Source organism: Micrasema longulum, unplaced genomic scaffold, assembly GCF_059751315.1.
Source record: "Micrasema longulum isolate JH-2025_06_02 unplaced genomic scaffold, ASM5975131v1 h1tg000046l, whole genome shotgun sequence".
NCBI lineage: Eukaryota > Metazoa > Arthropoda > Insecta > Trichoptera > Brachycentridae > Micrasema > Micrasema longulum.
This window is the reverse complement of record NW_028277253.1, coordinates 580817-652905: the sequence shown is the minus strand read 5'-3', so window position 1 is coordinate 652905 and position 72089 is coordinate 580817. Positions and strand designations below refer to the sequence as shown.

Here is a 72089-nt window from a genome sequence, read left to right as displayed (position 1 = left end):
GCAGTCAGCCATAGAAAAGTGAAACTGAGATAATGGTCATTTTGTGAAAAGAGTGAATTATAAAATCTACACAATAGTTTGAATGTTTTTCACGTTTTTGTTGATAAACAATTACCACATTAGTTTTTTTTTATATTACCAACCAGAATCTAATTCTGTATTTGACCAGTTTAAAAGATTTTTAAAGTATTAAAAGATTTTTTCTAGTTTTGTGGGTGTTTTCTGCAAATTGAGAAATGCCGTTTTTGTGATCGACACCTTTTTCCGGAGGTGATTAATACAGTTTTTTTTATATGAAAGCGGTCTGGCTGTTTTCAGCAGAACAAAGAATCGACCTTACTGCATCTGATAACATCAACATCTCATTTTTCCGAAATTGTGGACTGGCTGCTTTCTGCATAACTACGTTCAATTGTCTCCCCATCTGATGGTCTTCTGGGAGGCTTGCTGCCAAACGGTGTCACACCTGCCACTACATCCACCACTTTAATCTGCTCTCTCCACGTGTTATTTCCAGAAACGTCTTCTTGATCTTCATCATCGCACAAAATCTTCGACGTCGCAGACACTAAACTAAAGTCGACGTTTCGCTGTCCCGTTTTCCGCACCCCAAAGCTGATTTGGTTTTTTATAAGAGTGAAATTTTCTGTGATTTTCCGTTTTTCAAAATTATTTTTCATATTTGTATACCATACGTCTAAGGACGACAAATAAAACTGGGCGCTTTTTTGGGTTTTTGGATAGTCCTAGCTTCCGTGAGAAAAAATTTATTAAAATGTTAACGACAAAAAAGATAAATCATTACCATTTTCGCACCCATTGGTGCATAGGGCACTGAACGAGTAAACCAAATGCAGCATATTTCGATCATCTGTTACGTGAAGATACAATGGTAAATATCTATAGTGCGTTAACAATCACTGCTCTATGCCATAACCTAGGGAGAAAATACGGGAATACGTTTGTGCGTAGAAAATAAGACTTCCTTTCCTCTTAAGTTATGGAATAGACGAAAAATGTATGATTTAAAAATCGTATTTTGATTATAAATAATCAACATATTTCATGAAAAAACTGGGTAACTCAAAAAAAGAAAGTACAGATACATGTACATTTTTATTTACTATATTTTATTTCCTTTTTGTAGTAAATTGTATTTGTTCATCAACTAATGATTTCAACTATTTTCTCAACTGTACAATAATTTATAAATTAATGTACATTATTACAATAAACGTAACATATATTTTTTTAAATCAAAAAGTTTTCTTTGCAATCTTATCGATCAATTTAAACCCTTTAACTGTGTTCATATAAAATCGATACCTTAAATAATACGCCACCGGCTGATCGTCGGTCGCTCGTGCGGACAAAAACCATGCCATGATTATCAATCACGAAGTTAGCTACAGTTCACGGCAATACAACGGGCCGTAGGTACTCAGGTCAACGATTACAAGCGCAAACCGAAACTGTCCATTACATGTGTGTTGTTGAACCAAAATGCAAAGTAAAAATTTGGAATGCTTTTGTTATATGCAATAGTTCGAATGGGTGTCTCTTTATAGATAAAAATATTGTGTAAATCACCACGATCGTCATAATTATTTATCCGCACCAAATGGTGCATTGGTAGACCAATCGCAGCGTATCTTGATCATTTTTGTTGCATGAAGATAAGATGATCAGTCTTACGTTTCAGGTACCGGTCTAGGGAATATGAAATATCCTAGTGTGAAAACACATTTTTTTGTATAATCATTGGATAATCATTGTTTAATAAGTCCACTCATATTCACTACACATTGTCACGTACATGCAATACTCACACACCCATATACATATAACACACATCCTTACATAATATATATACACTCACCCTCACTAACATGTACAATAATAACACTGATACACTAACACAAGTACACAAGCATTTAGCATAAACATTAATATGTTATATTAAAAGTAATTCTCATAATGTAATTGAGAGACATTTTATATAGATATTTATACTGACATATTTAAACCACTGTAAAAAAATTATAAAAAATAAAATAAAATGACCAAATCCATCAAATACTTGAAGATGGACGTGTCAAAAGTCGGAATAATCGGGGCGCGTTCATGACAAAATGTATGAATGAAGCATACCTGACAATCAACACTATTTGGAAAAGTAACCCGAAATTGGTGATAAGATGACTAATATATGTGCCTACGTATATCACATGTAAGTTTAATTTTTATGTTCCGTTAATCAGTATTTAGAACTACGCTTTTGATGGGAGAAATGTTTTAGGGGCTTTTTTTTGTTATTTTGGAATTGTGTGGTATATTGAACCCAAGTTATCGCAAACAAGTTTCAGTTAAGGGTGAAAGGATAGTGGGAATATCCTTCTGTCAGTCAACCCGTCTTACGCCCAAATCCATGTAGCGCCAATATCAGACAGAAAGGAATTTACATATCAACAAGAGAAAAGAAATATAAATATGAATCCCAACGGAATAACCTAAAACGGGCGGTATTAACCCACCCTTTGGGGGAGTGTAATATGACATGCAATGTTATTGTCGATCGCGCGTTATCGGCACCAATAGAATATCGCCTGATAAATCGAATGCGAATATTTCAAATTGTCATATTTAGTTCCAACGTATACAGTGAAATCGCACGCCCAGAAGTACGCTGTCGTAAGTCTAAATTTTGCTGTTTTGAATTATGAACGCAGCTTAATTACATTTTTTTCTCTTTCCCAGGATTCTACTGTCAAATAGCTAAATTTTGTTAAAAGGTTCTAGAATTTCAAAAGTTCATGCGATCGGTAGCTGCAAGACGTGCTGTATTCTAGCTCCTATCTGTTTTGATTAAAATCGATAATAATGTATGCGTACATATTTTTCAACAATATTGTGAGTTTGTCAAAATTTTTGTAAATAAAGACTGGATTGAACCCCCTAGGGATCTGTTGATATTAACACATTACAAAATAGAATAAGAACTATTTTAATAAGCCTATCCATCTACAGGGCTTATGACCTGTCATTGACTGGTTTAAGTGGCCACTTTACATACTGTGTAACATTCACCATTCTGCCCATATTTGAATGAATTTACCAATCTGCCTATATCCCTGAAATTCTTTCGTCAATAAAATATTTAAATATAAATTTCGAATATATCAACTTCCTGAAAATAAAAAAATACCAGGTGTTTTAATGGCTTTCTGAAAATAACGATAGATATATTTTTTTTTCTCCTAAATTTTAAATAAAAAATGATACGAAATCGGAGTATGAAGTTTGTGCCAAACAAATATAAAATATTACAATATTTGAGTTTGTCCAAATGTTTGTAGACAAAATACTGGATTTCACCCCCTCGGGAGTCATTAAGATTAAAAAATTACAACAGGGAATGAAAATACCTTAAAGAAGGGAATATGGAAGTCTAGGCATTTACAGGGCTTATGACCTGCAAATAAAATCAGTCAAGTGAAATCCAGTCTTTTATCTACAAACCTTTGGACAAACTCAAATATTGTAATAAAACCAACTGGTCCAAGAAGAAGTTAAAAACAATTGGAAAATTGTTTTCAGGCGTTGCCTAGAATGTGAAATAATTCAGTCAAATAAATATCTTCACAACGATAAAGGTTTCAGCTCTTTAACTTCACAAAAATCAACAAATTGAAGAAATTAAATCAAACATAGGCAAAATGGTGAATGTTACACAGCGTGTAAAGTGGCCACTTAAACCAGCCATTGACAGGTCATAAGCCCTGTAAATGCCTAGACTTCCATATTTCCTTCTTTAAGGTATTCTCATTCCCTGTTGTAATTTTTTACATATGAAATATGTTTTAAAAATATTGTTTCTCTTATTTACAAAGCACAAAATATGTACTAAATAGTTTCGTTCAATACGCGTCTCTGTTAGTTTCATGGCGAGTGAATCTCAACTGAACTTTCTAGCAACCAGCATCATCATGTGATGGTCTGTTTATGAGAAAATGCATTGAGCGGTGTCTACCCATAGTGTGACATTGATTTAAACTGAACTTTGGTGTTTACTTTGGATTGTATATACACTGAAATGGTTTGTAACAGAACTGTCACAAACAAAAAAACCATCACGCTGTTTGCTTGATAGGCAGAGAGGATAGAACGCCATATCACTCTGTTTTTGCATACAGACCTCACTTCCTCTACATTCATACATCTTCTCATGCACGCACGCCAATTATTCCTCCTCTTGACATGACCATCTTCAAGTATTTGATGGACTTGATCGTGCTATATCTTTCTCTGTTTTCCTCGTTTTCTGCATCCATAAACATTCAGCATCGTAGATCTTTTTAGTCGATCTTTTGCCATATGCTATAAATGGTTAATATCTAAAGCGTTACTTTTGTGGCCAAGCAAATGATTAAATAATTGTATATAATCATGTATCAACTTTTCTACGTCTTCCGCTTTCGAGACGTACCGGTTTCTACAAAATCAAACATTAAAATAAATAATTAACCACTGCACGTGGTGTTGGCTACTAATGGCACGTGTCCTGCCAGCACGCTGGTTTTATATGTCTGTGCAATTATTACTATGGTGAAGAGCGCATGGACGATTGTGATTCTAATTCCTCGTTTTAAATTAATTATTTATTTATTATACTGCGCAAGTACCTTTTAGAATATAAAATCTGTACCCCAGAGGCAGACGGATGCAAATCCAGAATTTGACGAAATGACATTTCGATTTTCGTATCCAGTTTATGATCATGTCCATTGATTTAAAAAAATTTAAGTCCTTTAATGGAATAACCAATGTATTGAGATACTGAAAATACAAATTATTGCTATAAATGATTAGAAACCATATTTTTAATTGAATCGGCATTCACTTCGTAACACTTCATTAAAAATTATTATGAAAATAAAACTTTATTAGTTTTATATCACCCGTCGATGGGAGGAATGTTCTCCCGAAACTATAGTTGTGTTTTGTAGTAACGCTGATAACAAAGTTTTATTTTCATAATAATTTAATTGATAAAAAACCACTTAGGGAAAGTAGATTCTTAGGCTCTTGTTGAACATTTGACGTTTGGATTTGCATTCGCCTGCCTCTGAGGTACAGAAATATAACAATAAAATCAGTTCAGTTGTACAAAAATGAAAATCAATATGAAAAACATGGATATATATTACATTTCTTATATATTATGTGTCATTATATTTACAGTGGATTTTTTTAATTGGCTTTAGCATTGTTAAGATTTTTCTACTTATTTTGTTTATGTTATAGCTGTAAAAATCTCAAATAAAATAAATATAAATATATAACATAAAAAATAAAATAACAAGAAAAATATATATTAACACATTACAACAGTGATGGAAAACTTTTTGGGAGTGGAATATAGAATTGATGATTAATCGAAGGAATATAAATGTTCAAATATAGGCAGAATGGTGAATGTTCCACAGTGTGTAAAGTGGCCATTTAAACCAGCCAATGACAGGCCAAGCCCAGTAAATGCCTAGACTTTTATATTACCTTCTCTAAAATGTTCTTCATACCTGTTGTAATATGTTAGGTTTTTTGTTCGCAAAACTCTAAACAAAAACTTGCGTCCTTTCTTTTCTTGAATCGGTATTTCGATTACCGGCTTGTTTTTCCCCGAAGTCATAATATAATTGCTCCCATGAACTATGGGAGCATTATCAAAGAAATAGTTGTTACAAAGTGTTCGGTCATGTGTGTAATGGTATGCACACGCGTGTTCCCCCGATTTTTATTACATGTATCTTGTTTTGCAAGGGATTCCACGCACACACGAGCACTGCACTTGTACACACCCCACGCACACGGGCGTAGCGGGCTTTTCACTACGCGGAGCCATTTTACGACGTACCCTCTTAACTCCGCAAAGCCGAGAAGAAAACATATTAATATTTGACGCCTTGAACCATAACAGAAGAAAATATATTATACGGGTGATGTAAAACATAGGGGCGTTAAAAATATCCTCTGGCGTTAAAATAACACAGTTTAATATTCATGTTTATTGTATCGATGGTGAAATTTCACGCTTGCGAATTGAATGATCTGAAATCCTTTTTTTCTCTATAAAAATAAAGTATGGAATTACGGCCTGCGTGAGCCTCACTTTCAATGAAAAGTTATGGCCTCTGTCTCCATGCTAGATTAATTAATTTATTTATTTATTAACGGACTTAATCCATTAAAAAAATGGCAAATATAAATCTTTATAATACACCGCAAGACAAATAAATTTACGAGTTCTCAAAAAAAACTAAAATTGACATATAATGAATTATTCTTGATATTTAATTAGTTTTTTTTTATATTGTTTGACATATGTGATGACTACTCGTTATTTCAAGGTTAAAATAAAAAATCTTACTCATGAATTGTACTTAGAAATTGCCATTATATATCAGGTATCAGATTACCCGAACCTTAGAGACCCATAACGGTTCATTTATGGTCGAGTGTTTGTGATGGAATAATAAAAGACATGTTATTTTTAATTCATATTTAAGAAGTAGGTTCTTATCGCTTTATTTTAAATTAAAGTATTTTACATTTAAACATATTTATAACATTTAAAAATATTTAGTACTTAGTGAATTCACCTTTATTTTTTATAACATGTAAAATTCTATTATTTAGAGAAGCGTAAAGCGAATCTAAAATTTCTGATGTTATTTCTTCTTCCCAAACTTGAATTAAGTTTTTTTTTAATTCCTCAATGTTTTTTGATTTTTTTTTCCCGACTTTTTTTTTCATAATCGCCCATAAATTTTCTATCGGGTTCAAATCAGGGCTATTCCCGGGCCACGTCAACGATTTTAAGCCAATTTTCTCCTTGAATTCATTGATCTATAAAAAAACAATAAATTATTTATCATGTGGTCACAAAATGCATTTAAAAATATATATATTTGTACTCACAGTGCGGGCTCTATGGCACGGCGCAGAATCGTCCTGAAAAATTGGGTCCGCGGTATACTGCGTAATGTCCTCGATTGTTGGAATAATATGTTTTTTTAACACTTTTTTGTACTGAATGGCATTCATCGTACCCTGTACAAAATTTAGAGGTCCTAAACCGTATGCTGTCATGCACCCCCAAATCATCACGTAGGGTGAATGTTTAACGGTTCGAGTGACGCACGACGGATGATATCTTTCCCCACGTTTTCGTCGAACTATCTTTCTGCCGTCTGGACCAAAAAGGTTGAATTTTGATTCATCAGAGAAAACAACATTTTGCCAATCCTCCAAGGTCCAATTCTGGTGCTCTTTCGCCCAATCCAGTCTAGCCTTCTTCATTTTGTCCGTGAGTAATGGTTTCTTTGCGGGACTCCGTGCTTGGAAACCAAGCTCCAACAGCCGCCTGGACACTGTTTTTACTGAAAATGTTGTTGTGCTGGTAGACTGCACCTCTGCGTGTATTTCAGGTGCCGTTAAAAATCGATCGCGCATAACAATTTTTTTTATTAAGCGATCATCTCGGGCAGATGTCACGCGCCCCCGTCCGCTTCCTTTTTTCCGTTCTATGGATCCAGTTTCTTGGATTTTTTTAAATAAAAATCTCACTGCACCTTCTGAATACCCAACTCGACGAGATATTTCACAATTAGATATGTTTTCTTGCGACAATGTGATTATTTTGGATTTTATCGCAATCGACATTTGCTTTGCACTTTCCATGATTGTTGTGTTATGTTCACTCAAACGCGGGTAAAACAAGACTGTTGAGACATTTTAAAATGTAAATATTGTAGAAAGGTGACACATAGTGTCCTTAATTTATTAAACAAAAGAAAGAGGTATCGATAAAGGATTTCTTAGAAAAAGGGTTCAGTAAAGTCAAGGGGCGCGGTAGCAGGTAAACTCGTAATTTTTTTTGTCTTGCGGTGTACATTCAGGCACAGTAGAATAAAATACAAATAAAGAAAATGAAATATAACTACTACCTCAAGACAAGATCTAGTCTATCTTAGTGATTGTTTAAATCTAGAAAAACTTACACCACAAAGTCCAAATCTTGTCTCGAGTTTACAATGCGACACAATCGGGAAATTAATGCATGCAAGCCATGGCTTGTTTTGTGCTGATCAAGGAACAGCACATTATTATTTCGCAACCGACGGATCGGAACATTGAATGCCACTTGTTCCTGTAACGATGATACATCAATAAATAAAGCCATTTAGTAAATTCAGCATAAATATAGAGTCAAAGATGTATGAAAACATAAAAATAATTAAACAAATATACACCTTACCCTACCTGACCCTTACGACTGAACTGTACGACAAATCACTCCCGGGCCCCGATTGCAATGGGAAGTTAAAAGAGTTATCTTCGGCTGTCTATAAAGAAAAACCGATATTTGTGTAAGAAAATGAGTATATTTGTATGAACATTTAATGTACCTTCGTCGGTAACCTATAGTTGGACATGTTTAGAAGAGAAAATTGTATGCATGTTCTGCTTGATATACACAAAACGTAAGTTTTCTTTATGGATAAAATTGAAGATAAACGTTAGCTTCCCATTGTAATCGGGGCCCAGTTTGACATAAAAAAAACTTTACGAAAATCGCACACAAAATTGTACAGGAAAATATACGGGACGATGACATAACTTTAACCAAAAATGCAGAAATACATAAATATAATATTAGAAGATAAAAAAATTAAAGACAAACGTACAAAACAATCAACAATGGACAACGACTTACCTTACCACTTGAAAAATCATACTGGAGACAAATTTAAAATCAACCGGAAAAAGCACATGATGACTTCACTTACCGGACGAGACATAACATGACGAGACCTTAAAATATTTTTTATTAACGGATTTAAAAAAACAATAACTCATCATCATCACCCCCTTTCCGCACCTAATGGTGTATAGGGCACTGCATTGGTACACCAATCGCGGCGTATCTCCATATTTTTTTCGTTACATAAAGGTAAGATGATCAGTCTTACGCTTTAGGTACCAGTCTTGTTGGGACGATTGCAGAATGTTTGTATATCGCCAATTCGACCACATAAACGAGTATCGCACGCAACTGATTTTGCCGACTTTTTTACAAATAAAGTCGAAAAAATCAGACTGGCGTGTAGTTCAGCGAAAAAACCTGTAATTTTAGATAATGCCCTTCAAAAATTCAGTAAATTTGAACCAACGTCTATAAATGAGGTTAAAAAAATTGTTGCAGCATTACCCAACAAACAATGTATATTAGATCCGATGCCAACATGGCTTTTGAAAAAATGCATTAACGTATTAGCTCCATTTTTAACAGATTTATTTAATACATCCATGGAGCGCAGCATTGTTCCGAGAGCCATAAAAAAAGCAAATGTAACTCCACTTTTAAAAAATTCCCAACTAGATGTGGAAGATCTTTCCAGTTTTCGCCCTATTTCAAATCTTCCCATCGTATCAAAAATACTAGAAAAAATAGTTTCTCACAGGCTCGTTAACTATATCGAGCGGAATTCTTTATTTTCGGTAAGGCAATCGGCATACCGACGTTTTCATTCCACGGAGACGGGAGTGATAAGAGTACTGTCTGACATTATAACGTCGGTGGACTCTGGTAATCTGGTGTTGATGGCTCTTCTGGACATGAGTGCTGCATTTGATACTGTAGACCATAATATTTTGCTTGAACGTCTGGAGAAAACTTATGGTATCCGTGATCAGGCACATATGTGGTTCAGTTCATATCTTAATAAAAGAGAATATGCAGTCGTGTTCCAGGGTAAAAGCTCAACCAACTTTCGGGTGTCTACAGGAGTGCCTCAAGGGTCAGTACTCGGACCACTTCTCTATCTCCTTTACACTAAAGATATAGAGAACATTATCAAAGAATGTGGATTGTGGTCGCACTGCTATGCAGATGATACGCAGATTTATTTTTATTGCAAACCAGGCGAGAGAAGTGTGCTTGTCAATTTAATTGATGGATGCATCAAGAAAATAGGAAACTGGATGGCTGAAAACAGACTAACATTAAACCCATCAAAAACTGAACAACTGTGGGTGGCTTCAGCCAGACGACAGAATTTGATCCAGGATACGGCTCTACCCAATGTAGGGAGTGCCGTTCTACCCACCGTTAAACTACTGGGAGTTTTACTCAATTCTGACCCATCTCTTGACGCTCAAATTAGTAGAACGATAAGTTCATGCTTCTACCAGCTGATACAAATTAAATGCATACGCAAAAATTTGCCGGTTGATGCCGCCCGTCAATTAATAAATGCGTTTGTAGTGTCTAGAGTCGATTATTGTAATGGTATCTATGCAGGTCTACCAATGAACAAAATGACTCGCCTACAATCTGTATTGAATGCCGCAGCGAGACTTATTTTCGGAATCTCTAAGTTCAGTCATATCACTCCACTACTTCGGGAACTACACTGGCTACGTTTTCCACAGAGGGTCGAATACAAACTCTGTTGGCTTATGTATAAGTCACTGCACAACTCGGCTCCGGAATATCTAAGGGAACTATGCATTCCAGATGAACTAGCTGACAGGCGTCTCACGCTTAGATCAGCTACGTCTACGGCGAGAGGAAAAGTTATTATACCTCTACGCAAACAGCGCACTAAATTTGGTGAGCGCGCATTTGCGGTCGCAGGCCCTATGGCATGGAATGCTCTCCCAGCAGAGGTGCGAGGCTGTGAAAGTGAAGTGATGTTTCGGAAAAAACTTAAAACCCACTTGTTCTCTAAATCATTTGAATAAATCCGTAGCACGTGACAACAAAATAAATTATTTTAATCAAATTACAAATTTAAAGCTTCAATTAAATTAACTTAACAGTAGAATCACCATGTAAAGCGCCCTTGAGGTATTTTATTACGAAAATGGCGCTATATAAGTTATCCACAATAAATAAATAAACTACACTCGTTCAGTATCAGGCATAGAAGAAACGATCACATTCTATCATTTCTTCACAATATTTTAAATAATCCCACGTCGCGTCGCCTGTTTATCTAAGAGAGTTCTTCCAACCTCTATCACAACACGGACTATCTCTTCATTCAAGTAACAAGAAAACCCTTTGAATACCCTTTCATCTCTCTAATTTCCTTGCCTCCTCGTTCACAGTAGTAGCGGCTCGATTGTGGAATAATGTACCCACTAATGTTAGAGACGCACCCCTTCTTTATTAACATTTAAGTCAATATTGAAATATCACTATCTAAATATTTAAGTTGTTCCTTTATCCTTTTTCTTTCCTTCCCGTCCCCTTTCCTCTCTTCATAGTAAAGTATTATTTTTTTTATTTTTTTAGTTAATCTTTGTTTTTAATTTTGTATAAAATCGTAAGATTCAATATGTCCATGTACTTGTAATTTTCTCAAACTGAACGGTTTGTAATGAATAAATACTTAGATAATGAAGATAAATAATAATATTAATGGATGTTACAAAACAGTGATTGAAGTATAATTTACCCTTCAGATTTGGGTGGAAAATAGTCCTGCTTATAACAGATGTAGGTACACAAATGTCGACTTGTAAGTGATGTTCTCAACTTCGTCCTTATCAGAAGTACCTACAGAGTGGCGTTCTACAATCCTTCACATTAGGTGCACCTAGCTATAGTGGATGTAATACGGACCGTAACAGCTGGTAGCTAACTCAAGGGCGATTTGTGAAAGGGTGTTTTCCTTAACATTACTACCCCTAAACTTGCGTGATGCGTAACTCTGATAATGACTTTCAATTTTAGGTTAAACGAGCCATTTTTCTCATTTTTCCTTTGATTACATAAACCTGTCACCATCAGCATTAAATCAAATTAAACATCAACTTAAAATACTTAGCAATACAATAAATACATTTTCCAATTAATTTAAAGTGTAAGGTTATCTAATTTTCCTTCCCACTCACAACCACTTTATTTTGTCGTTTTTTTTTTTCTTTTCATTTGTTTTCTAGGATATTAATTTTACTACTCATTATATTATGTTTAATATTGTTTAAGATCGTTGATTTATATGGTTAAATTTAAGTAAATTCATTTAATTGGGTGGCAGACCTCAATATGTATTTTTTTCGCTTTATTAATCCAACCTTATCATCTCTGTGTGTTCCCAATAAAATAAGGTATTTTAATCATTTATTTACTTAAATTCATTTATCATTTAATCCTCAAAAAACAAGTTAATATTTACGCAACAACGAGAAAACACAGTAATAAACATACATATTTATATTTGATAAATGATCAAGATACGCTGCACCTGAAGCTTAAGTCTGATCATCTTATGTTCAATCGGTTAAACAATGCTGCAGTTGCAAATCTCGAATTTAATTTAATAAATACGTTTTTCTGATTTTCAGAAGTAAAAACAAAATGTAGGCATTTTCGTTCAGTCGTTGATAACCGTGTTAGAAAATGGGACAAAAGTTGTGCTAGAGCGGGCTCCGAACCTCGAATCTTTTGAACCGGAGTCCGCGACACTGCTACGGGACCGGAACTGGAAAAAATGGGAGTTTGAATTAATTATGCAGATGAGGTCAAACTTACAAGGTATATCGTTTGAAGATATATATGCTCCAGGAGCCAGTCAAGGGACTATAAAATTTTGGGGTTAAAAAACACATATTTTAATAAAAAAATACAGTTTGCCATGTCAAGAATCGAACCCGTGACCTTGTGAATGGTGGGCAAACGGTAAACGCACTAACTATTAGAGCATGAGGATGACTTATTGGGTATTTTAAATGTTGGGAACATTATTGACTGTATCTTGAGTACATGCGAATCCTCGCACACATAAACAAAGGCCATTAAATATTTGACCACTGACATTTGATTACTGTATAAATATAAATAAATAAAAATAATCAAATCCCCAGGAATCGAACCTGGAGCCTCAAGTTTAGCAGGTGAACGCCTACGCCATCAACTACGCCACGGGGCGCACTTACCTATACTCGGTTTTCCTCACCAGGATTTTCACCTGAGAATAGCCATCTAGTCAAAAATACTTGTCCATGGTTCTAGTTTTTTCACACTCGGAATTGTATTATTCATCCGTCCTGACACAGACAATACTGTATTTCTCAGCTGCCTATTTAAGCATTTTATTTTCATGTAGTTTCTGTCGAGAATATTGCACTGTAATCAAATTATTTTACTTTTAGATTGAATCGAATTGAAACGGAGAGCTGTTTTTCCGGATACCGGATTTTCGGCGAGCCCCAAAACCGGATAGCTGGATACCTAGCTGCAAATATATTTTTAATAATAAAATCAAATTTAATAAACATTTTTTTTTCCGAGATCAATTCGTTTTCAGTGTATACGGAACAAACTTTTTAATGCAAAAAGTCAAAAGTGATCATCCTGTAGCTAGTGTCTCGGACTCCCATTCTACCCTAACTTGATTCCCATTGTCTTATAGTGAGTTATTTACAACTTGTTTAAAATGGCCCTTAAAATTAAATATTTGGGTAAATTATAATAACGCAAATATTTCTTTTTAACAAAAAAAAAACAAATACTAAGGGTCATTTTTTTTTCCAAACACCGTCAATCAATTGAGTGGCGTTAATAGCATGAAATTTCCGCAGTTTAATATATTCATTAGGTTTCCGCTAGATATTAATCTACTATCCGGTATTCGGCCTATCCGGCCTATATCCGTCCGGATAGTTACCGGTTATCCGTTTCATCTTTAAAAATGATCGTGCAGCGCTGTTATATTAAATCACTAATTCGCAATAAACACAACGATTTCATTTTCAATAAGTACTGATTAATAACTCACTAGGCAGCACAAAATGTTACAGGTCAGAAGATCCTGGCGCTTGCGTAGGTACAATGAGGCCCGACCCTGGATGAACCGGAATATAAGGGCTGAGTGAAGAAGGCCCATTAATATCTTTATATTATCAATATGGAACAAACTTTTGCTTCCGGATTCCACGGTTTTATAATACACATCCCTGCTTTACAGTACAGACTTTTTCTTAGTTGGGGAAGAGCACTAGTTTTGCAGCCTTAATGCATACGTTACCATATCACGAATCGCGACAGTCACGTTAGGACTTAGGGCCCATTTACAAGAATTGCACCCAGCACAGATAACGCCCGTATCGCGACGCATAATCCTTGCATCCAAACGAAAAATCCACAAGAAACAAACAAATAACAAACCACATGTAAAAAAGAAAAAATCTGCCGTATGGGGTTGTTTCTCCCTCCTTAAAATCCCCAACATTTTTACTTAAGTGCAGATAATGCTTGAGGTTTTCTTGTACTGGTAATCTGCCTGTATGCGGGATATGTGTTCACTTATCATTGACAAATAGTGGTGGGGTCATCCGCAACTTTGAGTTCGTTTTCTAAAAAGAAAGAGGTTTTCTTCACAAATTTTATCTGCACTTTAAACTGGATTGAATATATTTCTACTGCGGAATCTGCTACTTCAAATGCATGAAGATTTGTATGGGTAGGTATTTATAACTATTTATGTACATACTTGTATGAATTTGTTAACCTGTTTATACATATTTTTCTAGTAGTACAAATCACGCCAGAAAAATATATACATACATATACATAATAATATATAAAGTGGGTTTATTTGTAGTAAACTGACATGAAGTAAGTTTATCCAAACAAATTATAACAGCGATGGAAAACATTTTAGAGAAGGGAATATGGAAGTAAAGGCATTTACATGGCTGTTGACCTGTCGTTGGCTGGTATAAGTGGCAACTTTACACACTGTGTAACATTCACCATTTTGCCTATGTATAAGCATCCATATTTCTTTAATTCTTCCATCTGTTGACTTAAGTGAAGTTTAAGAATTAATAATTCATAAGTTAATGAGTAAAAGTTAAAATCAACAGATGGAAGAATTTAAGAAATACAGATGTTTAACCAAAGGAAAAATGGTGAATGTTACACAGTGTGTAAAGTTGCTACTTATACCAGCCAACGATAGGTCATAAGCTCTGTAAATGCCTAGACTTCCATATTCCTTTCTCTAAAATGTTCTCCATGTCTGTTGTAATTTTTTCACTTTATTGACTCCCTAGGAGTGAAATCCAGTATTTTGTCTACAAACATTTAGTTCCGAATGTCTGTTAGGACTGTTAGGACATAATGTGCCATTTCATACAGAAATTGCAGCAACAAATTTTGCCATTAATTTAAATATTCCAAGATGGCCCAGTCTAGGGGACCAGACCAGTTGTATTGACATTTTTTAAATTAGCTGAATCGAGTTTATACGTGTTATTGAAGAAATAGTTTAGGATTCTGACGGCTGTTAAAATATTTATGTTAATTTTTAACAAGTGAAAAATAAATGTATAAATAAAGACACGTTAAATATACATATGTCAGACTAGATTTTTGATTTTTGTAGTTTTTAATTTTTTTTATTAAAAATGTTTTTACACTTAATTTTTTAAAGGGTTTAATTTAGTTTATTTTATTTTTTTAATTGTTCGAGATAGTTTGTATTATACCTAGGGTATTCAATATACATTGCAACAATAAGAACGAATCAATAATTTATCATTTTTGTTATTTCTAATTTACTGCGTTATCTATTTTTTTGTATACTCGTAAGTATGTTAAGTATAATAAATCGCATAGTTAAAATATAGTACAATGTATAAAACAACTGTGTAAAATAAATAAATATATTGTTCTTTTATTATTTAATATTTTTTCTTTAAAACACTATTATATTTAATGTATTTATTTTTATGTTTGTAAAAGGAATTTGTGTCGTGCACACTAATAAAAAATAAAAAAAAGAGTTAGAGTTAAGTCATAAGTTTCAGACTTCAATAGTTTCTATAAAACGTTGCCGTATGAAAATACTCTCAATAAATATTTTAGCATTTAAAGGTATGCAAAAAATAACAAAACATAATGTGTCGTGGCAAATTCAGAACATAAATCTGCCCTTATATAGAATATGCATGTATGTAGATACATAATATAGATATTGCTAAATACATACATCAGGATTGAACAGACGGGTCCAACACGTTTACCCGCAATAAATTAAAGTATTAGGAGTAGGTAGGAATCGGCAGATAGGTAATTAGAGATGTCCTAGCAGCTGAATGACCCTCCGAAACACCCGATAAACGGGGCTAATTATCTACTGAATAAGTCCAACAGGGATCAGGGTATCCACCCTCCACCCCAACTATATCGCATCCTTCGCATAGTCGGAAACACTAGCATTTTCGATTTTATTAAAATTCCTATCCAAGGTTTACAAATACAATCTAAAACTTCTTGTGGAAGTTCATTATAATTTACTTAAGAAATAAGACATGCGATACTGTTTGTTTGATAGCTCCTTTTAAACATTTATTTTAAACTTTACTCGTCAGACGTTTTAATCAATAACCAAGCCCTTGGCTGATAAAAACAGAACTACAAGAATGCGTTTATTTATTTATTTGATTAAATAATTAAGTTACATTTATTTCAGCTTTTTTAAGATGTCCCTTTCCAAAAAAAGACAAGTTCTTATGCTTGGAGAAAGACTTACACAGAGTTATTAATACGAATATAATCAGAACTGATATTTTTCATAAACGCTTTTATTATCAAGTTGTTGTTTTGCAGAGTTCCATTTAATTTAATTTTTAATTTATGTATACGAGTATATATCTTTTATTTTCTAAATTTATGTACTTTTTATGTTTAAAAATACATAATATTCCTGGAATTGTTAAGCATAACAGCTTTCGTTATGTTTAATAAAACTACGTATTTGGTTTGTGTAAAATAACTCAAATATTTTACGTACATGAATGATCGATGCCCTGATATCATATCAGGGCATCGAATTCAAAATGAATTTTATCAATATAAATATTAAGTGCTAACATTGGTGGTGTCCGTTTTTTATTCATTTTTTTTTAAATAAGCCTCAAAAGTAAAAAAAAAAAAGTGGTAAAGGTTTTTACGTCATTCGTGAACGTAAAAGCAACTCAATATCTTGAAGAGCAGAAAAAATTCTTTCGAGTGACGTTTAATCTTTTCCATTTTTAAAACTATTGGTGATCATTTTTTAAATTAGAAAAAAAGACACAACGTATGTTAATACCTTATACATAACATATGTTTAAAATCATTGGAATAATAATAAAAAAAACTCAGGCACCTATTTACTCAGTAACTCTTTGTAAAAAGGGTCCTTTAGTAATAAATAAATAAATGGGTCCTTTAGACACAATAATTCAATTCAATTACTATTCTATGTTGGCATTGTGGTGTAATGGTCTCTGCGTTTGCCTACCATGCAAGATCTCGGGTTCGAGTCCCGACATGGTTGATATGAAATATTGATTTAAAAGGGTGTTTAATCTTGACGTATGTAATAACTGCGAAAACATGAAATCTAAAAGGTGCATAAAATACTTGGGAGTAATCATTGACTGTCAACTTAAATGGACTAATCATCTTGAAGTAATTATGAATAAATTAACATATTTAACCTATGTTCAAACGGTTTTAGTATTTACGCTTAGCTAAATACTATTAAAATGGTTTATTATGCACTTGTACAGTCGGCTCTTCTCTAAGGAATAAACTGATGAGGGGAGCTTTTAACAACAATATTAAACCATTAGAAACTGCTCAAAAAAAAATCCTAAAAATGATGCTTTACGAAAATCGCACTTTCCCTTCTTTCCGATTGTTCCAAGAAGCTAAACTTTTGGAAATAAGACAAATATATTGTTTTTAGTATTGTTTATAAATCAAAAATTTATTTACTAGTAATTCAAATAGATCAAGTCTAAGGAATCGTGTGCTAGAAATATTACATTGTAAAACGAGGCTAGCACAGAAACTTGCTTTTTTTAAAGGCCCTATTTTTTTTAATTCCTTTTTTACTGATAATATTTCATTGATCCCAGACTTTCAAAATTTTTCTTCTTAAAAAACACTCACTATCCTGGATTCAAACTAAAGATATTAACAATATTTTGAGTTTGTCCAAATTTTTGTAGACAAGGACTGGATTCAACTCCTTGGGGAGCTGTTTATATTAATCTTTTTAATATTAACTCTTTTTTTCTATAATATATTTTGTTTCCCTTTAATAATAAGGAATATTTTTATGTTTTTTTTTATATTTATTATTTCTTTTTTTGATATCTATACCTTCTAATCTTTTACATAATATTTTCTTTTCTCTTTCTTATATTGCATAAAAATATTATACCTGTCAATTTATTATAGGAGTAAAAATGTATAGACATTTCTTGGATACCCACAAACAAGTCATGCCTTTGTGAATTTTTTGTTTGCTATTTTTACTGTTAATATGTATTTCATTAATATTTATTTCATTACTAAGCAACTATCCTTTATTTTTTTAATACTCTGTTTTACCCCTTACGTATATTACAAAAAAACCAACACGAGCATTGACGTAGAGATTACACACGCGTTGACTTATGACTGCGATAACTTAAGATAGTTGTTTGTGATTGAGCTACTGGTGTAGACGTCATTATTATATCAAAAGATTGGTACTTAGATCCAAATAAAAATATGTCTATAGTTTTATTCCACTTGGTGAAGATCATCAGTCTGACGATGTCGGTCACGACGAAATCCGGTCACTGGTAAAAAAATATAAGTAAAAGTGGAACGAACATACATACTTGAATTATTAGTACTATTGTATTTAAATTTAATTAGTAGCACTGTCACGTTATTATTATTATTATGCTGTCTTTTTTCTTTATATGCATTTTTATGGGTAAACTCCTCAATAGAAACCCTTCGTATCTTAATTCTTATCTTTCTATATCCTTAACATCCCTCCCAGCGGCTTGGGAGGTAATTGTCATTTTAAAACTCGTTATTTTTTTATTTGTTTATTAGTACTTTTACAAAAAGTGGGAAAAATATTAGGAAAAACTTTAATTGTTTTTATAAATTACTATTATTATCTTTTGTTGCTTTTCCAAATGCCGTATTTTTCGGACCGTCAGACGCACTTTTTTGCTCTGAAAATTCAACCAAAAATTGGGGTGCGTCGTATGGTCCGTTGCGTCATATCGTCCAGAATAAATATTTTTTCTAAAAATTGATTGATAAATTTTGGGGTATGTCTTGTGTGCCCGATACGTCTTATCGTCCGAAAGAATGTAAATTAAATAAAACATATTTTTTAAACAAACAAACCATCACGCCGTTTCCCCGAAAGGGTAGGCAGAGAGAAAAGAACTCCACATCACTCTATCTTTGCATGCAGATCTCGCTTCCTTTACATCGACATCACCTTTACACACACACACACATACATGCTTTTCTAAGAATTATATCTAACTGAACTGGATTTTTATAATTGTATTTATGTGGAAAACTGATTTGGCTTTATTTTATGTTTTTTTTATGATGTTGTGTATATTTTTTTGTATTGCTGTTGTTTTTCTTAATAAACTAAATTAAAATTAAATTAAAATTAAAAAAATAAATTAAAATTAAAATCTTCTCATGCACGCGCGCCGATTATTCCGACTTTTAACATGTCCATCTTTGAGTATTTGTTGGATTTGCTCATGCCATATCTTTCTCGGTATTCTCCTATTTCTGCATCCATCAAAATTAGCTTCGTAAATATTTTTAGCCGTTCTTTCGCTGTCCATTCGCCCCACATGTCCGAACCAGCGCAGAGCTGTTTTCTTGATTGGGTCGACAATGACTATTTCAGCCTTACATAATGTACGGATCTCAACATTCGGGCGTCTATCGTACATAGTTTTACCACACATTTATCTGGGAGGTCGCATTTCGCCAGCATTCAGCCTACCTTCGTCCCTGTTTCTCCAAATCCATACGTTACTCACAAACATCAGGGTCGGGACCAGTTTGACATGTTTTGTTTAATTATTGTTATTATAAAAATGCAGTTCCACCAAGAAATGTCCGCAGAAAAACTCGATGAATTTATTTTAATATGTCTTTAGTTTTAGACTAACCGATATAAAATTATTACACTTAATTAACTTAGAATTATGGTTATTTAAAAACTTTCCTTCGTAACTTTATTCAAATACACGGTACGCCTACATACTCAAGACATATATCAGAGATATGTAGCTATTTGAACATCTTTATATCTAAGTTTCTCTTATGGCAAAGCAATTTAGCTTGGTATATAATGAACACATAGCCGGGTTATGTATTCCAGCATTTCTGAGACTTTCTTTGTTCGGTGGAAGGCGGGTGGGCGGGGTTTGCACAGGGCGTGGTCTCGGAACAGCACGCCTATTTCCCAATTGATTATTCACCCGCCCAGGTGCCTCGGATCTAGAATAAATATATAAAAATATCCGTACAAATACTCTATCACAGTACAAGATTGATGCAGACAAATGCGTCACAGTTGAATCCAAAAGGTTTAGCCAAACTCTGGCAGGAATATTGAATTTGGAAAGGTTATTGACTATAGAGTTTTCTTACAAGATATTTTGCCTATATACGCATAAAAGGCACCACAGTCACAATAGTACATATCGATACCCCAGTTCTATAAGGAAATAACTCAAAATCTTGAGTTCATGATGCTAGATGGTAAAGAAACACGCCATTTCCACATTTGAATAAAAAAAAAGTCAAAATTGACTAGGAAACATTATCATAATTGTAAAAAAAGTAATACAAAAGTTGTAAGGGAACAAACAAATAAAAGAAAATAAATTAAATGCAGTTTACTCAACATGAGGAATTTTGAGTTTTTTCTCTAAATAACTAGGGTATCGATATCATAATGTACAAATGTATACTGATTGCAGTCTACTATTGGAAAAAAACAACCAAGATAAACCATCTGGTCCTAGAAAAAGCATAAAAATAGAGTATTTTTAGTCAGATGAATCGCACCTTAATCAATAAAGGTTTCACCTCTCAAACTTCACAAAAACATGCAACTGTAAAACTTCAGTAAACAATTAACATGCGGTACCTATTAAATATGTTCATGTGTTTTCAAAACTTGTTATAAAAAATATATAAAAATTGTGTTCTTATGATTTAACCAAATATTGAATTTTTAGGGTTATTTTCTTTTTTCTTTTAGTCGTAAATAACTAAAATGGATAACAAGTTGTGATGGGGCGGGATTCGAACCTCGGGCCTCCTGATCCAGAGTCTGCGACACTTCCCACGAAACCACTACCCGTCAAAGGGTCAATGAACATCATACCGTTTTTTATTGGTAGCCTTGAAAGCCCTCTCGACTTTTACATATTTATTTTTATTTGTTTATTTTTCCGTACACATTTTATTTACATAGAAATATAATTACAAAAATACACTTTAGAAAAATACATCTTAAAATTAAGCTATAACATGAATTGGAAAAAATACCCACAAATACTACAGCGTCTGAGCGTGGGCCATTCCTTTTTTATTTATTAAAAAGGTTATAGCTCATATATATGGTATGACATGTCTATAAAAAGAAAAGAAAAGAAAAATAAAAGAAAAACAAAATTAACAAATGCTGAAATTACGAAAGTATTATTTATTTGCAGTATGCATTTTTTTTTTTTTTAATAATGTGTCTATCTACTCCTTCCATGCTAATCCAAGACCTCAAACCTACTTTAAACTGTACCAGTGATTTAATGTTTTGTAGTTCCTTGGTTAGGAGATTGAAGGATCTTGGACCAACATGTAAGGAGTGCCTCTGTGCGAACTTAGTTCTGCATCCTGGAACTGACAGTACACTATCAGATCTATTACTAATAAGATAATAATTATTACTAAACAATTCCATATTCAAGTAAACATATTTCAGGCACTGAAATAAATATAATTTTCTAAAACTAAGGAGTCCACTCTCTACGTATAATTTATTACTAGGAAATAGTCTATGTTTTTTGTAAATTATTTTAATTATACTTACCAAGATTCATTTTGTTCTGTGTTTAATCATATGAATTAGCGACGTCGTTCAAAGTACATAGTTTTTTTTATTGAAATATTTTTCGTACATTTTCAAGAAAAAACTCATTCCTCTATCGTTCTTGCTCTAACTATAATGCTTTTTTTCATCTATTGATATATTTAACATGCCCCTTAATTTATTTTTAAATAAATTAAGACTCCTTATTTCTGGCTGCGATACGATCCCACTTGCTATTTAACGATGCTCACACTTACACACACCTGAACACTTACTCCCACACAAATACACGCAAACACACCTCTATACCTACTTTCATACAAATACACATAAACACACCCTTTTGTTGTATCACAATTTAATATGTGTGATTTTTATTTAGAATCTTCGTTAGTCTGTATTATTGTATAACCGTATCTTTTTTATGTTATTATATCATAGTCGTGTGTTTGTATCTCTTAAATAAATAACTAAAAAATAACTCAATGCTCTAATTTTTACCGCTAAGAAAAAAAATAATTGTATCCAATTTCCCGTAGGGCTGAAGTTCAATTTTTAAAACAATACATAATAATATCTCAATTTGTTGCAACAGAAAGGAAAAACATTTTGAGGAGGGAATTTAGAAGTCCAGGCAGGGCTTATTATGACCTGTCATTGGCTGGTTTAAGTGGCCGCTTTATACACTGTGTAACATTCATCATTCTGCCTATGTTTAAACACTTGACTTTTGTGAAGTAAAAGAGCTGATACCTTTTTCATGTGGGTGAGATTAATTCAGCTGAACCAATTCACCTACTAGCCAATGCCTGAAAACAATTTTCCAACAAATTTAGATCTAAATAACTCCAGATAAATCCAGCCTGTCTGCAAACATTTGGACCTACTCGAAACATTGTTGATATAACAATATATTTATTAGATGGAATTATGATATACCTTCTTCGACTGCGCACTTTTCGTATTACCAAAAAGCGTTAGATTTCGAAAACAGCTATGTTAACTCCATAGGTACTTCATAATTTGATCGTCAAAGACGTGGGGGATATTTAGTACTTGCGCTGAAATGTTATTAATTTTATTTGATTAATATGAAAAGGGGATGATGTTCATCGACTCGAAATTACTTTGTATCGGCAACCATTGAAATAACATCCAACCCCGTTATTGTGTTATTAAATCAGGTCATAAATGCCGAACCGAACTTATATTTTTTGGGTTCCATTATTTTTGGAGAATTACGCACTTAATATTAAATTACTAAGATAAAAAGTAAACCATTCGTATAAAATTAACGATTTTACTTTAAATGTTTCTTCGAAAGCCCGTGACCTTGGTGTTGTGCTTAATAGTAAACTTACATAAAACCAGCATTTTGAAAATACTATAGAAAATGCGTACAAAATGTTAGAGTTTGTCAGACCAACCAAATCTTTTATAAGAACTGACGAATTGAGAAAACTTTTTTCTTCGTATGTACGTAGTGTCCTAGAGTTTAGCTCTCCGATTTGAAATCCTCAATATAATATTTATAAAAATCGCATTGAACATATTCAAAACTGTTTTCTAAGACAATTGTATTTTTTAAATAATGTAAAGTTTTCAAGTAGGACTGAGTCCGCTAATTTTCACAAAATTCAAAATCTCGCAACTCGGCGCATCATGTTGGATACGAGCTTTCTCTATAAAACTGTTAATAACCTAATTGATAGCCCAGCAATTGTTTTGTTGGAAGCATTTCATATCGAGTCTCTCTCCGTAGAACTCATCATTCTGTACTCTTCGACATTCCATGCTCACAGACTAATTATATGAAGAATAGCACTCTTTGAAGAATACAGACTACCTTTATTTGCAGTTTTAGTGACATCAACATATTACACTGTAAATACTATAGTTTTATCAGATCTGTTGAAGACATTTTAAATTTATCTCCTGCTTAACTTTTAAATTTTAATTTTGTATACATCTACTACCTGTATCAAATGAATTATTATTGGTTGTGATTTTTTAACTAATAAATATAAATGTTCATGGAAGCAGAGAGAGAGAGGAAGAAGGTAGACTTAAAACTATACCATGTCTTCTCCCTTTGATGTACTATTTATTTCATTTTTTTAATATTTCTTTTTTTCAGTATTTATTTTTTCCCCTCTCATTTTGTATTTATAGTAAATTAATTTTTAATCTGAAATTGGTCTTACTTTTTGAACTTGTTTTCTTGTACCCTTATTTTGTTTAAAAGACTATGATTTCCATTATAAACAAATAAATATTAAAAAAATAAGAACAATAAACAACACAGATCGATCGTAGGATGGTTTATGTCATACAAACGACCTACTTTTACTATTCAAATTTTTGTGGACATTTAATGTAAGGGAATATAGAAGTTTATGCATTTATATGGCTTACGGCCTGTCACTGGCTGGTTTAAATGGCTTTTTTATACACTGCGCAACATACACCATTCTGACTATGTTTAAACATTTTTATTCCTTTCTGTGTACACAGCGAGTAAAGCGAGCCAATGACAAGTCATAAGTCATGTAAATGCCTAGACTTCTATATTCCCTTCCATAAAATGATCTTCATTTCTGTTGTAAAATAATGTAATAATATTAATAACTTCCAAGGTGGTTGAATCCAGTTCTCGGCTACAAAAAAAATTTGGATAGTCGTAAAATATTGTTGATAAAACTAACTGGTCTAAGAAGAAGTAAAACACTTCTCCAAAATCAAGAGATGGAAGAATTGAAGAAATATGAACGCTCAAACATGAGCAAAATGGTGAATGTTACACAATGTGTAGACTGATGACAGGTCATGAGCCCGGTAAATGCTAGACATCCATATTAACTTGTTCAAAATGTTATTCCTCTTGGACCAGCTCGTCTAAGAAGAGGTATAAAAATTGAAAAATATTTGTAGGTGTAATAATTTGGTCAGAATGTCACCGGTATCAATAAAGGTTTCAGCTCTTTAACTTCAGAAAGATCAACATATGGAAACATTAAGGGAATATAGTTGTTCAAACATAGGCAGAATGGTGAATGTTACATGGTGAGTAAATTCGTCACTTAAACCATTCCATAACAAGTCATAAGCCCTATAAATGCCTAATTTTTTTCCCGTGTGTAAAACGGTTTTTTCTCTAAAAATTTATTATATCATAATTTTAGCAATAAGTCGTTTTTGTGGCATAAATCACCCTTGTTTGGGCGAATTAAGAGGATAGGGGTGTCCGAGAATTTTGATGAATATGTATTTATTTTATTTATTTCATCGTGTTATTTTTAATATTATTTTTTAAATAATACTACTCCACAGTGTTAAGAACGTATCAAAACTATAAAAAAATATTTTTCGGATTAATTATTGAATTATAAATCAAATTTGTCTTTACTTTCTCCCGTGCAAACAGCAAGCATTACAATTCATCGCCCTACAGTTTAATAATTTTTGACATGTTGGGCATTCTGCAGGTGTGCTTTTCGCTATTTGGTCGCTTTTCCCAGCCATAACCACAAAAACTCGGATTTCGTACTTTATATATTACATGCTTTCCCCCTCCCAACTCCTCGCTGTACCAATACTTCAACGCGTCAGAGCGAGAGCTGCGTGATGTCATGTGGCATCTTTTTGCGACAGTATTTTATGAAAAAAAAGAAAAATGTTATAAAACAATTTTACAAACACTACCATGACAATAATTATAATTACTTCATATCTGAGAACTTTCGTTCAGGCTCGGAAAGGTTATGTGCATACGCCTAGTTTTCCATATTAGTTTACTTAAAAAATCTAAATTTATGTTAAGGTTATTATTTTTAGATTAAACTTTTATTTATATGGTTGTAGAACTTACTATGGGCCCTTTTAATTTTAATACATTTTTTTTTCGTAGATTAATTTTTTAAAGTTTTTTTTTTAAATCTTACTTTAGTTGTATTTACAAGCACCCATAATTTTTATTTGTTAAAGCATTAAAACCATAATCTCTGTAGATACATGTTTATTCTTTGATTTCACTTATTTTTCTACTTTTTAATGATTTCAAACTATTTTATCTTGTTTTTGGTTGAAATTTGATTTTTGTCTGTTTTCATATTTGAATTTTTATTACCATTAATATTTTAGCACCCGATGACAAAATATTATTTCATAGTTTAGGGGAAAATTATTGTTTGATATTTTATATTTTATAATGTAATAAAACAAATTTATTTTTTTACATAAAATCTCTGAATCCATGCGGTTATAATAATTTTGCTGCTTAAGGTAAATAAAAAGTATTGTTAAATAAAATATTAGAAGTATATTTTTTGTTTGATTTGTAACAATTTTTATTTAAAATCATGAAGTTTATTTTATATTTACGAATAATGAAACATCAAGTACAATAATCACTGAATACCAGCGTGTTGTGAATTATAGCGAAAACAAACAACAAATTGATCTACGCTGCGCTAGAAAGCATTGTGGTAAAGCGGTTAACACATTCGCTTTGCATTGTTTAAGTTAAAGGTTCAATTTCCGTTTGCTATATACATAGTCTGTCATATAGAGTGTGGACGTGGCGATTTTGCGGTCACATCTACTCAAACCAATGAAAGGGTTTTCAATTTCCATCTAATATTTATTTTTCTAAATAAGTGTATCAGTAATAATAACAAAAATAACAATATATAGAATTAATTATAATAATAAAAATACTTTATAGTTTTATTCCACTTTTATTTATAATTTTTTTTTAAATTTTTTACCAGTGACCGGGTTTCGTCGTGACCGACATCGTCAGTCATTTTGTCTGATAAAATAAAACTATAACACGTATTTTTATTATTATAATTAAAATGCAGCGTAATCTCAGAATTATCGATCTATGATCGATAATTCTGAGATTACGATGAGCATTGGTTTTTTTGTTCCTGATAATTACCTAAGACAGCGTCAGTATAGATTGTTTCATATTCCGATATATAGGACAAACCTGCCTATGGTTATTCCTGTTAGAAGGGCTATTGCTATGCTGAACAACATCGCTCTGGATATTGATATGTTTCATGTATCCGAAGGGGTTTTCCGGAGCAGGATTCTCCTACTACTTTGATATGAGTCTCTTTCATGTATTTTTTGTCTTTTTTATAATATGTACTACTACTACTACTACTACAATCACGCCATTTCCCCAGAGGGGTAGGCAGATAGAATGGACCGCCACACACGTCTATCCTAGCATACATTCCCAGCTTCTTCCACATTCATACATCTTGTCATACATGCCCTTCGGTTCTGTCTGCTTTTGACATGACCAGACTTAAGATTTTTGTTTATCTGATCATGCCACGTATTCCTTGGTTGTCCTCGTCTCACGTTACCGATCATTTTTGCTATATATACTTGTTTCACCATTTTTTCGTCGTCCATTCGTTCAACGTGACCAAACCATCTCAGAGACCCTTTCTTAATCTTATCAATTATACTTGACTCAGATTTACACTCTCGCCTGATTTCATCATTCGTAAACCTGTCATAGATTGATTTCCCACACATTCGTCTAAGAGATGGCATTTCAACCGCGTTCACTCGGCTTTCATCCTTCCTCTGCCAGTTCCATGTTTCACTTCCATACATAAGTGTTGGGACTAAAACTCCGATGTGCACTGCCAGTTTAGCTTCGATTGACATATTTTTATTAGCAATTATATAAACTATAAATTTCACATTTCAGACGACTGCCAGAATCCACACGGCAAAATAACAGAGGGTGGATTGAACTTTAACTTGTCATGTCTTTAAAAAATATGTTTACTTATTTTATGAAAGGCAAACGCACTAATCAGTACGTAGGCCTACCATGCTTGAGGTCCTGAATTGGATTCCTGGGAAGGTCGATATGAAAAAATTTAAATGGTGGTTTTTACTTGCAATAATTTGAAATTCCTGTACTGGCACCTAAAGCTAAAGACTGATCACCTTGACTTCATATAACGGGTTTTTTTTTAAACTAAATTTCAAATAATGCAGGTTTTATTTTTAAAAATATTTATATTTAAGAATAGTCCAATATTTGAGTTTGTAGACAAAAGACTGGATTTCATCCCCTCTGGAGTCATTAAGATTAACAAATTACAACGGGGACGGAGAATACCTTAGAAAAGGGAATATGGAAGTCTAGTTATTTACAGGGCTTATGACCTATTATTGGCTGGTATAAGTGGCAACTTTACACACTGTGTAACATTCACCATTTTGCCTATTTTTGAAGATCCATATTTCTTCATTTCTTCCATTTGTTGATTTTAGTGAAGTTAAGGGTCTGAAACCTTTATTTTTGTGTGTAAAATGGGCACTTAAACCAGCTAATGACAGGTGATAAGCCCTGTAAATGCCTAGACTTCCATATTCCCTTTTCTAAGGTATTCTTCATCCCTGTTGTAATTTGTCATTTGTACCATTTCTGCATCAAGCGGTGACTGCATTGGTGCATTGAATGTAGCGCAGTTAGACCACCTATTACATAATGGCAGTGAATTACTGTTACGGGGACAGTGAAATATTGCAGTGAACTTTTAGAACATTTCATGCTGACCCCGCCAGGAATCGAACCTAAGACCTCAAGGATGGTTTGCAAACGCCCCGACCACAAGGCGGACGTATATATCTCCACTCAATTTCCTTTTTTAGGATTTTTACCTGAGAGTAGGTAGCCATCAAGTCGAAAACGCTCGTCCAGGGTTCTGGTACTGTGTATTTATTTTTATATTTTCGAATAATAACAAATTACTAGGAATCATAATTTTACAGAAATTGTTATTGAGAATAATGTTCCGGCGCCCTCCAACATACCCGTCAGTACAGCTGTATCAATACATGAAGGTGCTGGATATGAGACAACTGTACCTAAAAAAAACACTTACACACTTCTGGTCAAACAATAAGGAGAGATCTCAGCAAAATGTCCGTACGAGGTTTTCCCTGAGCATGAATTATGTAATACCCAAAACCTGTACGACTTTTGCTTAGACACATCTCTCATTTAACGCACCGAGAGTGTTCAATATTTTGGAAGAACGTATTAAGCTCTTGAGAGCTCCTTGAGGACAAAAAATATTTTTTTTAAGAAAGGAGATAAGGATTGGATTTTCCTTAGCGGGAGGGATTTGAGTAGGAAACTCGTTGATGATTTTCCAAATGCTTGAGTTTACTTTTTACCATATTGATGTGCCATATAAATGTTATTATTTTATTTATTATATTTGTGATAATATACTCAATACTCATGAGTCTGTGTCAACTAATTGTTCGTCCCATCTCAACACAGGACTCTTAGTCTCACGGAGTTGGGGCTTATTGTCTAAAATAATTTTTAATAAACTTATGTATGTAAATAAATAAATTAATCACTTACATATACGTATATAAAACAAAAGATAACTGAGTCAGTAATCCTTTATATCTTTTCTCAGTTTGCAAGCATAGAATTAAGAATAGTCCAGAAACCGCATACGCGCATCAAACAGAAGGTGACTAAACTACTCTTAAAGGAGTAGTTTTACGTTTTGACCCATAAGTTTCTTCGTAGACGTCGATCAGTACACAACTTCCGATTTACAATCAACTATGCCATGTTGTGTCGTTTTAAAGTGTAGAAAGATTTTTTTGAAATGGAGCATAACATGAAATAAAACACGAATTATGATAAAGAATTTTTAAAAACTTGAAAATTCCATTCACAGAACTGTAAATGTAAAGTTAAAGTGAACGGTGAATGTAAAGTTGGCACATAAATCAGTCAATGACAGGTCATAAGCCCAGTAAATCCATATTCCGTTCCCAAATATATTTTTCTGTGTTGCATAGATAAAATGTTTAAGCTATATTATCGAGATATGCGGAATTCGGTGAACCAATGCAGTGCCCTATGCACCATCGTGTGTGATGATATTTTTGTATTTTTTTTTTTGCTTTTGAAAAGCATAAATCGGTATTAATATTTGATTGGGTTCAGGGGAGTCGAGTGCGCGTTGGGCGGGTGGCTCCCGCGCCGCGCCGGGGTTTGATCAGTCAGCCGTGCAATATGAACGGGCACCAGACGTTAGTCCGATATTAGCGGTCTAATGCGATTACAAAGCAATAAGTACCTACCGACGCCGACGCACCAGGATATTGGATTCGCGATAGGCCGCTACGGCTACACCGCCAATTTCGCGTCACTGATTTTTCGGCGAAAATCAACAGTCTTATTAATAAATATTAGCCGACTTTTACTTTTAAGAGTCCCTTTATATTTTTGTTGTAAAATCCAAACATTATGTACAGTTCTTGTATTTTAAAGGAATACCAAAAAACCATCACACGCACTTTACATTTTTAATCTTTAAGTATTTGATGAACTTGATCGTGCCACGTCTTTCTCGGTCTTCCTCGTTTTCTGCATCCATCAACATTCGCATCGTAGATCCTTTTAGCCGTTCTTTCACTGTCCATTCAGTCAAGTCCTTTCTTGATTCTGTCGATAATGCATGCCTCAGCCTTACACAGTTCGCGGATCTCAACATTTGCGCACCCATCATTCACCGTTTTACCACACATTCGCTTGAGGGATCGCATTCGGACAGCATTTAATCTACTTTCATCATTATTTTTCCAATTCCATACTTCGATCTTATACATTAGGGTCGGCACTAGAACTCTAGTTTTGCCTCCTGCGACAAACATATGTTTGCCAAGGTAGATTTTCGTGCACCGTTCACTCTGTTTCCGCCACTCACCCTCCTTTCCATCCCCAGTAAACATACTTCCCAGGTACACAAATTCTTCTACCTGATTCAGAATATCTACTCTCACTTTGAGTTATATTTTCATCTCTTTAAAAATCCATCACTTTCGATTTATTAACTTTCATTATCTTGTATTTAGGTAATTTTAATGCGCATTTTTACGGCACAAGAGGAATAAGTGATAATGCGGTAGGAAAACATGCTCAACATTAGCCGCAAGCGTTAGTCACCAGGAGTAGAGTTAGCATAATGCTTGTAACCACAATCCGCGCTCACAACAATAATGGGTGAAGTCCTAATAAAAACTTGACAAATGGGATTTCATATCGCGGTCCGCATTCCTCGAGAGAGGGGCCGGAGCTTTGTTGCCCACAGCCCCTACACAATCTCAATCATTGTATTGTTGTCCCTGCCGAGCAAAAATATTATTATCCTGAGCCCGGGACAGATTAAACTCACAATACTTTAATTAAAACTGACGTTTTTTCATTTATTACTTTGAGATATTTTCTTGACATTATGAGGTACAGCGATGGCAATAAAAAAATTCACCGAAGATTTATTTATTCATTTATGTATACTTTTAAAATTACACTAGTTTAAATATTATTGAACTTATTAAGGCTTTTTAGGCTATGCCCATGTCAAGCCACAATAAATAACAATAAAAATACTTAGTAAAATTAATTAGATTAAATTATAATGACATGTGATGCCATAGAATAACATAGGTACATTTTAAAGTAGGTTTGAGGTCTTGGATCAGCATGGAAGAAATAGATATACACATTACACATTCTTTAAAAAATTATTTTCACATTCTTTTAAAAATTAAAAATAAATGCATTCTGCAAATGAATCACGTATTCGTTATATCAGCATGTGTTTTTCTTTTCTTTTTTTTCATGTTCAAGTCTTACCATATATATGTGCTATAACCTTTTTAATAAATAAAAAAGGAATGGCCCACGCTCAGACGCTGTAGTATTTGTGGGCATTTTTTCCAATTCATGTTATAGCTTAATTTTAAGATGTATTTTTCTAAAATGTATTTTTGTAATTATATCTCTTTGTAAATAATATGTGTATGGAAAAATTTTAATTAAACAAATAATTTAATTTTTTTAAAATCTATAAAAAAAGGCAAAAGTAATAAATAATAAAATTCCAAAGAATACAATGCAAAAAAGATAATTAGAAACAATATTTTAAATATAAATTATACAAATTAAGAATCACACATAATAAAATATACAAAATAATGGCATCATTAAAATCAACAAAATAATAGTAAAATGTAGTAGTATTAAAAAAACAAAATAAGAGTATCATTGAAATCAACAGAAAAAGAATATATATACAAAAACATAATTGAAATGATAATTGAGATATGTTTTCTAGAAACTCACTCAATAATATAATAAGAAATAGGAGCATTAAATCATATGCCAAATAATAGTACGTACTAAATTAATTAATACAAAATGAAAAAAAATTAAAAAATCAAGATATATGAAAAGAAAAGTACTTACGATTACAAACAACGCAGTAATTTATAATGTCTTCTATCGTATAATATAAATACGATTAAGTACGAGAAATTAAAGATTTACTCCATTTTGAGATTAAAAAAAAAAAAAAAAAAATTAAATGACTTTTTGGCAAAAATTTAGTAGGATTTTTTTTAAAACTTACCTTAAGGAATGTTCCTATGAAGTTTCGCGGTCTGGCCCTGAAACACCGTGTATACATATTTATACGGTAGCGCATATTAATTTCTTCCTACGTACCCAAACCATTCAATTGGAAAAAATCAGTGAACATATTGTTGGTGTATTATAATATTTTAATTATAAAACAAAACATTGATTGCAATGTAGTAAACACATTGCAAGAATCAATAAAATGAACAATGAATAAAGCACTTAAAGTAACATTTCATTTTAATAAATATACTAGAACCATAAATTTATATAGAATAACAAAAATGCTCAATCTAAAGGAATTAATCTACACAAAAAAAGGAAATTTAAGATGAAAAAGAATAAAATAAAGATAAATATTGAATTTAATTTTAACTACAACACACATAAAATACACACAAGAGCATCAAATAATTTAACTTGGAAACAACCTAAGACTTACAGAAAAAGAAACAGTTTTGTGTATACAGCAATAAATTTTTACACTTCACTTTTTAAAGACCTAAAAAATATACAAAACATATACGTTCTTAAAAAACATCTAAATAAATCAGTTCTTACAGCCCAGGTGACAAGTGATATGTGATGTTATTTTATCGACTTTTTATTTAAACTATTGTGTTATTATATATAATATCTCCTCATATCAGCAGTTTTGCTGATTGGGAATATTTCTTACAAATAAAATATGTAATGTAATGTGATATGTAAAGTTTAAAAACCTTGTATTTTGTCATAAATAAATAAATCTAAAGCTAGATAAAATTGAAAATAAATTTCAACTTCCCTTCAGAATACATACCCATGTACATTAATCTTGCTTGTCTTAGCCTTGTTTTTTAATTTGGCATAAATTACATTATTTAGGCCGATTTTGTATTATGTAAACGTCTATGACTGGTTTTTGTCATATTTAATTCCGTGTCTGTAAGTTCATTCAACATAATTTTTTTAATTTGTTTGAGGGTGTCTAATTGATAAAATTCAGACGCATTTAATTGTTTATTATTTTTATATACATCTGCTGTTGGAGTTAAATAAAATCTATACCGAATAAAATTTAGTCATTCTGATATAAAAGTCAAGACGTTTCTAGCTCCTCTGGGACTTTTTAGAATTAATATTCATGCAAAATAAATATTCCTTTTTAAATCTATCGAATACACATCGGATATTTTGATTAAAAAATATTAGGATATTTTCGAACCCTGAATTTTACCTAAAATAATTTGTCTGCTAATAAAAAGAGAATAATGCGGTATTTCTCCAAACGAAGAGTACTTTCATTTTTATTTTATTCAAATAAACGGCTTTTTACATATAAGGTCATTTTTTTATTTATTTATACATACAAGTAAGTAGAGTTAAGTCATAAGTGATGTTAAAATATAAATTGAAACTAACATTTAAACCAACAATTATTTACAAATATTTTTAAAGCTTGAAAAGATAAATAATGTAAATATGAATTACACGATATTAAGAATGATATATGTCCAGTACAAAAGAATTTCGCAATTAATTAATAGGTGGTCGCTTTCTTCGCTCGGGTGATTCAAATCGGAATGCGGTAACTGTGACGCCCGCGCGCGGGGAGCAGCGGCACCGCTTTTTCCGAATGGGATGACGCCCGGCGCGGCGTAATGAATTCCCGCGGCATGTTAGGCAGCCCGCAATGGTCGCTGACAATCTATCGTCTACCAGGACCCCATCACGATGAGACGATAGGATTTTCGCCGGTATTTGTCGATCTGGAAAATTCGGATTGTGTCAACAATATTTTTAATTTGAATGAATTTTTTGTCAAGGCAAATCACGCCGGGGTACCAATTTAGGATTAAGGCTTGTAGATGCTTAAGAGCTACTGTCCAGTTAGTTGGAGGTGTCAAAAGAAAACGAGGTTATGCGAGGATGTGTTTTTATTACATTTTGAATAAACAGAGTAACTGCGTAAACGTTTTACTTGAGTAACTGAACTGAATGAACTAAAAGTTCAACTGATTATATAATCACTGTCCAGTGTTCACTTTACTTCCTAGTAGGGACTTGAGGTCGTATATTGTTTCGCTGGCTGTCGGAAATTCGATATCTGTGCGTGTCAGCAATTCGGATGTTTTGATACACGAAATGTATGATTCAATTTCTGCACTGTCCTTAAGACGATAGTAGGTCAGATGAGAGTTGGAATTGATTTTCAGGTGAGTCCCATGCAAAAACTGGATTTCACGTCTTGCGAAGTTTTTAAAATTAACATACTACCACAAAAATAATTTAAGGGTAGAAAATAAGTAGGACCTGTCATTGGTTGGTAAACAATTTACGTACATAGTTGCCTCATATGTTTGTAAAATTATTTCGCAAAAAGAAACGGATGGAAGAATTGAAGAAATATGAATGTTCAGACAATGGTGAAATGATGAATGTTACATTGTGTGTAAAATGGTCACATAAACCAGCGACAGACCATAAGCGATGTAAACGCCTAGACATCTAGCTGCTTAATACCTTGACATTGATAAATAAACTTATTTTCGAAACACACTAGGAATTTATTTACATAGAACGTTTTTTCACATGGTAAACTCAATCAAAAATTTTAATAATGTTTTGTATGAAGTTTTTTCGGTTAATGGTAGGTGTAGGTACTCCTTCGACCTATGTTTTCAAACGTTTAACTTGTGATGTTCATAAAAAAAAATAGAAAATAGTTTATCATGCTCTTGTACAGTCTTCTTTTTCTTGTGCAATAATTGGATAAAGAGGAGCTGATAATAATCATAAATACTTATATATGTATTTATTAAATTAAGGAATATATTAAACATAGAAAATTTAAAATCAATTTACTTGCATTTGCCCAATCCATATTACAGTACGGAATAATCGGATGGGGTGGTGCTTTTAAAACAATTTTTTTACCAGTTGAAAAAATACAAAAACTAATTATAAAATTTATTTTGAAAAAACCGTCCACTTTTTCCACTGTTCAATTATTTAAAAAAATTATGGTTTTAGATATAAAATTGCTATATAAAAATAATTGTTTGCTTCAAATACATAAAGATAAAATAAATAGTAGTATTTCTAGGTCTCAAAACGTAAGTACGCTGCCTAGAACAGGTGGTAATATCTTAATTCCTAAATTAAAAACAACTAGGAATATTTTTCTTTAATGAAATGAACAAAGATAATAAAAAGTACTGTCAGGAATACAATATATTTAAGAAAGAAGTAAAAAATTACATCTATAATTCTTCTTTATGTAACACTGATTGAAAACGTCGTTAATATCTTTTTTGTAATTTATTTATGTTATTCTAAAAATATTACTGATTAAAATAAAATAATCTATTGTAAGACGTCACTTCCCATTATGTACACAAGATTTTTTTATTTCTTTTACGTAATAGGAAACGGTAATGTAAATATATGTATTAGATTAATGTTAAAAATTTTATTTAGTTGCAATATTGTATTTTAATTTGTTATTAATAAAGAAAGTAATTATATAAATTGTACCTCATAAAAATTCAACTTTTTCCTTTCAACCAATTTTTTCAGGATGCAAAATGTATTTGCCAGCAATGTTTCAAATATGTTTTTATGCGCCACCATTCATTTCCTAAAAAAATTAAGGGATATAGTCAAAGATTGAATAATTTAAATTTATTGCAAGAGAAAGGGAAAACATTTTCGAGAAGGGAAACATTGTTGGAATGAATAGTTTACTCGAAATCCCTTATCGTAAATCCAGACTCGGGCAATGATACTCATTTTTCATAGCCCCAAAAATGTTTAATGCATTTCATAAGGACAATATGATAGAGATGAATTATTTGAATTTGTTTCGATTCAAAATTTTGTATGAAAATATGAAAATGAAATAGCTTTTTTTTTAATGAATAGTAGGTACATACTTTTATCATTAATTTTCTCATTTTTATTAAAAAGGCATTTATTTTTTATATCTATCATATTCTTCCAGTAGCATTAAATTTAAAATAAAATGTTTACCCTGCCTTTTTGGAAAATATTTCATAGTCCCCTGAACTGGCTACTGAAGCGTAAGATTAATCATCTTACCGTCATGTAACAAAAATGATCAAAATACGCTAAGATTGGTGTACCTATGCACCGTTAGGTGCGGAAAAGGGAATGATTATGATGATGATGATGAGAAATCGGGTTGTGGTCCCGTGGCTAGTGTTGCGGACTCACGGGCTAGAGGCCCGAGGTTCAAACCCCACTCTAGTCCAACTTGATTTCCATTTTCTAATAGTGAGTTATTTACAATTCGTTAAAAATGGCCACCAAAATTGAAATATTTGTGTCAATTATAAGAACGCTAATATTTATTTAAAAAGAAAAAAAAAAGAAATCTAGTTTGATATATCGACAAATGTCGGTATATTTCTTACCGTTTCTTGGTAATCGAAGTCCAGCTGTTAGTACCGCGGTGGTCCGGCGCTAATCGGGAATTTTATTACAAACATTACGAAAAGGGCATCAAGAACGACGTTATTAGGATTTAATCTCCTGTACCTCGTGGTGTAGCGGTAAGCACGTCTGTTTGACTTCCATGTTTGTGGTTCTAGTTTCGATTCTCTTTAAGATTGATGAATATATTTATTAATCAGTCTATCCTAGTTTTGGTGGATAAGACATGAATTCAACCCCCTCTGTGTTGTATGTGATAAAGAATTTTTTATAGAAGGGAAAACAGATTCTGACCTGTCATTGGCTAGTTTAAATGGGCACTTTGCACACTGTCTAACATTCATTATTCACCGTCCATGTTTGAACATATATATTCCTTCAATTCTTCCATATGTTGATTTTTGTGAAGTTAAAGAGCTGAATTAAAGGTCATAAGCCATTCTAGGATCAGTTGGTTTAATTTGCAATATTTCGAGTTTGTCAAAATCTTTGTAGAGAAATGACCTGATTTCCCCACCTAGGGAGTCATTAACAATATCACATTACAACAGAAATGGAGGAAAATTTAGAGAATGAAATATGGAAGTTTAGGCAATTTCAGGGGTTATGGCTGGTTTAAGTAGCCACTTTACAAACTGTGTAACGTTCTTACTGAAATACTTGTAAACATGTGATACAAATAAACATTTTATTATTTATTTATTTTATTTATTTTTATTTATTTATTTAGTATTTCACAGTTTTAAAATGTACGGAGTTTATTTGTTTCAGGTCCCGACTAGCTAGGAAATTCCTGTGTTTAGGAAGGACCTTATTTTTTTCATGTGTTTTATTTTTATTTTTAATTACATTAAATGATGCTTAATAAATTCGAAGAATAATAATTACATTAGAAAAAATCAATATAAATAAAAATTAGAAAACATGCAAGTAATAATAATAAAAATTGAATCATAAAAATAAATTAGAAAATATGCCATTAATAGTAAATAAATGAGACACAATTATTATAAATTATAAAACATACCGATAATAATAAAAATTGAACCACAAATACACATTATAAAATATAAAATTAGTAATTGAGAAATTAAAAAAATATAAAAATTGGAAAACATACCGATAATAATAAAAATTGAAGCTTTAATACAAATTTGAAAACATATCGTTAGTAATTAAAAATTGAAGAACAAAAATAAATTACAGAATATACCATTTATAATTTAAAAAAAAAAAAAAGATACGGTTAAAATACTAGTATTAAAAATATTAAAAAAACATATGTAAATGAATAAACATAGAAAGTAAAATGAAATATACATAAAAACAATAAGAGATTTTTTAAAATTAAAAGCAACACAATTTTTAGTCATGAAAATAATTACAGGATATAAAAAGGTCTATCCCTAATCCACTTGCTCTTTTAAATAGTCCATATTTTTTTTGTGTGTAAAGTCTTAATTTTAAAAACTAAAATTGCTCTTAGGTACCACGATAGACGAATCATCTTCATCATTCCATGTCCGCTCCGTAGCTGGAGCATACGGTGTCCACAAAGAACCTCCAGTCATCTCTGTCGGCTGCCGGCTACCGGCTGCCAGCTCCAGTGCCTCCTCCCAAGTCAGGTTCTCGTCCCGTAGATCTGACACGAACTGCCGTCGAACAGTTTGCAACGATGCCTTGTAAAGTAGGCAAGCGTGGTTAGGGCCTCGGGAAGCAACCGCAGTATATGGCCAAGCCAACCGTATCGCTTCCGCTTGGTGACAGTTGTCACCGTAGTTTGCTGCGCCATTCTCTTATTTCTTCATTCCTTACAAAGTCGAACCGCCGCTCACCCAAGAGTCTTCTGAGACATCTATTCTAAAAACTTAATTCGATAGACAACAATGGAATCCATGTTTTTTTTCTACAAAACCATATAGATATGGGGAAATTAGCAGTGAAAATATTTTTCTGGCACTTATGGAAATAGATAATAATACAAAGTTAGTATATTTAGTATTTCGTAAGTGTTGGTAACAGTATGTAAATTAATGAGTAAAATTGTTAAATGTTCATAAGCACATGATTGTATTTTGAATCTATTTTTAAGTACCTTGGTAAACTTTGGTTATAAAATTATTAACCATTAATATTACTCGATTTAATACATAAACTAATGTATTTTTATTTTGTAATTATTATATAGACACATTAAGTCTTTGACACAACAAAAACGAGGTTTTTAAAAACATATTTTTGGTTGATTTATGATTAATTTAGGAGTTAATTATTTATATTTACAAAAGTCCCAATCCATGGGATCGAAGACCTGTGTTGAGTTGGGACGAATAACAAACTAAACAATATAGCACAGCAAATATCAAACAAGGCATTATATAGTTTGATAACGTGGATAATCCACACACGATCTACATAATAAATTTCTTACCTAAAAACTTATGGGAAACAAATAAAAAATATGTTAGGAGTATTGTAATGTATCTAAGGTACGCGACACAAATTATCACTTATATTTTCTATCCAACGAAAATTGCAAAACGAGGAACAACAAATAATGTGTTCATTTTTTTCTAAAGAAATGGTTTTTTAAAAACAATCATCATCATTACCTTTCCGCTCCTTATGATGCACAGGACACTGCGTTGGGACACCAGTTGCAAAGTATCTCGATCATTTCTGTTACATGAATGTAAGATGATCAGTCTATAAAATATTCTAGTGTAAAAACACCATTCTTAAATAAATATTTCGCGTCAGCCATGTCAGGAATCGAAACCGAGACCTCTTGCATATTGGGCAAACGCGCTGATCACTACACCACGAGACCGAACGTTTTTTGAAAAAATAATCTAGTAAATCTAGTTTTCATTCCTGTGTGATGCATTTGAACAAATATTGTTTTTATTATAAATGGTATTTCGTTGGGGGAAATCTATCGGGCGGGCCTTAATTAAACACATATATATTAACGCTATAACTTAAATATTCGAAATAATTATTTCTTTGTTACTTTTGTAAAATATAATATTATTTCCAAAATTTATTATCAAATTTTATTTACGGATCGCTTTGAATCAATATTTCTACTCCTAACGCCTTAAAACAGTAGGTTGTGTTTCAAAATCCGATTTTACCAAGTTATTTTGAACAAATTCAAATTTAAAACAATTTAACGCCAAACACAAAATTCGTTTAAATTTACCATTTATTCAAATTCATATCAGATAGAAAAGTCAAATACAAAATGTGTAGTAAAATAATCTAATTTGAATAAAGTAGAATATTCGTATAGCACAAATAAAATCGAAATAATTTAAATCAAGGCTGTGGTAATACGGATAATCTGCTAAACCATAAAAACCAAAGTGGCGAAGAAAGCTTTTTAGTGGCGGGCGGCCGGGAGGCGTTCCGCGCCTGGCGCCGCCCAGCGCCGCGGCGCATCTCCGGGCGTCGCGGCGCTGCAGTACAGCGCCGTACGCCGTCGAGTCACTTTGTCGCCACGCTGTCCAACAACACGACTTCCCCACAAAGTTCTCCGTACCGAAGTTTCACGAAAAGTTTGCTCCGACAGGAATTTGCCAAATTTATTCGTAAGTTTTTAACAAAAACATTCAATTTACATAATATATTATAAATTTTAATGCTTTAAAAAAAATACAAAAAAATTACAGTAAATGTGTAAAAATATTTTTACATATTTTAAACACGCATAGTTGTATTTTTTTATTGATCTAAATCTTTTTATTTTAGTTATTTTCATACGGAGCCTTAAAATTAATTTAATATAAAATAGGTACCGATGCGTATCAAAACCTTTTGAATGTTTTTTTATAATCTTTCAGGTTATTAAAATGTTGGACAAGAAGGGAATGTAAAATCATTAAAAATGTTAATACGGAGTATGTAAATTGTGATTGGGATATCTACATAAAAGGTGATTAAATTTCCGCTTAAATTTTTTAAGTTAAAGGCGACTTTAAAAATTGTGATAATCAATTTTATGCGTAACATGTTTTACTGTGCTTCGGATTGTTTCTACAATTTGCGTAGTTATATTATAGAAACCAAAATTTAAAAAGCGGCATAATAAATTAATTTTGTAATTTGTAATATGTTTGGAGGAAGACGGTAAAAACAGGGCCTATAAAAAAATGTTCTGTTTACGATTTTTTCCCTTGGGTTAATTATTAAAAAAATATGTATTTTTAGGAAAAATCATTAATTTTTATTTTTACCCTACCACGGGATGTCAATAATTATTTTTAATATAATATAATATGTAATAAATCAAACTCCTTCAGTTACATATTTATAATCATTAAAATTTGTTTTGTATTTAAGAATTCCCTTGATATGTTTTGAATTAGCAAGAATAACTTTGACTTATTTAACTATAATTTATGTATTTTTGTGTTTTTCATTAAAATCAATCAGTGAATAAATCGTTTGTAAAGACTTAGAGAGAAGATAATATCCCTATTTTTTACTACCTCACGCAATACATATTTTTTAGTTTGTAATTCTTATTTGACAATCTAATCATCCAATCAAGTGCTAGTATAAAAATATGTATAAATATTATTTATAAATAAAGTATTTTAATACACATATTTAAACTTCAATTGATATTTCGTTTTAAAAATACCATTGGGTATAAAATTAATATTACATAATTTAATTTATCTACCATTACTGTCATATTTGTTTCTATTATTTCATCAAAACATTAATAAACTTTACGAAAATTTATATTTTTATTTTATTTTATTAATCAGTGGCTCTACCAATCACGGATTTTCTAGCAAGTCAGGGCAAATTCACAAGCATAGGTCGTTCCTGGTTGTGTAATTTAAGCTATGTTTTTGTACTCAATTAATGTTTGTAGGTATAATGTTACTAATGTTAATAATAAAATAAATATATTAACGGACCGTTAAAACTTTATCGACTGTTTCTTAAACGATCAATTAAAGAAAACCTTTTTTTTCGTTACGAGCTTACTTCTGCTTTTCATTTCATTAAAAAAATGCACGCTATCCGCAAACAAGTTTTACTTTTTCAGTGTTGATGAATAGAAAAAACGTAAATACAAAGCATAATTAATGGCAAATAAAAAAATATCGGTGTTAATGCCAAAGTAAAATTATCTTACAATAAATTGTGATTCATTGTAAGAAATCCGCCCCTATTTATCGGAGAATTATCCTTAACAGATTGTTCGTGAGCTTGTAATCTCACTTGAACGGCAAATAGTACTCGTTTCATCCCTTCTACCTCTTTTAGATTTTAACTAGGTGTTTCGAATCCAACCTATTTAAATAAAAATCTAACCATTTTTTATAAAGCGAAATATATTGTAACTGAAAGTTATAACCCATTAATTTTACGTTTAAAACATACAAACGATTGATTTATATAGTAAAAATTTTTATTAGGTCCGACTTTTTTAGTTTTAAATTGTATATGGGGTTTCGTATTTTTTTAAATGTATTTATATATCTTTTTACAGTCGCGTGCCCAGAGTTTTTAATCGGAGTTATGGTTGTGACTAAACAAATTTCTTATATCAATGCAGTTTAAAAAGGATAAAAAAATACCTACTAATTTTCGTATTTATAATTTTTAAAGATATTTGTTTTTATCTCAGAGTAACAATTCACTAGATAATCCCTTAAGTTCCATTGCACAGAACAAAAGCGTTCCAAATTGTTGGTTTAATTTTTAGTTTAACAACAAACGTGTAACGGACGTTTTCGGTTTGCGCTTGCGAATCTCGACCTAAGTACCTGCAGTCCGTTGCATTGCTGTTAACTTTAGCTAACTTCGTGGTTGATAATCGTGGAATGGTGTTTCTCCGTCTGGAAGACTATTAGCCAGTGGCGTGTTATTACTCTAAAGTATTTGTATTGTCAGGTATAGGCACATAATTATATCTATGGTCTTTTTTCAGAGGAGAATTTGTTTCCATTTATGATTTACGATTATTCTTAATAATTGTTCATGTTTTAACAAATATTATTTCATCATATAATTTTATTTATTTGCGTTCTTATAGTTTACAAAAATATTTTATTTTTGGAGAATATAAAAACTAATTATAAATAACTCAAAGGTAAAAAACGATAATCAAGTTGTGTCTTGATTCGTAAATCCGATCACTTCCATGAGATCGGAAACCGGTTGTATTTTTAAAAATAAATTGTTAAATTTGTACCGACTTTATAACGCAGATACTAGATATGGATATATCATAGAGTGACTACTCACCGCAATTACAGTGATCGGCAGCCTATTAGCCTTACTTGACGACCCTAGTATCAAATTAGGACAATAGCAATTTTTTCAAAATAGGTGTTTTGATTGGTTATGATAGAAAAGACGGTTTTCTTGACAAAAAACTAAAGATACATATCACAAATGGGCATTTTGAGTAGAAATGTAGATATTAAATATGTAGCTAATATAAAAAACAATCATTTGTTCACCATCATTACATAAAAAGCAAACATTCCATACAATATGGGCACTCAAGTGTCATGGAGATGGTTATTTTGTCTTTTTTTGACGGTTCAAAATCAACCGCCGAAGTGGGAGCGTCTTTGTCATTGCTAAAATTTAGGAGAGCGTTACTATGTAGTGAAATTATAAAATAAAAATGTATTTCTATATCATCATCATTCCTTTTCTGTACCTAATGGTGCATAGGGCACTGCATTAGTAACCAATCGCGTACACTGCGATTGGAGTGTCGATGCAGTGCCCTATGTATCTCTAGGTGCGGATAAGGAAACGGTGATGATGATAATAATGATTAAACTCACATTACGTAAATTATTTTTTTATTTTTAATTACGATAAAATTAGAAGCACTTACTGTGTGATTTCCCATGTTTTATAATGAGGTTCAGTGGTTATATTTTTGTTAATTGACTATCAAACTAAGAAGATTTTTTAAATATTTTTTGTACCGTATTATCATCGATACGATTTTTCGAAGTTTCGTATTTTTTCCCAGCGTGACGTCACTAGTTCTCGTCGGCGGGTTGGCTTCCTGAAAACCGGAAATTAATCACAACCGTCCATCATTGGTTGATTTAGAAACAAATTGTGACGTGGTTATTTAAAGTAGTTAACTTTTATTAATTTTTTCATACAGTTTAGAGAATCTTCGTCGCACAATTGAATGCTTTATTTTTCACCGCGCGTAGCTAAAAATATTTTACTCGTATATCCATTTTCCCGTAGCACTAAATTTCCTCGTTAAATTCATTTAAAAAAATGATATTTTGTCCGGATTATTTGTATAATATTCAATTTCCCCCACACTTTAACAACTGTAAGCCGCGCACATTTTTTTATAAATGTTGGCCCTTTTTATGTAAATATAATAAAACAAAGTAGCGAACATCTATCAGTGCAGTGAGTGGGAACAAGTGAAATCTTTTCATCCCTATTTTTATTTGTTTCCTCCCCTCCCCCTTTCGCTTACCGCCGATCCCCGCCACACCTGCGGCTCCAATCAGCACCTAACCGACACATTACGTAGCTCCACAAATACAGCGTCACTACAAAATATCAGAAATCTATTATATTTTACTAAAACAACTGATAAAATTATGAGTCGCAATCGTCCCGTATTCCGCACCCAGTGATGCACGGGGCACTGCATTCATAAACGAAATACAGCGTACCTTGATCATCTCTTACCTACATGAAGGTAAAGTGATCGGTCTTACGCTACAGGTGCCAGTCCAGGAATTGAATATTGCAGTTCAAAAAGAGCCTCGATAGGCGGGCTTTACTCGGTTTTCTTTGTCGGTATTTTTACCTGAAAGCAGCCATCGAGTCGAAATCACTCGTCTAGGGTTTTACTTCCATTTCACAAACAAATTTGTATTCCTCATCTACCTGGACACAACATGTATTTAATAAAAGGTTTACTTGCAATGTAGCGTAACTTGTTTATTCAATAAAAAAATCAGATTATTTTTAACTTTTTGATATTGATAAAGTTAAGAGAGGGGTGCGATGATGATTTTGACATGACTGTAACAGTAGAGCAAATGGACAACGAAAACCGATAAAGAGATTTAATATGCGAATGTTGGCGGATGTACAAAATTAAAAGGACCTAGAATTTCAAAAATACTTTTAACTATTGGCGTGCGTGCGTAAGAAGATGGGTTCTTAGCATGTAAGTTCGTTCGTATTTTATAAATCTAGCCCACAATAATGCCATCAAAACCGTATTTACTCTTGTTTCGGCTACATACAAACGAACAATTTGTGACTTTTGTGCTACTCATTTTGTTTATTCCCTTAGATTATTTAAATCAACTTTTTCAAAAGAAAAATATAAATAATAAAAAAAGAAAAAAAAACATTACTCGAATGGTTCGATTTTGGGGTTATATTTTCAACTAGTTTTTCAATCAATGTTAAATTGAGTGAACTCTGATCGTGAGCCCGCAACGCCTGCCACGGGACTACAGTCTTATTCAATTTATTCTTCAGAAACTTATGAAAATTTATATATTTTCAGGTACAAAATCCAATCCAAAACGGATTTTTTGGAAAACTTGTGGCTATATGATGTCACTTATTATTATGTGACTTTTCTTCCTACAAATCTATTTCCGTATTTTCTCCCTGAATTCTGGCTCTAGAGCAGAGATTTGTTAGTTTGTTGGTAAATATCTCTAGAATATATTTATGAACGCAAGGTTTTTGATGTACGCAGATGATAAAAAAATATACTTCAAAGTTAAGAATCCCCTTGACTGTCTTTGACAGAATACTATTTGAAAAATCGTATTAACGTCAATGTATCAAAGTGTTTGCTCATTTCTTTTTCGCGAGGTCGACATCCCATCCCATATCATTATATATTAGAAAACCAACCTGTTCAGAGAGTTGATACCGTACGCGATCTGGGTGTTATTCTTGATGGCAAATTTAAATTTGAGAATCACTTCGATGACATACTGACCCGTGCACATAGAAACCTTGGTTTTGTACTTCGTACATGTCAGGTATTTAAAGATATCGCGTGTATTAAAATGGTCTATTTTGCTCGTGTTCGCAGTTTGCTCGAGTATGCCTCTTCTGTTTGGTCTCCACAATATGTCACACATAAAGAAAAGTTCGAGAAAATTCAATGGACATTTCTTAGACATCTTAACTGGAGATGCAGGTATACCGATCTCAATTATATGTTCCTGCAAAAAACACCACTTGCTTACTTTAAAAGATCGCCGTCTACTGTTGGACATGGGGGTGCTTTATGACATACTTAGTGGACGCCTTGGTAGTCCGGCTCTTTTGTCGGAGTTATCATTAAATGTCCCCGGCTACCGCACCCGTCACACGTCGAGCTCTCTATTTCATGTGCCAGCAGTTCGTACGAACTATGCCCAGAATTCTCCACTTATACGGTTTGCTAGTGAATATAATTGGAACTTTCCCCTTATTGATCCATTTGATTGTAAAAAAATAACATTTCAAATGCGCGTCTTAAAACATACTTTTTTGTCCTATACTTAGTTTCAATAATAAAGTCTTATTTTATTTTATTTTATTATATTTTATCTCTAATTCTTAATATTTTAAATATATTAATATTTTAGACACTTTACACTTGTGCAATATTTACACACATGTCCATCCTCATTCCAATATAACACCCACCCTCTCACTCACTTACACTCACACAAACACACTAGTATGTATTGTACGTTTATTTAATGTATTTCTGTGGATATCTGTCATTAGTTTTATTATCTGTATATTTTATTTGTTGTATTTTTGTTACGTGTATTGATTTATTACCTGTTGAAATCCCCAATAAATAAAAAAATAAAAACACTATACATATTTACCATTAGCGTTATCATTCTGTTTTTTTTTGTTTATAATGGGAACTAGGACCACCCGGAAACCCTTAAAAGTGTCTAGTTTTATCTGCTATCTTTGGACAAATAACATAATATCTATTTTTGAAAAACGCAGAAGGAGTCGACACAGAAAATTTATTTCTCATTCTCATTCTGAAATAAAAAAACAAATTTGTTCAGTTTTGGGGTGCGGAAAATTAGTTAGGCAAATTATTTTTCGCACGGTCTCGCCATCGCATATCCTCTCAAGTCTACTAATATAATACGACTTGATATACAATGTCTTAAAATAATGAAATATTTTGCTATAACAGCCATGAATTATATTTTCATGTTCATAAATTATCAAAAAAATATATATATTATCAAACAGTTTTATTTATTTTATCCTCGTGTTAAATTTTTGTTTTCATATACTTGTTTACAAAATATCTCATATTTTTCTAAATGTAACACAACGTTACATCTCCGTTCACAGGGTGATTTTTAACAATATTTTAAGCGTTAAAACGCTTCGCTAAAGAAACAGTATTTTTTACCAATGTCTTTATGTTTATTTCATTTGTTTATCCGAATATCTCTGGGTGATTAATACGAAGTACACATGTTCCGGTATAAACATTTATTTCTATAATGTTTGATAGACGGCAACTGGTGAAGACTTTTGTATGGGAAGTGTGTTTATTTTGTTTGCATCATTGCATATGGTCGTATGAGATTGTATTTAAGTTGCCCGTGGCTATTAACACCTACTGCAAAACTTGCCATGTGAATATTTAGAAAGGTATAATAATTTATTTTATGGGCCATTCGCTCAAGTAAAAGACGAGGATTTCACTGCCTAGGGATTAATTAAGGTTAAAATTTATTGCAATAAAGGGAAAAAAAATTCAGAAGAGAATATGGAAGTCTACGTAATTATAAGGCTCATGACCTATCATTGGCTGGTTTAAGTAAACGTCATTTTATTTTGTAAACTTTTTACCCCCTTCCGCAAATAATCCAAAATTTTTAAAGAGGCCATTTTACACACTGCGCAGGTGAAATAATTTAGCCAGCTGAATCTCACCCACGTCAATAATAGTTTCAGCTATTTTACTTTAAAATAGGCAACAGGTGGAAGAGTTGAGGAAAAGTGTTTATTTCAACATAAGCATATGCCTAAAATCTATATTCTCTCGAAAAAAATGTTTTTATTTTCTGTTACAAATTATTTTTACATTTCGTGGCTACAGGCGTTGAGCCTGTCTCAAAGACAATGTTGTTGTTTTGTTCTTTCTTATTTTAATTAAATTTTGATGTACTTTTTTTTTGATACTCTTGTCTACTTGTTATAATTTATTTTTAGGAATGATTTTAATAAAACACGCATTTCAAGTAAAAGAAATTCACATAATTTGTGAATAAAATATCATACTTTTACATTATACTGTATTCTTCAATTGATTACGTTATGTAGTCTTTTGAGGTTACCAAAACATTCGGGACCTATAAAAACCGTCGTTGCCAATTAAACAACTCTATTGAAGAAATTTTCTTAGCGTTATGCGGATTAAACGGTTGTGCAATATTTTAAAAAACAAACTTGACAATTCAAGTAGTATTATGGCTTTACTTTTGATGAAAAAATATTATATCTTAAACGAATTACGCAAAATTACGTGTTTTTAAAATTTGTGAATAAAAGCAGAAATAAAAAAATAGATCAAGGAAAATTAAAGAGGGCTGTCATCAAACAGGTAGAACCCCACACTACCGCAATAAGCTGGTTGTTTTTAATCAGAGTTAATCACAATTATTTTGGATAAAACTGAAATATTTGTGTAAATCTCTCCTCTACTATCCATTTCTAAATAGCTATTTATATTGAGAGTACTTACTTACTGTCTTTATGGACAATGGAAGTAGATTGTACACATTAACCGAGTAGTAGGCCTCTTTGACCGAAGGTTGTGTTAATTTTTAATTGTTTTTGCAGCATCGGGATGGAGTATCTAGTAACTCTTGTATTTGTGAAATGAGTTATGGAAGGTAGATAATAATGTTTGTGTGTATGTTTAGGTATAACGATTGACAATGATCTAAATGATTTCTACAAGTATGGAAGAAGAAGTAGAAGTGATTTTAAGTTTCCTAAGGTGAGACTGACTGAAACTCAAAACAACCTTTATTATAAAGGTTTGAATCTTTGAGTAGCCAGAATGTCCCAGGGAAGCTGAAAGTGTCTCCACTTTTCGAGCATTTTTTTTGTATATAATGGAAAGCATTAAATAATTTGTATATTGTGTAGATAAATTTAAGTTAAGTATATTTTTGTTAGTCATAGTTTTATTCTTGTATGTAAATTTAAATTAATTTAAAAACTTAACAAATAAATAAAATTGTGACCGATCAGCAAGTCGGTTTTATTTTCAAATGTGACGTTGCAGAAAAAAAAATTACTTTTATATACATTCATACTGTTTTAATTTTATTCTATAAAATTAAAATTAAATGAAGGAAAAAAATTACTAATTATTAATAATTATCTCCTTTTGGAAGATTTCGAGTAAAAAAAGGCTTAAGTTCGCTAATTTTTATGCAGTAAAATATAACTGAACGCTTTATTATTCATATTTATTTATTTTACTGGGTAAACAAACAGTACGTACAAAGTTTATTGATCATTTCTTTGTATATTAATTTAGGAAACCTAGCACACACCAAAAAAATGTTTACACCGAAGACAATTATTATAATTATGTTAAATAAAACAAATATAAAAGATGAGAAATGAAAAAAAAGTGTTTAATAATAAAATTAATTGAATATGTGCTTCTTTCAATATTTCTATGACTTTTTACTTAAATTTACGTGGATTGTCAAAAAATATCAATTTTATTGCTATTTTAGTTATATTGCTCGCATATTCTAGGTATTGTAGATTGTTTAAAATAGTTCATTGACGCGTTGTCGGCTTAAAACTAAAGATCTTGTCTTGTCGGTCTAAATAGCACACGGAATAGAAGGCTTTCAAGTAGATTTGGAGAATCATTTTTATTGTTTATTAGTTTGTACAAAAATAACTCATCTAAAATTGTTCATTGACTTTGAAGAGAGTTTATTTTATAGTTAACCACTATAGGAACAACCAAACGATTGAACAATGAAGCACAATTTGCTTCCGGGATACAAAAAATAATGTTTGTTCAATAAATTCTAAGAACAGGTACGATATCGTTTTGCATACATACATAAAGTTTTAAATACTTATCATCATCATCATTCCCCTATCCGCACATCGGTACACCAAATGCAGCGAATTTTGATAACCTGTTACATGAAGGTAATGTGATCAGTCTTACGCTTTAGGTGTCAATCCAGGAACAATTCAATTTCGAAGTTTATTTTATTTTTAAAATTGTTATTATTAATAGATTTACGTACAAAGTCCAGTTTAAGCATTATAACGAAAACAATCATGTACATATACAGTAACATAAAGCTTGAAATGCAACAATAAATTTAAAGATCGAAGACCAATAAATATATTGAACAAACATTATGGAAGTCAGCGCTGCTATTCCAAATGCTCTCGCGGCCGTAGAAAACACTTTTATCTCTCGTATTTTGTACGTAAACACACGAAATAAAAGCTTTTTCTACGACCGCGAGAGCGTTTGGAAAAGCAGCCCAGGTCGATTATAGATATAAGGAATTTACTGAGATTTCTAATATTTTTTTAGTTTATTAGTGAAGTTATTCAATTTACAATCAAAATAATTCAGATCCTGATTTTCGTTAACAATTCTGATCATTCTGGGTGGAGGTGCCTGGAAACCAAAATAAGTCTTATGATGACCGAGGAATTTCATTATTTCTGAGTCTACGTGAAGGAACTTTAAGTGGTATTTTTTGGAAAATATTTTAAACGACCTTTAAAATCTCTCTTCTGTTCCCTAGTTCGCCCGCACCTAGAGTATTCCTTTGTATCTGGTCTCCATATTATAATGTTCACATCAAGAATATTAAATCAGTTCAACATCGATTTTTAAGAAAGATAGGCTGGAGGTTGGGCTTATCCAGAGACCTATATACGTGTAATGAGTTAGAAACTACTGTGAATATACCTTCTCTTCAAGACCGTCGAAATAAATCCGACCTTATAGTCCTATTTAAAATTCTCAACTCACTCTTTGATGCGCCTGAACTTCTGAGCTTAATAAGATTTAATATCCCAACTAGAAACCTCAGACAAAACTAACTCTTTCATACCGACAACCATAGAACTAACTATGGTTTTCATTCCTCTATGCCCAGAATTCTTAGGTCTGCCAACAAACATACCAGTCTTGATTTATTTGATAACAAGTTGTCTTCTTTCAAACGATCACTGAATCAAATTCAATTATAAACACCTCTCTCCCGCTTCCACTCCCACAAAGTCTACTATAAACCATTGAGTCTCTCTAATTTTGTTATAATAATTTTCTATGTATAAATGCGTCCATAAAAATGCCCATTGGGCGTATATGTAAATAAATAAATAAAATCAATGCTTCAAGTCCACTCTGCCAGAAAACGATCCTTAGACCTCAAGAATGGTAGGCGAATGCGCCAACCACTTCGCAACGAGGCGGACTTATTTCTTATTCAAGAATTTTACCTGAGAGCAGGCATCGAGTCGAAAGCACTCTTTCAGGGTTCTGAATATTTTTCACACACATAACTGTATTTTTCATCAGCCAATTTTAACTTATCTTTTACAAACTACAACAAATATTTTTAATTAGTTTTTTTGTTAATCGTAGCGACCTGAGATGGATATGGACTTCTAAAAAATTGCAACCAACACACACACAACCTTTCATCTGCGCGTTTATGCGCGAACTGATGTAAAACTCATTGCGCTCCGTCGAATTCTGAAATAAGGAACTGCGAAAGTCTGTTTGTTCTTATGATGCGGTCGCCTAGTACTAAATTCATGTCGGAGGATGCGCTAATTTATTTATTCAGTAACTCTGTGGAAACAGTTCTAACAAACCCATCCATGTTTATTTTTAATACACTGTCTTATAATAAACTAAGCACTTAAATCGGTTGACACTATGTTGAAATTATTGTAAAATCTATTTTTTGTTTATTTCAAAGCATTTAAGTCGAATTAAAGTATTAGTAGTAGGCACATTTTTAACCTATGTATGTATCTAGTACCAATTTACTGCTTCCGTAATCGAAAATCTTACCGCACGTCTACGCCTATCTAATTTATCGATTTCTATTCAATAATATAAGTTTTGACGCCAAGAAAAGTTTTACAAAAATTAAACAGCGTATTCAGTAGAAAGTTTAATTAATAAAACATTCTACAGTAAAACAACAAGAAAATCATAAGTACTGTTTCACACAGATAGGCAAATGAATTAAAAACTGTATATATATACATATATTATGAAATGCATGAATAAATAAATATAATTACCATTCACCATCTTTGAAAAAGTTCAAAAGGTTTGTTCTATGGGAACAATACCCTACACTAAATATATCAGATACGTGGGAATAACTATTGCCGAGTTCATGAAGTCTATTTAATACGGCATTACAAGTATACACTGTCCGTGAATTGTTGCTACAAGACGGTGGCACCTGTCTAGTCATTCTTCCAGGCACCGTGAAGTTGATGAGAGATAATAGTTCAGGGCAATCGCATATTGAATTTACAATTTTGAATAAATTAAAAAGGTCTTTAATTTTTCTTCTATCGTTAAGTTTTTACAAATTTAATGTTTTTAGTAAAAAATCGTAATTTAAAAATTCATGGCTGATTCTAAGTTTAAAATTTATATACCGTAAGAATTTTTTTTGGACACTTTCAAGAGAATTTTGGTGACAGTTGTAGTAAGGAGTCCATATTGTAGAGTTATACTCTAACTGGCTTCTCACTAATGAAGTATATATCAACTTCAAAGTGCCAATGTTTTGAATCCCTTTGTCACACTTTGTAACATAAAGCCCAACATTTTTAGAGATTTACTAGTAATATTATTTATGTTTGACGGCGGCGCGGCGTTCAAGTAAGTATAAGTGTAAGTTTACTATGTTGTCCAGGCATCAAGTTGGTAAATCATGAAGGTAGAACTTTTTTTGGCATATTAGAGTATCTTTTAAAATTTATTATGTATGCTCAACTAAAAATAAGATTTTTTTGAGTTATGATTTTATCGGATGGGCGATATATGCACACATATTATTCATTTATCATGCCTAAGCCAATGTTTATAATGTGTTTTAATAGCATTCATTTATAAAAGCAAGTAAGATAAACAAATAAATAATGAAATAAATTGCATTTTTTCCTTCTTATATGGCAATTGGTGTTCTATTATTTTTATTTTTTCATTTTACTTTATTTTTCCATGCTACTATATTTACACACTTGCGCCAAACCTTTCTCTAGATCTATTGCTGTTTCTGTTACATGTTCAAATATTTATTAATTTAATAGTTATACTGAAATATGTGAAATACCGTGAAACGTATTCCTATGAAAACCTTATAATGCGATTGCGTAGATCATATTTTTTTTATGTGCGACAGCTTTATATTTTCTAACTTCATTCAAAAAATAATCCATGTTTCCGCCAACAGAATAGGTCTCCGAGACAATGGAAGGATTTTTGCAGCACGTCGCTCCCCAATTCTTGCATCCAGCTCTCCAGTCCTTCGGATGTGGAGCCTTTCGTCCCATATCTGGCGCCTTTCACCCTCTGTATCCAGCCAAAGCGTTTTCGAGACATTTCACTGATCAATATGCCATCTCTCAAGCGGTAAGATAATATTTATTTAAAACATGTAGGTATTTAGGCAAAAAAACTTGATCATGTGGAACGATAGAATGATAGAAGAAGAGATAGTTTAAGACAACAAAATAAACGGCGCACTGAGCACAAGATTTTCTAATAAAAATATATTGGTATAAAGACTGACAGTGCACAACGGGGTTTTAGTCTCAACTCCCAACACGCATGAATGGAAGTGAAACATGGAACTGGCAGAGGAAGGATGAAAACAGATCGAATTGCGGTCGCTTAGACGAATGTGAGAAATCAATGTATGACAGGGTAACGAATGATGAAATCAGGCGAAAGTACAAATCTGAGATTGGTGTAATTGATAAGATTAAGAAACGGTAACTAAGATGGTTTGTAACTAAGATATTAACTAAGACAGTGAAAGTACTGGTTGTTTAACTAAAGCTGGCGCGTTCGCAAAACTCACACAAATGGATTTATAATCTACAGGATGTTGATTTAAAAAAGGTAATATTAAATTGGAACCAAATGTGCCTGTTTTGTTTATTAATAAGTAAGTGTACACATTTTCTCCAATATATTTTTTTACTGTGCATTTTAACTATACTGTATTAATTATTATTATAATGATTACAAAATATTAATAAATAAAAAGACATAAGACCTATACATGATTTGATTAAATGAAAACTTATATTTATAAACCAGTTTTTTTAATCGATAGCTTAATACACATAACTCTAATACATTTTACTATATTTTTACTATTAAGAATCGCAGCGAAATTCAGACGCACGCAGAAGCATCTTGTGAATATTTTATTACCATATCATTACCAACTAATAAAGCAATAGTTGTCTATGTCAAGCTCATAAGCGCGTCTGAGCGCGAGAGAGACGGAGATTATTTTAATAACGCGTATGCCGTGCGATGTCATACCATGAGCTTATTCACAGGTACTACACAATGCGTTTGTGTAAGTATTACGAACGCGCCAGCTTTAAAAAATCCACGAGTAAGTTGAAGTAAAATGAATTGGGTCATTCGGCCAAACCAATTCAGCTTCAATAATGTATGGTTCATGATTAATTTTTTTTGAGTAACAAAAACTAAATTAAAAATACACGGTTTTAAGAGAGCACAACGTGTTAATTCAATTTCGTGGCCCTCCTGGAAATTCTGTATTTTTTTAGGTATGACTCGTTCATCGGATGTGCGAAATTAATACAAATTAACCGACATAATCAATTTTCCATTATACACAATATTAATTATATATAATGGACATGGATTATATCGGTTTTAAACGAAGACAAATATAAATATTTCCGTTTCTGTGAGGATATCAGAATTGATAAATCGTCTAAAAGCAACGACCACAAGTGTCGATAGAGAGTCCGGTATTTAGTAATCTGATCGTAAAGCTCGAAGCTAGGGGTGGGTGGCTTTTTGCTTTGATTCGTAGCCTGATTGATGGCGAGTTGCCATAGGGGCGGGCGACCCGTACACCACCAGTTCACATCAGTCAGATGTTGCTGGCAACTTTTGGTCATTGGAAATTTGTACTCTAATCACTTTGACGTAATATCTAATTACCTACCCAGTATAACTATAGACATGCTATAATAGTATAACCATAGTCATGTAGACAAATAGGGTGTTAACATTAGTTGTGTCCGTTTTTTCGTATAATACACGTATTACCTACGTTAATACACTTTTTATATCATATTTCCCATAGGGCTGAACTTCCTCATTCATTTTAGAGCTCACATTATGAAAGTCATTCTATTAGAATCGCAAGGGTCAATAGAATGAATGTTAGAATTACACTCTCGAGTGAAGCGTACAAGTGGAGAGTTCTGGGCATAGTTGAAACGTACGGACGATAGGTACATGAAGTACACGGTTCGATGTGTGACAAGTATGTTATGGTGCACTTTGTTTTTGTAGTACAATAAAGTATCGTGTGTAAAAAAGCTCTGTAAATGACTAGACTTCCTTATTCCCTTCTCAAAAATGTTTTCCATCTCTGTTGCGATAAATTTCAATAAAATATTTTTTACTAACAAGATAACTCGATGTTTTTTGAAAATGAGCAGACTCGTGTGTATGCTGTGCAGAGGCAGCCGTTTTTCGGTGACGTTCGCGAGAGTAGTTCGCCGCCGCCCCCGGCCTACCGGGGGGGCGGGCCCCTCGGGCCGCTGGGCCCCCCGGGCCCCCCAGGCCGCCCGGGCCGCCCGGGCTCCTGCAGCTCGCCGGGCAGCGCGGCCTCCTCGTCCCCGGACCCCAGAGCCAAGGAAGAAGAATCGCAGTGCCAAGAAGATCACGATTTTCTCAGTAAGTAATCATGTGAAAAAAAAAATTATTCAGTTGATCAAATAAATCAATTAAAGTAAATTAAACAAAAGCACAACTTTGCGATTTCCAAATCCTTTCAACTTAAATAAAATATCATAAAACAATAGGAAACTATCCGTTTTTTTTTTAATTTTTAAAGTAATAAGGGTCTTTGAAATACTGTCTACGTATTTGCAGAATAAAAATATTTTTTAATTAGTAATTTTGATTTCAAACTCCATTGGCAACGCCCCTAATACGAGTACGTCACAATTCATGTTTATTTGTTCCGACCATAAAAATTTGTTAAGAACATTATCATCACAAATCTTGACGTCACAACTGTCAAGGTCAAACATGTTGCGTTTTTCTAGCGACGTATTTTTCTTAAATTAAATTATTTTTTAAATTTTCATATATTTCTATCGGTATTCGTAGTAGGTGATATTTCCCTATTCCTGCAAAATTACGTATATTTAGGCATAAAAAACTTTAATTGCCTCCATAAAGATATTGATAAATAAAATTAAAGGAACGCCTTTTAAAAATTATCTAGATAATATACTACATATATATTAATGAAAAATGATGTTCTGTACTTTTATTATATAAAATACTTGTTACACTTGTATTTTGTATTAATAACTCAGTGTATGTCCCCAGTCCAAGCTTGTCTCTGTTTTCGAGAGGAACAGTATAAAAAAATATTTAACAAGGACAGGCTGGATTTCCTTCTTGTGAGTTATTTATTTCTAAATTTGATACAACAGAGAGGAAAAACATTTTGAGAAGGGAATTTGGATATATTGGCTTTACAGGGCTCATGACTTGTTATTGGCTGGTTTAAGTGGCCACTTTACACACTGCGTAACATTCACCATATGTTTAAACATCCACATTTCTCTAACTCTTCCGCTGTCGATTAAATCAACTGGTAGAAGTACAAAAAATGTTTTCAAGCGTTACGTAGCAGGTGAAATGGTTCAGCCGCTCACCGACAAGATAAAGGTTTCAGCTTTTTGACTTCATAAAAATCAACATGCGGAAAAGGCAGTTAGGGAAATAAGGCAGAATGGTGAATGTCACACACTGTGTAAAGTAGCCACTTATACCAGCAAATTACAAGTTATAAGTCCTGTAAATGCCTAGACTTCTATATTCCCTTCTTAAAAATGTTTTTACTCTCTGTTGCAACGAATTTAAATTTAAAAGATATGTATTATACTTACGTATGTAATAAAACTGTAAAATCGTTATCGTTCCCTTTCCGCATCTAATGGTGCATAGGGCACTGTATTGGTACACCAATCGCATGAAGGTAAGATAATCAGTCTTACGCTTCAGGTACCATTCCAGGGAATATGAAATACTCGAGTGTAAAACACCTTTTTAAAGAAATATTTCATATCAACCGTGTCGGGAATCGAACCCGAGACCTCTTAAATGGTAGGCAAACGCGCTGACAGAGCTGTCACAAATGTACCTCAATTATTGTATAATAATGCATAAAATAAATTTAAAAAATGATAATATTTTACCATGTACTATTATACTATGGTAACAATTAGTTTAAGGCATGGGTGATGTATTATTAATTATTAACTAATTTTTTTTTCTTGTTATATATTTAAGTTTTCATGTTGATTTAAATTTTCTTATAACCTTATTCTCTTTCTACTTGGGGAAAGGTTTCACACAGTACTGTGCTAAAAAAGTATTGGTACAACGTACAACTAATAAGTAATGTTTTTTTATATATTGTATTTCTCAGAGAGTAACCAAAAACTACGATGTGGAGTATGTGGAGCTCGGCTGGGTCCAGGAGTAGCGCAGGCGCACTTCATGCAGGAACTGCAACACCTGTACAGCCTCAGCGCGCCTCCGAGAGATCCGCTCCCTCCTCATCATGACGAAGATGCTCGTTGGGAAGTGAGTCAACATCATGTCAAATTTGTAACTTACTAGTTTTTGCCATATCTGCCTACTGCGGTAGGTAAGTTATGTAGGTATACACGTGCATTAGGTAGGGTTCACACGAGAACAGGACAATATTGTCCTGTCCCAGCATTGGAATTACTACCCTCGTGTAAACAGAACTTTGGAGGACGAGACAATAAACCGAGACATTTAAAAAAAAAAAATATTCTAACATAAATGATAAAACAGAGTATTAAAAAAATAAAGCATAATTACATAACAATGAAATACATATTAATAGTAAAAATAGTAAACAAAAAAAATCCCACAAAGGCATGGCCTGTTCGTGGGTATACAAGAAAATGTTAATGAAGTTTTGCTCCTGTAATACATAATGGACAGTAATAATATTTTTGTGTAACATAAGAAAGAAAAAATAAGATATTCTGTAAAAGATAATATGATATTTTTTTTACAGTAATTAAAAAGGAAAATAAAAAATATTTTAAAAAACACAGCAATATTCCTTATTATTAAAGGGCAACAAAATAAATCATAGAAAAAAAGAGTTCGTATCTTTAGTTTGAATCCAGGATAGTGCATGTTTTTTAAAAGAAGAAAAATTTTGAAAGTTTGTAATCAATGAAATATTATCAGTAATAAAATAATTAAAAAAATTTGGGCCTATAAAATATGCATCACATCGTCCTAGAGATAGACGAACAGGCTCCCCGCTCCGATTACCACCACCATCGTTCTCGGCCGCATCGTCCTCGGGTGAACGGGCATGGAGAGGACATTAGGAAATTAACGACTTGATCAGCGAGTGCGTGTTGCTCCCGCACATTTTTTCTACCAAAAATACATGGAGAAAAATGCCTTTTTATTGTTAAGTTCGTCTTCTAGCAATCCTGATTTATTCATCTTGGTCCTAAAAAAAATTTTTTTCGCGAACTCACTCATAACCGTTCCGCGTGTGAACATCGGTCGAATTGTCCCATTTTCTTGCTATGCGCGGTCGAGAGAGTTCACGGAACTAAGACAGAACAAAATGGTCCCGTCTATTGTATTGTCCTCGTATGAAGCCAGCTATTAGGGGAGGCGATACGGTCTTTCACAATAACGTTAATCCCCGCTTTCAATTACAGAATTTCACACCTTTACGTGGGTAGGTACTGGTCCGAACAAGGTTTTCTCAAAATAAATCAAAAATAAAGAAATATTACAACAGAGATGAAGAACATTTAAGAAAAGGTAATATAGAAGTCTAGGCATCTACAGGGCTTATGACCTGTCAATGGCTGGTTTAAGTGGCCACTTTACACACTGTGTAACATTCACTAGTATGTAGTATGTATATTGCCTAGAGTGTATGTGAAATAATGCAATTAAATGAATTTAACCCTCATAAATAAAGGTTTCAGCTCTTTAACTTTACAAACATCAATAGATGAAAGAATTGAAGGAATATAGATGTTCAAATATGGGCAAAATGGTGAATGTTACACAGTGTGTAAAGTGGCTACTTAAACCAGCCATTGACAGGTCATTAGCCCTGCAGATGCCTAGACTTCTATTTTACCTTCTCTTAAATATTCTTTATTTTATTTTATTTTATTTATTTACTTAAGTTAGTTAATATTACATTGTATATTAACTAATATATTTACAATTATAACAAATACTTATTAAATATTTCTTACATAACTACATTATTACAATAAACATAACATATTTTTTTTAATCCGTAAGTTTTCTTTCATTCTTCATACTTTCAGGCATCTCATCATACAGTTTTAACCCTTTATACATTAAGCTATTTTGTGATTTTGTTTTTTTCTTAAGTGGTAGTCTTATCCTATTTCTATTTCTTGTCCTATATTTATGTACATTTCTATTTAATATAATTTCACTTATAAAATACTTTGGCATGAGATTATTAAACATTTTATATATAAATACAAATACATTATACAATAGTGTTTTCTTTATTCCTATCCAGTTCAATTGTTTTCTCATTTTTTCAACACTATTATATTTCCTTTTTTTTAGTGTAATTCTCATTGCTCTATTTTGTAGTATTTCAAACTTGTTTATGTCTCCCTCGTTAGCTAAATATAATATAGTAGAGCAATAGTCCCAATGAGGGGCAATTATTGTTTTGTATATAAGTTCTGCACTCTTTTTATTTATTTTTTTTCGAATTCTTCCTAGGAAGAAAATCTTTTTTGAAATTTTCTTATGTATATATTCAAAGTGTGATGTTAAAATTTAATCTGGAGTCAAGAATAATTCCTAAGTATTTCATTTCATCAACCCTTTCAATAATTTTACCATCAATATTTACATTCATTGTTATGCCATGTGCTTTATTACCTATTTCCATATATTTTGTTTTACTAACATTTAATTTCAATTTATTTATCTTTAGCCATGACGATATGTTCTGTAGATCTTCATTCAATTTATTAATTGAGTCTTCATAGTTTTCTCCCGCTATATATATAAGGGTATCATCTCATCTTCTTCATCTCTGTTGTAATATGTTAATATAAACAGCTCCCCGGGGAGTTGATTCCAGTCTTTGTCTACAATAATTTGGACAATCTCAAAATATTGTTAAAAAAATTAAGGTCCAAATGATGACTGAAAAATAATTTCAGACAGATTGCAGATGGAACAGTCAGTTTTAAAAGAAAAGTGATTCGTAAAAGTGAAATAAAATGTTTCCTGTCAAACTAACCAGGAGTTATCTGCCTTTTCCAGACTTATCAAAGGATCAAAGCCAACCGCCAGCGTCGTCTGAGGATGAAGTCCAGAAAACGCCACTCCGTAGAGAGTCTGCTGTATGATGACGACGTTCTGGACGAGAGACCTCGTAAGTCGGAGCAGAGGCAGTGTGACGAAGACGAGCCCGTAGATGTTGAAGGAGACTCCATTGGCTGGCCAGAAGGGGCACTCTTGAATCACACGGAAGGTAGGTTATTATTTTTCATTAAAGAACAGCTAATAGCAGAAGTTTTTTGCTTATTCGGTGTGTTCACATAAGCACATCCAATTAATCTGTAAATACTTTTACAGATAGTGCCGTGAATATCGCATGAGATTGACCTATCTCAAATCTCCATTGATAAAATGTTTTACATGAATAATTCAATTTTCGCTTTTTTGTTTCACGGAATGCTCCGTAAACATTGTTGTGAATTCCAGCTAAACATTAAGAGTTCTCAAAGTTTACAGTCAGAAATCCAAGCAGAATTTCGTCGCTAAAGTTAGCCTCTGGCTTTTTGCTGTTCGAAGTCTCTAAATTTATGAAATATTACTCTAAGCATGACTTTGGAATACTTAAGATACCATTGACAATAATAATAATAATTATCATGGTTTATAAACAAAAATAACAATTACTTTACTACATACATACTAAGGTAATAGATTTCTTTGGATCATGTCTAGTCTGCCTAACTAGGTACAACCTGTTTTAAGGCAGACATTTTTATGCAAAAAAACAATAACATTACTACCTACTAGTTGATTAATTTATTTCTCTTTTTTTGGTTATTCCCTCAAAACTTATAATGAAAATTGAGAGCAAAGCTAATTAATCTAAGCCTGCTGGTTGTACCTATTCCTCGAGATCTTTGGACCCAACCAATTGAAATTCTAGTGTTATCAGACAATTTGACTATACCTGTCGGATCAATCTCTTTTGTCTATGCTGGCAGCCAATAAAATCTTCTCCATCTTAGCAGTACCCACAGAGATTTGAAATATTTAGACGTCCAGGACGTCGAGAACCTGATGCCTTGTAAAGTAGGCAAGCGCGGTTAAGGCTCTAAGGGGGCAGAATTTGTTTTATTTTACAGATCTGCAATTAAATAGTTAAACCTACATATAGTTGAAAGCCTAGCTCTAATGCATTATAATAAATAAAAAAAAACAGTTTTAGATAAGGAGCCAACTAACGACACAGACACCGTGATGAGGTCCCAACTAAGTTATGGAGAGGACTTGGAGATTTCTAGCACCAATGATGGTGTGCAGACTCCAGAGCATTCTATAAGGTGAATATTATTATAAAAACAATTCAAATTCAATTTCCAGAGAAAGTTTAAAATATGTATACCATATCCATTTTTAAATTATAATTAAAAAAAAATTCAGAAGAAAAAATATTTTTAAGAATATTTATTAGAATTTATTTTAAAGTTTTCCATGAGGAATGTTCCTCTGAAGTTTTGTGGTCTGGCCCTGAAACACTGTGTATAGAATAAAAAGGGTGCCTAATATATTTGACCAAGGCTGTATGTTTCATAATATATAATATATTGCTATAACTCTACAATATGGACTCCTTACTACAACTGTCACCAAAATTCTCTTGAAAGAGTCAAAAAAAAATTCTTACGGTGTATAAATTTTAAACTTAGAATCAGACATGAATTTTTAAATTACGATTTTTTACAAAAAACATTAAATTTGTTAAAACTTCACGAGAGAAGAAAAATTATAGACCTTTTAAATTTATTCAAAATTGTAAATTCAATATGGAATTGCCCTGAACTATTATTTCTCATCAACTTCAGGGTGCCTGGAAGAATGACTAGACAGGTGCCACCGTTTTGTAGCAACAATTCACGGACAGTGTATACTTGTAATGCCGTATTAAATAGACTTCATGAACTCGGCAATAGTTATTCCCACGTATCTGATATATTTAGTGTAGGGTATTGTTCCTATAGAACAAACCTTTTGAACTTTTTCAAAGATGGTGAATGGTAATTATATTTATTTATTCATGCATTTCATAATATATGTATATATATACAGTTTTTTGTTCACTTTGCCTAGCTGTGTGAAACAGTACTTATGATTTTCTTGTTGTTTTACTGTAGAATGTTTTATTATTTAAACATTCTACTGAATATGCTGTATAATTTTAAGGTTATTTTTTAAATATAAATCTTGTATAATTTTTGGTTAAATTTTTTTAAATAAATCTTGGGTATAAGGTAATTCATGTTTTAAAAAAAAATATATATATATATATATATATGGCCAAATATTTTAATATTATTAATGTTTGTAAAAGGCAAATTTGCCGTTTATGTTTATAAAAATAAAATATGGTATATTTTATTGATAAAAAAATACAGATTTAATTATTTTTAAATTTTTAATTCAAACAGATGTAGGGGCTGTCATCCATTCACTTAATTTTAATAAACGGTTTAAACTTTATTTTACTTACATGATTTGGTTATAAAAATACACTATAACCCGTACCGAGGAATACATTTTACATTTTTTTTTGGACAAGGAACAGTATTTAATCAAATTTGAAAAATATACCTACTAAAAAAATCAGTAAATAAAATAAACTAAATGTATAAATTTTACATGTTTTTGACAAAGAACGGTTTTTTTTTAAAGTATAATATATCTCCATCGTCTTATAAAATCATATAAAATGTCGTGTGTGAATGATTTTTCTAATTATTGTAATCATTCAGGGCCGAGACCCCGAAGCAGCCTCGCCAGGAGGGGGCGGCGGCCGGCTCTGGGGACAGCGTATCCACTAGCGAGCCGGGCGGCTGGGGGACGAGGGCGGAGCCCTGGGGGGCGCTGGCGGCCGAGGCGTATCTCAAGGCCGCCTCCGCCGCCGCCCGCTGCCCGCCCAAGGAGGAGAACCAACCCTCTTCCACCGACCCCCGCAACTAAGCTAGCTATCCTACTCAATCCGGCGATACAAAATTTATTTGATCTTATCTTATTTGATGGGCTACGGCTATGGGTGGATTTCTGCCGAAAGTCGATTGAGAAGAAAGAGAATTCAAAATCCTCATATCACACCTACTTTCCTGTCAAGAGTGTCACAAGTCTTAATGTGTTGAACTGAGAAAATATATGATCTAAAATTTGGCAATTCTGGGCCACAGATCATCATATTAGGGCTGGCCGTAAAATTTATTTATTGATTTACGGACATTGTCCATTTATACAATTCATAGGGTATTAATGTTACAACATAAGAAAGGTTAAAAACATTAAAAAATAAGAAAATAAGTTGGGACAAACAAATGAGACTTCAAGACAAGATCTGAACTATCTATTTAGTGCTCGTTTAAATCGTTGTAAACATTAACCAAAATAGTCCAGATCTTTTCTCGAGTTAACAATACGACAAAGATGTGGGTCGTTGGAGAATTAAGGCCATCGTTTGTTCTATGCTGCTCGATAAAAAGCACTTCATTGTGTCTCAACCTACGAGTCGAAATATGGAATTTTACTTGTCCCAGTCATGATGGCACATAGATTATTCCATTTACTCGTAGTATGCGGAACATATTATATTTGAAGTCAATATAAGGTCTTTAAGGTGCTGCGGTCGCGAGGAACGATTTTACGTACAATCTGGCAACACTGACGTGTAGCCTGGTTTCCCAAAATCAAAACCTCACCACGTTGCACTCTCTGCGACGCTTGGTTTCGGCGTGGCAGCTATTCGCGATGGAGCCTCCACTCGTCGTACCCGCCAGCTGTGAAAAACGTTCTATAATTCGTTTTTTGTGGGCAAAAAACAAAACCCTGGTAGGTTTTCATTCTCAGCTACTTGAAGTGTACGGAGAACAGTAAACGAGCGTGGAAAATGAGCGCAAATGGTGCAGATAATTCAAAAACGGACGTACAGACGTCCATGATGAAAGGTGAGCTACATATATGGCCATCGGTTTCAGAATAACTAATTGCCAAAGTAAAAAGCAATGGTTGCAGATCGACGGGTCACAGTTCAGGAGTTCTTTGGTACGATTCTGATGTCAGTAGGCCCCCTACAAGATTTTGACAGAACCTTTCGAATATCGCAAGGTCTACAAGAAAATGTCATGCGCTACCTGCGCGACGCGGCGGGAGAGTTTAATGACATAGGCAGAAAAAAATATGGTACACCGCATACAAAAATGCATCGATGGCAATGGCAATTCTGTAGAAAAATAATAAAAAGCCCAAGGTTTCCAGAAATGTACGTGTTTATGCAAATAAACGTGTTATACTCTGTGAAAAATCATTTTACGGACAGCCCTCGTAATATACACATATAAAATAACCACACTCCATATTCACAACAATACAAACACAATATCTTAACATCTTGTTGGTCCTATTCAACAAATTGCGTTATATATTGTGTTGTGTTGTGTACGTAATTGGTGATGTGTTAGGTTTATGTTTTTTTTGTAACAATATCATTGTGTTATATCAACATAGCACTGTGCGCACATAAATAAATATAAACAGATATTTATTTTTTCTTCGACGGCATATGCCTTTAAAATAAATATAATTATACCACAAAATACAAAACACTTGTGCATATAAACAACATGAACAGAAAATTTCAGTGGCAAAAAAATTATACACGTTTTATCCCATAACGTTAGCACATAAGGTAAAATAAAGGAGATAAAAAATAGGTTTAGAGTGATAAAGGCAATGTAATCGTATCATAATGTATTCATTTATTAAGGACGATAAGCAGACTAAGGGCGATTTCATAAATAGGTAAACGAATACTGTTCTAATGTGCGAAAAAGAACTGCACATTGGACTGATAATGCCTAGCCAAAATCGATGTCCCGTATTCCCACAACTGAACCGATTTTAGTATTTTTTTTCCCTTTGTTCAAAAATAGTTCTTGTATTTGTAGACGTATTTGTAAACGTACGTTTGAACGAACGTCTTCGAAGACGGCAGATGAAACTACACATTTAAGGGTTTTTGGATGGTTCTAGCTTATTTAGAATACAATTTATATAAATAAAAAAAACTAACGATAGAGACACGTCAATAGGAGATATCTATAGAGTGTAAAATAGTCGTCGCTCTAGTGCCACAGTCCAGGGAAAAATACGGGAATATGGTTGTATAAGAAAAAGTCAGACCGCGTATTCTCATAAGAAATCAGCGCCAGAGACAGTCCTACATAGCATATTCAAGTTAATAATTACAGTTTGTAATATAAACGTTTTAAAAATATTGTAGGTTACCTACATAATAAAATAAAAAATATCATATATTTTTTATTTATAACGTTCAATTTTGTTTACATTGTACGTATATAATTAGTTTCAGGATTAATTTTCCCTTTTTGAATAATTGTTAACTCAAATACTTATCTTTATTTCCCTATACGCGCCTAGGGTTGCACAGGGAACATGGAAATATTGCAGTGTAAAACCACCCTTAACCCCAATACTGCACATCCACTCTGCCGGGAATCGAACCCAGGACCTCGAGAATGATCGGCGAACGCGCCAATCATTACACAACGAAGTAGACTTATCTCCACTCCATATTTATATCCAGAAGTTTTACCGGAGTGTAGCCATCGAGTCAAAAATGCTCGTCCAAGTGTTCTGGTTCTATTTCACAGGGAAAACTGTATTCTTTATCCGCCCGGACGAAGATTAATAACAATTGTAAATGAATAATATCACGTTAGACTGCTATGCACATAATATATCATGCTATGTATTTGGTTATAGTGATCCTTGTGCACGGTGTACCTAATATATTCTAAATTTAATCAAATATTATGTACGACATTCTTTCGCTTGTGGCATTTTTTACATATTCCAATTAAAGACCTCGATCTCGAAACATCAAATGTCCAAAATTTTCCTAAACGAAATGGTTGGATTTTATTATTTTCTGTCCACGTGTCCGTACAATCGTTCTTTCCAAATATTTCTTAAAAAATCGTAGGGACATCAAATTCCCTGTTAAAATACGGTGTTATGGTGAAAACTGCAATTTACTCTCCTGAAAAATGATTGGTTCGTGACACTTGAGGTTTTTAATAAGATGATCTTAAATTGACATTCGTTAGTACCGATCTGGAGCAATAAAGATGATTCACGTTATCATTTTCTGGCTGCCACGTATCAGACTGTGTTAGGAAACATGACGGTTATACCCCTTTAAACATATTATTTCCAACACAGTAGACTCCTGTAGTATCCTGCCATATATTATCTCATGTCGCGAACACTGAACATATTTTGAGTAGTAAAATATAATCAAAACATCTTTTCAACCATTGAACACAAAAATTATTTGTTGTGTGAGATTTATTATAATATATTACGAATTAATTTTATGTAAAATTTTAATTCTGGTAGTAATATTTATTTTATATTACGTATACAAAACAAACACACTTGCTTGCACTATTGTATCCTTAAATAAAATACAGTATGGCGAATGTGTAAGAGTATTACATAAGTTTTGAATATTTATTAAATTTAATATTATAATGCATATTTTAAAACCACAAATATAATAACAAGGAAAAAATATGAGTAAATATGATATGATTCAATTAGCAAATTTATTTAAACTTAACTATGTGATAAAAAAATAAGGCGAAATTGTTTATAACTAATTAAATCTTTTTTTTTTTAAAAGTACTCCCCCCGATACAATGTACTTATGCCAACGTTTTTATCAATTCTTTGAAACAATAAATTGTTAAAGCAGATTTTTGGAATGGCATTTAAAGCGCCCAGCGATTCGATCTCTATCTCTTCAATCGGTTTCTTAAGCTCAGGGATTAGCCGGAAGTCACACGGTGCTAAATCAGGCAAATACGATGAATGGTTGCGGAACGATGAGTTGAATTTTTTGGTCTCGAAGCACCAATGCAGTGTGAGATGGTGCATTATCGTGGTACAAAAACCAAGAATTATCTGCCCATAATTTTGGTCTCTTTTTGCAAATAGCATCACGTAAGCGTTGCATAACGCCCAAATAATTTTCCTTGTTAAAAGTTTAGCCCGGCGGAAGTAATTCCTAATGCACCACCCACGATAATCGAAGAAAACTGTCAAAAAAATCTTGATTTGTGAACGACTTTAGCGCGATCTTTTCGATCTTGGCTCACCCTTTGCACGGTATTTGCAAACATTGTAAAAATCGTTATTATTGTTGTTTACAAAACTCGTGCGTAACTATGGGACAAATGCGGATATTGACATGAAATTTTACACAAATATCCGTGGCAGAACTACCATTCTAAAAAAGAGATTTGCTAGAATTGAAAAGCCCGCATATTTTAAATAAAAAAAAAACATTTTATTTTATTATCACAGAAGCATATCATAAAAATAAATATATATTTTTGTTATGATCTTTGTGATGATAATTTAATATAATTACCCGTATGATGTACAAATCTGCTGCAAAAAAAACAGAATATATCAAAATTAAATTTGACAGATACCTACTTAATCAAAAATTATAATATAACATAAAAAGTTAATTATTCACAAGAAATTATGTAAAATATTTAACTATACATGGTTGATTTTTAAAATGATTTATTTAATTAAATATATTATTTTATATGGCCTCATTGCAGGGCTGCTACTAATATTCTGAATCTTTTTTTCTCCATGTATAGACATGCTGATAATTAAATGCAAAACAAATACGAACACGTGAATCCAAGCATGATGATTTTCATTTAAAACATTATTGTGACTAAGCATAACCCAAACCACTTAATGAGGTTGAATTGATCAAACGCACGAGTTTTTTTGCCATTTTTTAAACAGTTTTATTCAAATACCTTTTGTCATTTCATCGCCAGTGTGGCCATATATGAAGCAAAGTGTAGTCGCATGCAAAAAATAAAAATCTTTAAATTAACTTCACTCTAGGACAGCGATTGCGAACCTTTTTGAGAAGTGGGTAAAATTTGGTTAATTATTTTTGATTGCGAACCTTTTTGAGAAGTGGGTAAAATTTGGTTAATTATTTTTGATTGCGAACCTTTTCGAGAAGTGGGTAAAATTTGGTTAGTTATTTGTTTTAGTACTAGCTCGTGGGTCGTTAAATCAGTAGCGTCACTTGGAAAAAAAGTTTATTAAATTCAATGCTTGAATAATTTTAAAAGCCTGGTGGGGTCAGTGCTACCGCGCCTACGATAAACGCATCAACTAAGGTTTTTGTCGAAATTGAGTTATTACATTATCTGGTATCAGAAAAAAGAGATCTACAACTTTCTCAAAGTGACATTTCACGATTTCTTCGTTTTATCGGTTTTCAGTTTTCATAAACGCATCTTATCTAGTTACAAACAAAATAAAAAATAAAACAACTTATTTTATTATAATGAATAACCACAAAGTTAGTGCTTCAAATATACATTTTATAAAAATAAATACTTTAAACGCGTTTTTCTCACTGCTCTAGGGAGTAGATAAGATTCATAATATCACCCCGGGTTAAGTGAACCAACTGACGAAATGGTAAAACTTGTATATTTAATGTTTTAACTCTATGAGCTAATTGCTTTTTTTTACCAAACAGTTTTATATTTTTAATTTACATGGATGTTATACATAAAAACCCACAAATTGTTAAATAAACTTATTACATAAATGTAATATACGAAATGAGTTTACTCACCTTTGACATGTCAGTTAGTTCACTTCACCTGTAATGGGCTCATATAATATTATACTCCCAGGGGGATATTCCGAACGCTCTCGCGGCCGTAGAAAACACTTCTATCTCGTGTATTTTGTGTGTAAATTACACGAGGTAAAAGTGTTTTCTGCGGCCACGAGAGCGGTTTAGAATAGCACCGTAGGGGTACAAAAAAAATTCATTTGAGATCTACTATTTTCATTATATATTTATAATTATGTTCTGTGAAATTACTGTAGGTATATTTGGGTTATTTAAAAAAAAGTGAATGTGATGCTTTATATCACCCTCGGGGGATCACCGGTTGAATCTGTGGATGTTAGAGCGCTCGCACAAGGCCTGGGCTCGGAAGGCGAGAACTAATTGACGAGGACCCATCGCAATATATCTACATGGGTCGCTGTGACGTCAGGTGCTTATATATAGCACTGACCCCTATTTTTTAGAATGATAATAAAAGTAGGTACTATGTTAAAGTCGAATTAACTAGTAAAGTATTGAAGTTCATTCAAAAACAAAAATATTTGTCAATATTTTTGTTTGTTTTTTTTTGTTTATTGTTTATTATTATTGTTTTTTTTTTATAATGACAATTATTGTTTTTTTTTTATAATGACAAATGACCCATTAAACGCCTCATTGGAAATTGGAACTAAACCACCTAGAGTTGCGCATATGCTTTTATTTGTAAAACTGTATATGAGGGGGTTAAATGTAAAACCGCCACTGTGCGTGATCACTGTTTTTGGGAAGACCAACTAAACCAGAGGCAAAAGACTATTTATTTAAGTTCAATGTGCAGCTTGTGCGTGGTATGCCAGGTAGTGAAAAGACACATTGATCATAAAATAAAAAGTCATTTGGCAACCGGTTTTGTTGATCTTCCCATAAATAGTGAACATGCACAGTGGCGGTTTTGCATTTAACCACCTCATATAAAGTACACACACATTTTTATATATCAATTCGTGAATGTGAGTTTGTTGAAATAAATATATAAAGGTATATTTGATAGTTAAATATTTCCTTTTCAGCATCATTAAGTTTCATATGTTTTGTTTATAAAAATACCATAATGATAATTTTAAAAATCCAAATTCATGAAGTATTCCACTAAATATGAATAAAAAGTTGTAATTTGTAAATTTTTCCCATTAGATACGCCGTGTTAATATTATTGTTTTCGAGCAAAATTTTAAACATTTAAAAAAAATGAATTGGGATACTGAAACTGATTAAAAATACATAAAAGACTTAATTTTAAGATTACTTGTAACATTTGCAACTATATCTCCTTATACATTGTGTCCCGGCTTCATGGGACCTCAGTCTTATCTCATTACACCAATACGTTTATTTATTTTGTTCTAATAAGAGTTTTTACATGTCCCTAACCACAATGTCGTGGTATGAAAATGTTTACATTGATCTATTTATCTGGATGATCTTCCACAATCAATAATTATTGTCTATCAGACATTGCAACATTATCACGTATTTTATTTCGTTAAAAAATATTTATTATTACACTGACCATATTCAATAGTTAACTGATGCTTTTTATGGTGCGTAAAACCCTTGAGGTGATTTTCACAAAAATGGCTCTATATAAATTATCCAAACCTTATTATAGTAAGATTTAAGTCAGAGTTTTGAAATCCGCCCTTGAGGTTTTGTCTACTTTAGAACCCATCACAAAATGAACATTATTCGACAATAAATATATTTTAATCAACACATAAGTCGAAGCAGGTTTCGGAACGCACTTGAATGTTCGTGTTAGTAATTTAACACAATGAGCTGGATTTGTGACATTACATGACAACATTCGTATTATTTGGTAGATTATTCCGAACATAAACAAATTATATCTTCTTTTTTTTTTTCAAAACTCGTCAAGAGCGGGTTTTGGCACTTCACGGCTCATTTTACTTCATAGTTAAAACATACTTAATACTAGTTATGTATTTGTAAATAAACTTTATAAAAAAATTGCTGTTAAATAATTTATCTATAATTATTATGCCATCTGTATATTAAAATATTATTGTGCATTTGCGACATTAGGTCATTTTTGTTCGCATGTAATTGCAAATTGTAATTTAAATGTACCATTATAATCATAACGATTAAAAATTGATGTTTTATATGTTAGAAAAGACAGTAATATCATAATTCTATACATATTTCGTGTTAGATCCATTAATTTGAATTATTTAAAAATAATTATTAATGCGTATGCTTAAAGCTGTTCATATTATCTTTAAGTGCATAATTATTTTTTATTTTTAAGGAAATCATTATGTACGTATTTGATTTAAAATACTTTTGTAAAATACTGTTAAAATTAAATTATTTGTTCACAATTTAAGATGTTTTAGTGATCATAATCCAAAAAACACATTTCGACGCTGAAAAGGAAAAAATAACCAAGCGACACATAAAAACTTTACAGAAGAGCCAATTAAAGTTTTTTTTTTAAATTTAATCATTAATCAATTATACTATTTTTTATTAAAATTATTTAAGAATCGCGCCACAATAATACGTAAAAATCTTTAATTGGTTCTTCTGTAAAGTTGCTATATGTCACATTGTATTTTTTTTCATTCCAACTTCGATATTATATTAGCCATATTGCTACAACCAAAACATTTGAACAGGTTCTCTATTTCTGTTGTGATTTCAATCGTTACAAACAGGTGACTTACCAAGACATTCATTTTATTTGGC

At 32.3% G+C, this 72089-nt stretch overlaps 1 protein-coding gene across 1 annotated transcript; it reads left to right on the top strand.

Moving 5' to 3' along the window:
- The first annotated feature begins 53370 nt into the window (after positions 1-53370).
- Positions 53371-61980, top strand: LOC148285226 (uncharacterized). Its single transcript, XM_088228419.1, has 5 exons — positions 53371-53623; positions 55732-55948; positions 57720-57877; positions 60632-60842; positions 61815-61980. Exons 1-5 carry the CDS (start codon positions 53462-53464, stop codon positions 61931-61933), a joined length of 867 nt encoding a protein of 288 aa, XP_088084545.1. The 5' UTR covers positions 53371-53461; the 3' UTR covers positions 61934-61980.
- The last annotated feature ends 10109 nt before the right edge of the window (positions 61981-72089 follow it).

Excerpts from the sequence above, each read along its gene's own strand:
- LOC148285226 (XM_088228419.1), top strand. The coding sequence starts at position 53,462 with ATGGAAGGATTTTTGCAGCACGTCGCTCCCCAATTCTTGCATCCAGCT. Across the intron at positions 53,624-55,731 it reads AATATGCCATCTCTCAAGCG|AGGCAGCCGTTTTTCGGTGA; the intron begins GTAAGATAATAT and ends TATGCTGTGCAG. Across the intron at positions 57,878-60,631 it reads ACGAAGATGCTCGTTGGGAA|ACTTATCAAAGGATCAAAGC; the intron begins GTGAGTCAACAT and ends TGCCTTTTCCAG.